This window comes from Drosophila mauritiana, chromosome 2R (assembly GCF_004382145.1).
Source record: "Drosophila mauritiana strain mau12 chromosome 2R, ASM438214v1, whole genome shotgun sequence".
Classification (NCBI taxonomy): Eukaryota; Metazoa; Arthropoda; class Insecta; order Diptera; family Drosophilidae; genus Drosophila; species Drosophila mauritiana.
Genome location: NC_046668.1, coordinates 4,102,691 through 4,163,638, shown reverse-complemented (window position 1 = coordinate 4,163,638; position 60,948 = coordinate 4,102,691). Strand labels below are relative to the sequence as shown.

General features: G+C 38.8%; 1 protein-coding gene and 2 long non-coding RNA genes across 8 annotated transcripts; 2 read left to right on the top strand and 1 right to left on the bottom strand.

Moving 5' to 3' along the window:
• Positions 1 to 1,622: 1,622 nt before the first annotated feature.
• LOC117135549 (laccase-1) lies at positions 1,623 to 32,559 on the bottom strand. Of its 4 annotated transcripts, XM_033295842.1 has the most exons (8): positions 32,404 to 32,559; positions 24,637 to 25,108; positions 17,268 to 18,028; positions 14,231 to 14,415; positions 13,161 to 13,356; positions 12,896 to 13,108; positions 8,009 to 8,239; positions 7,655 to 7,946 (listed from the first exon to the last, which is right to left on the bottom strand). In XM_033295842.1, exons 1-8 carry the CDS (start codon positions 32,531 to 32,533, stop codon positions 7,798 to 7,800), a joined length of 2,337 nt encoding a protein of 778 aa, XP_033151733.1. In that variant the 5' UTR covers positions 32,534 to 32,559; the 3' UTR covers positions 7,655 to 7,797. The 4 variants fall into 4 exon arrangements, with proteins under 4 accessions (XP_033151735.1, XP_033151736.1, XP_033151734.1 ...); XM_033295844.1 differs by lacking the exons at positions 7,655 to 7,946; positions 8,009 to 8,239; positions 12,896 to 13,108; positions 13,161 to 13,356 and adding exons at positions 1,623 to 2,292; positions 3,232 to 3,427; XM_033295845.1 differs by lacking the exons at positions 7,655 to 7,946; positions 8,009 to 8,239; positions 12,896 to 13,108 and adding an exon at positions 1,658 to 2,292.
• LOC117135551 lies at positions 5,193 to 12,522 on the top strand. 2 transcript variants are annotated; one of them, XR_004459041.1, is made up of 3 exons: positions 5,193 to 5,397; positions 12,249 to 12,371; positions 12,434 to 12,522. It is a non-coding gene; the product is annotated as an uncharacterized LOC117135551 (long non-coding RNA). The 2 variants fall into 2 exon arrangements; XR_004459040.1 differs by having other exon boundaries at positions 5,197 to 5,681.
• Positions 32,560 to 32,888: 329 nt separating the features above from the next.
• Positions 32,889 to 37,118, top strand: LOC117135550. 2 transcript variants are annotated; one of them, XR_004459039.1, is made up of 3 exons: positions 32,889 to 32,993; positions 33,137 to 33,271; positions 36,952 to 37,118. It is a non-coding gene; the product is annotated as an uncharacterized LOC117135550 (long non-coding RNA). The 2 variants fall into 2 exon arrangements; XR_004459038.1 differs by having other exon boundaries at positions 32,889 to 33,271.
• Positions 37,119 to 60,948: the final 23,830 nt, after the last annotated feature.

Sequence of the window (60,948 nt, the reverse complement as noted above, 5' to 3'; positions counted from 1 at the left end):
AGCTAGATAGTTTTTGATAGTTTTTCATATTTTTATTAGTCTTGTAAATTTCTATCGATTTTTCTATCGACATTTTAAACATATTTAATGGGATACTGAGAACATAAATCTTGGTTCAGTCATTGTAATGTAATGAACGAATGAATTAATTAACATTAAAGTAACATTTATGTTACTTTCAACATTAACCTTCTGACGTAAGGAATATGTGCTCATAGATGTACCATGTATAACTAAGCAGTAAGCAGGCAAATTGAGAAACCGAAATTAAAAGACCAATGTCACACTAACCATTTTACCGCCGATTACAATCGGTGTGGGCAAAAACTGAACGGTCACTCTTGATCGCGCCAGAACCTATATAAGCGCGACCGCTGGACGCACCACACTTGCTCGGCCCGCTGACGCTGGAATGTAAGGTTTTGAGCTTCACAGACTTATTGCAGTACTTAACTAACTTGGAGACTTTCGCGCCTTTCGGGACTCTTAGACTTCTCAAGGTACTGGATCGGAGACATTTAGGCCTTCCGCCAGCATCAATATTAGAAGCCTAGCCTCAGGGTCTCTGTCCCTTCGCACTGAATTCACAACACTCCCCAGAGCTCCCAAGGCCGGACGTCGTGACTATCGACCGTTTTACGACGCTTAAACAAATAGAGACAGAGTTAAACTTTACGGCACCTCACCTGTACAGCAGTGTCTTCGTTAACTAGGCAAGGAAGCTGCAAAAGCATCTAAGCTCGCCATCGCCGCTCACGCGCTCTCACTCTTTCTAGTACTCTTGCACCGGCACATTTGGCTTATCGTTCTGTTGTTCGCTCTGCAATTAAGTCGCTCATTGTCATTCACTTTCGTAACCTATGCATGCGCGCATCGGTGCTAAATTTCGTTTAAACCAATTAAACAGAATCGTTCAAAATCGCTACAAATAAATTGGCTTTTTATTTCTTTTTAAACTATTATAATAGCTTTGTCGATAATAGTGGTGTTTTGAACGACGGTTCTTCGATTGGGATGCATTGCGTTTTAGTTTGCTTTAAATAAGTTTGCCGACAAGTCGTCGCTTCTCCTATGATTTCGTTCAATTTCGTTTTCTTATGCATTACGTATTTTCTTCTTAGGAATTCAGTGGTTCGGGGAAGATGAGCTTAGACCTGTGTTACAGCTTCTTCAAGTGCTTTAAGCTTCGATGGTATATAGATAAAAATCGTAAGCCTTATTTAACTTTTCCGTTGAGATAACTACGTGTTTTAGATTTTCCTATTGTTATTGCTTGTAATTCCAGAGAATGCTAAAATGATAGCGCTTAACCATTTATTAATATTTGGAACTCGTTAAAATCGTTTTTGTTTTGCTATTTTAGAAGCATATTTATCTTTCATTCTATTTTTTTATAATTCACTGCATCATCTTAGTGGTACCGCTACATCACTTGCACGATTTCATAGTCTCACATACTTGCTAGTGGGCTTACTTGGCTACCACCAAACTACAATTTAATCTAATATCTACCACGATTTATTTATTAATTAATCCAACAGTGCCAAATATGTGATTTCTCATCGCCTTCCTTAAAACATATATTAATCTTCCAATTTGATTTTATTTGATGAGAAGCTGCAATCATAATTCCTAATTTAATCTTGCCTATGCTTTCATTTATGGATATGAAATATCTAAGAATAAGGTGCTTAAATAGACTCTACGCCTTTATGGGTGGTAAATGATTGCCACATCGAGGGAAATTAGGTGGTACCGGAGGCAAGTCTTTGGGAGTACCTATTTGAAACACCAAATTCATGCCTATTACAATGTGGTATTGGAAATGACAATGAAAAAGCCAAAATCCAGGGTTATCTGCACGAAAGCGCAAAACTGCGTATCCATTGTTTGGTACAGCAACAGTATCCTTCAGGGAAGGCTTCAAATATTGTCTTTCCAACAATCCACGTTGGTCAAGCTCCAGGGCATGCTTTAAGTTCATTCGTTGAATTTGCTTATCCGGGGAGCGCCCAAGTCCTAGTACATAAAAGGATGTACCGTGCAAATGAAATGGATGGCTTATATTAATCTGTTGAACTTCATCCACCAGAACGACCTCAACTATTGCATTAAGAGGTACATCTATTTTATGAGTACATTGGCAGTTTTCGCCGCAATCTACTGGCCGATTATCCCCATTACAGTAATACTCTTGAGGTATATCATTATACTGTGATAGCATCGGGGAAGGTGGTGATATATAAGATACTTCATCAATAAGTGATATGAGATGATCAGCGTCCGAAGCGACTATAAATTAGTAATATTTAAAATATTTTAATATTTAGAAACGAATAATACAAAGTTACATTGCTTAATGTTTTCTGTTTATAAGAAAGTTTTATTGCTTCTATTTAAATGTAATGTTAATAACCTAAAACAGTAAATTTTTACCTTTCAACAGCATTGTGATAATGTTACAATTTGGTTATATTCAAAAAATGGTTAACTTAGCAATAAATTAGTTATTAAATATATCTTAATTATATGTTAATTGAATATATATACCACTGGACTAGTACCATGTAACCGGCGGCACATGGTCGCCACATGTGGGAAATCGTGGTGGAACTGGGGGCAGGTCGGCTGTAGTACCGATATGAAAGATAAGGTTCATGCCTATGACGATATGAAAAAGGAAGTGACAATGAAAAAGCCAATAACCAGGGTTATCTGCGCGAAAACGTATTACAACATATCCATTGTTAGGAACGGCTATGGTATCCTTAAGTGGGGGCTTAGAAAAATGACGCTCAAGCATTCCCATTTGATCAAGTTCCAAAGCATGCTTTAGGTTAATTTTTTTTATTGACTTATTTGGCGATCGACCTAGTCCGACCACATAAAACGCTGTGCCATGCAAATGAAATGGATGACTAAGATTCACTTGCTGCACTTCATCAACCAACACAACTTCAACAATAGCTCCAAGTGGTATATCAACCATGTGTGTACATTCACAGTTTGGTCCACAATTTGGCGGTCGGTTGTCCCCGTTGCAGAAGTATTCGGGTGGAATGTCGTCAATTTGTGAAAGAGGGGGTGCCGGTGGCGATATGTATGATATTTCATCGACCAAAGATGTCAGATGATCCCCACTAGGCACAACTATAATATTGTATAACCCATTTCAAATATTAATATTTTGTTAGTCACTGAAATAGTCATTATTTTTTCAAAAGTACATACCTAAAAACCTGTTGTAGGTATTTGGTATAAAAAGTGCCCTGGGCTCATATACAAAAAATCTGAAAGGTAAGAAGATTTTCACATCAGGGCGTTCAACCAAAACGCCTTTGTCGACCTTTTTAGCATTTTTTAAATTCGAAACGCAAACCGCATCGGGCCGCTTACGGTCACAAATTGCATCCAGAGGGTTGAGAATCTATAAAAATATCATTTCGTTAGTATACTTTGGCTTTATGAAAAGGGATATTTTAAAATGTTTATAATTGAATGGGTCGTTGCGGGAGTCGTCCCAACGTCATATAAAAGAACAAACAAATTTTAAGCGATATAGGCAAGCAAGCTTATAAACTATTATTTTGTTTAACAAGAAAGAATGCAATATTCCGGATTCTTAACTTAATAAATAATAATTAAAAAAAAAAAAAATAGTCGAGTTCGCCGACTATCAGATACGCGTTAGTCAGCTGAAAGTGTGATCTGGAAATAATAATATTAAAAAAAAAATAAACATTTTTCAAAAGTGTATGTCAACGGCACACTTTTAAACCCCGAAGATAACTTTGCACAGTGGTTAGGCGAAGGTGCAAAGGCTAAGTCCGACCCATTTTGGCCATGTCGACATCGGAACTAAGGCATACTAAAAACAGCGAAACTGCAAACGACTTACATATGTAAAACGCTGCCTAACACATCCCAGTGTACCGGACCAGACCGCAAAGCTACACTGTTGAAATCCCTGATTTTACTGAAAATGAATGCAGGCGGTGATATGAGAAGTCACACATATAAGTTTTCCGATTTAGTAGACAAAATAAGTGAAGTTAAATGCTACTAAACAGTATCACAGAGGATTACGAACAGTTTCGAATCGCGATTTAAACTCAAGAAACCTTAATCACAACGGAGGCACTTAAAATAAAGTTATTAGACGAGTATGAAGCAAGAAACAGAAGTCCAAACGAGTCAACGCCTGGAGCATTAATGACGTACAATCCCAAAAAACCGAACCAACTAACCACTAATCAAAAGTTTACGTTTAAATATTACAGCTGCGGAATAGTCGGCCACCGTGCAGCTGAGTGTAGGTCAAAGCTCGGATCGTCGCAAAAGGACTTACACGAAGACATTGATTACGATGAGACCTTCTCTCCAGTGTCCAGAATGAGCTCAATAAGAATTTTAGTAGCCTTAGCTACGGAACTCGGATTAGTGTGCATCATTTCGATTTTAACAGCGTCTACTTAAATGGAGATATCGAAGAAGAGCTCCACGTCAGTGTTCCATCTGAATTCCAAGAAATACTACTTAGACTAACTAGTTAAGAAAGGTTGTATCTAGCCTAAAGCAGAGTGTACGCCAATGCATTGCATTACCATTGCAAGGGTACAAAAAGCTGTACAGGCAACTCAAAGAAATTAACCTTAAGCGTGAACAAAACGGAATCCTTATCGTATCGCTTTACGTAGACGATCTCATAGTCGCGAATAATGACACCCGAAAGCTGTCGCAGTTAAAGCATGAATTGTCCAACAAATTCCAGGTGAAAGATTAAGTAGTATTTTTTGGGCATAGAATTTAAACAAAGTGAAGACAAGACAGAGTTCACCATGGGCATCAGACGTCCTGAAACGTTTTAGCATGGAAAACTGCAAGCCTGTAGAAACGCCAATTACCTTAATCTTCAAATCTAACTATTTCTCAGCGCAAAATACCAACACTTAATACAATTATTATTATTATTATTATTATTAATTTTATTATTATTATTATTATAATTATTATTATACCTATTATTATTATTATTATTATTAGTATAATTATTACTATTATCATTATCATAATTTAGTTAGCAGTTAGCTTTCCGGGCAAAGGCAAAGTCGCAATCGGAGAACACAAAAGCAAGAGGAAAGAGACAAATCAAACGAAAAAAATCGATAGCCAAAGAGAGAGAGCACAAGAACAGATCATACACAGTAAAGCCTGCTAGTGACGTACGAGAGTTGGAAGCGTCTAGCTGGTGTCTTGATAGCCGGGCCTACAGCTCATATGTGTTGCACCCGAAATCGATTACCAATTTTATCGAGCAAGTCGAAGATATAAATTTGGGAGACAACAACGTTATGAGAGCTCTAGGAAAAGTTGACGTGGTCGTGAAAACAGATAATTGTATGTATATTTATTGTGCAGTTTCTTGAGGATGTACTGTAATATTTCGCAATGACTGTGTTATTGCACACCAGGATGGAGAAGAAGTGTTGAAAGGGCAAAGAAAAATCCACTGTTTATTTTCAAGAGCACTTGTTTCGGCGCTATACAAACCAGAGAAGTTTCTGGCGTAATCGATATGGACATTTAAATTATGCCAGTTTATCAGAGTTAGTAAAGCATTCAATGGTGCAAGTCAGTGCCTGTTGTGTATGAAGAGCACCAACAGGAATTGGTTCACATGGGTGAGTGTGGCCCAATGGAAACAAGTCAATTGGAGGAGCTTGGTATTTTGGCACATTTATTGATGATATTGCCCGCCGTGTGTTTGTTAGCTTTATAAGATCCAAAGACAAAGTATTTAATTTAAATTTATTAAATAGAGTATTGAAATAATATCGAATAAACTTATTAAATTAAACAGTTCCTGAACTGCCATATAATATGAGTACAGGAAAACCCTTAAGTTAACAATTACTTTAGTAGCGCACGTCATCAAAAAATTACGACAATTTTCGACTACAAACGTCGCAATAAAGGTTCCCGTTTCTATTCACTTAAAAACAAGGATGATAATCGGCCCTGAAAAGTTCAGCTTTTTACTAATATTATTAAAAATGAAGCCTTAAGAAGTTGCCAAAAATATTATTTTTATGCGCTACATATTTATTAATTAGGTGTTCATAGTAGTGAGTAGTCGGACTCCACTCAACCCTTACTTTAGAACTTGCAACATTATACCAGCTATTCAAAAAAGTCAAAAAACAGGTTAACCGAATAGCAACAGTAATAATTCAAGAACAGTCAATACTGCACACCTGTTTTTGTGGATGTATCCCAAGCATTCGACAGAGTTTGGCAAGCCCACAAACTACTCAAGTCATAGTTACGAAAGGAAGTTCGCAGTAAGAAGCAATACGGCTACATCCAATGACCATCGAATTGGAGCAGGGGTTCCCTTAGGTAGCGTTCTTGGGCCAACTAAATAACCGCACATATTGATATATTGGCATGATCATAACATTTTTCAAAATGGTGGGTTGCACCTTATTGCGTTTTGAGTTCATGATTGATTTCATTGACATTTTAAAAACCAAGACCCTAATTTTTCCAACTTTAAAGAACATTTTTTTTTTAATTAATCTAATTGTTCCTGATGTCTTCATGTTCATATGGAGGTACACGTAGACAGACGTGCAGGAGGTCCCCAGATCATGAATATTTTTAATTTACATAACCTGTTACATAATATATACTGGAATCTAATACATCCTTTTCCCTTTTTTAAATACATTTATATATTTTTATTGTATATATATTTAACAATTTTACAATTGAGTGTACATTTATAATTAAGGGATTGTTCATTGTAAGCATATTTTAATATATACTGTGATATTACAATTTGGGGCGTAAGGTACAAACATTAAAGCCAATTAAGTGGACCCAGGATTCAACAATAAGGCACCATAATGACAGGTATTCTTGTATGCAAATCAACTTTGCTGTCACAATATTCAAAAGGACATTTTGTTTTACATGCGAAAACATGTGTGGTATTTACATTTTAATAATAAACAAAGTTTCAGTAAAATGTGTAAGTGGCAGTTGATTTGTTAGATTGCATAACAGAACGTAAAATAAAAAGACATCTGTTTAGGAAAATATTACCAAATTAAAAAAAATACAATATTGTAGCTTGTTCATATTATATTCATTGTTAATTATTACAATTATTCCTAAAATTTAGTAAAAATAGCTTTATTTTGTACAGAAATGTTACATTTACAAGAAATTATATCGATAGCATAGCTTAGTCGTGAAAAAACTTTGTTTCATTATTACTTAGTTAAATACAAACCATTTTACACTGTTTCTCTGAACGCAAATGTATTTGAATATAGTTGTATATGAAGATCAAGTAAATATGAAAATGTTACTACTTTAAAAAATACGCATCAAGGAAATTTGTATACAATAAAACAGAAGTGGTTGGTTGCTTGCAGTCATTTTCAACAATAAAAAGGATACATAATGGCTTTTTCATAAAATAAATTAATGTATTGTTATTTTTGGTTCCTACAAATACACACAAATAATAAAATATATACATTTGATAGTAAGCTACTGGGTGAAAATAGAAGGAAAGGTATATTGTTATTTATATATAATTGGACATTGGCAGTGTTTAAAATTATTAAGAAAAAACAGTGCATTGTGCATTTTAAATATACATATATATATACAAACTGGTTTCATATAAGTGATGTTTACAAACTGTTTAATCAGTAGGTATGTCCTGTTTGCTTTTTTCAAATTTGTCGCCATATGGGTTCATTTACGTGTGCGTCGGGTAAAATATTAATTTATTGGAATGGGTGGTGTGTGGTCCCCACATGTTGGGAATCCTGGTGGAACAGGTGGCAGATCAGCGTTAGTGCCGACCTGCAGGATCAAGTTCATGCCAATAACAATGTGGAAAAGAAAATGACAGTGGAATAGCCAGAAACCTGAAATAGTTATGTGTATTAATAAGAATGAAAATAAAACCACCTTGTCTTTTGAAGCATACCAGGATTGTCAGCCCTAAACCGCAGAACAACATAGCCGTTATTTGGTACAGCAATTGTATCCTTAGTAGGCGGTAAATTGTACTGACGGTGTAAAAGTCCCCGCCTGTCTAGGTCCAAAGCGTGCTTTAAATTGATCTTTTTCACTGAAGAATCAGGAGAACGGCCAATACCAATGACACTGAATCCGTAACCATGCAAATGGAAAGGATGTGACAAGTTTGGTTGTTGAACTGAAAAAGAAATTAAGGTTCTTATTAATAAAAATAAATGTGTAATTTTTCAGAAGTGTAAATATAATCGACTGTAGTTTCCGTTTTGTTTCCTACTTCGATGAACATTTTTTTATTATTCGTTAGGGATATTTTTAGTTGTAAATATGAGTATCCCATGATAATTACTCAAACACTCGAATTTTCAATGTAGTTAAATAATTAACTGTAGTGTATAGTATAGTCTTTAATGTTTTCTAACTTAAGGTTTTCGAAAATGCTTAAGTTGTATATTCCACCATTGGACCAAAAACACGGCCATACATTGGTTTGGCACTATGCAGCCACTTTTTTGGTGACGGCCAAAATTGCTCTCTGTCCGCTCGCTTACGCTGAAAGCGTAAGAAATCTAAAAATAGAATTTGCTTGCTTGTGTGAGTAAAAACAATAGACGAGCACGTGTGTATGTATGCGTACTTGTACTAGAAGACGATTTTTTGGAGTTTTGGCCAATTTCATAGCAATATGATAAAATAAAATAATAATTAAAAATTCACGCCACAACAATTATAATTTTTAAGTTTTTTAAATTCGTTTGTTAAAATCGCCGGTCGAATTAGCTACCGTTTACATATTTATATATACATATGTTGATAATTAATTATGTGTAACATAACATTCATTATTTACTAAAAACCAAAATGAGAAAGCACTACTTTCATTTGTGCACTTAATGCATTGCATTTATACACATTTGTTTTTTATTATTTTTAAAAATATTTCAAAAACTTTAATGTGTATTTTACAAATATTAAAAAAAAAAGATCAGATGGTGCCATTAGTTTCCAGAAATCCAAGTCTATTGAGTAATAAAAATTTATAAAATAAATAAAAATATGCAAACTATTTTTTGCAAAAGTCATATCTTGAGGCACGAGTGCGGACACAAGCACTTAACAAGCCTTATTAATTTTTCACACGTTGCAAGCCAAATACTCTAATGACAAATATTCTACTAGAAAGTCATTTTTGAACTTTATTTTGTGATATTATGATTCGGCTATTCCTATTTCTAAGCTATATTTAAATAATAATAACGTTAATGCAATGCATAGGACCCTGCATAGATGTGTGATTGGTGAAGTTTGTGGGATGGAAAGGTTTTCGCTGTATAGAACGATTCTAGTGATTTGGGCGGCTTCTATGTTTACGTTTTGGAAAATAGTGTATTTCTCGTTTATTTGCTGGGTAAGTATGATGTAATGTTCCCAGTAGGCTTCTTTCAGTTTGAAAAAGGGTCTGTTGAATTTTTGTGTATTAGCTGTTGCAAATATGGTCGTGATAATAGGAAAATGGTCGCTACCATGGAGGTCGTTAAGTATTTCCCATTCGGGATGAAGGGCTCAGATTGGAGAGAGAGCGGCTAGGAATGCGTGAGGTCGATATGTGTTTGAAAGGTGTGTGAGAGATTTTTCGTTTAATAGAATAAGGTTCGTATTGTCAATGCATCTTTGAGTTACTTTCCCTCTTGGATATGTTGTCGGGGAGCCCCAGGACGGTTGCCATCCATTAAAGACTCTGGTAATTAGTGAGGGTGTTTGTTTTATATCAAATGTGAGTTGGAGTTTCTGCTTAGTAAACCATTTGGTCAGAGAAATGTATGTGGAAAGTCTGTTTAATTATACTCCTTACTCGTAGAGTTAAAGGGTATACTAGATTCGTTCCTGAAAAGTATGTAAAGGGGAAAAGGAAGAGTTCCCGAACATATAAAGTATATATAATCTAGCCGAGTCGACCAAAAACATTAGAATAACAAGATGCGTAACGCCGTAACAATTTTTTATTTTTTTTTAAATTTTTTTTTTGTTATTATTTGACTTACGGTAAGAAAAATAAAATCTTCTAAAGATACCACCAACCGTCCGTAGGTGGCATGCAAAATGTATAATCCCTACCGAAGCTCGGTATATATTTTGCCCTATGTATACATTCGAACAGTTTTCCAACTATATCCAGTAGGTATAAAGTGCGGTAGCTCTTTGCAGTATGTGCTGGTCCCTTGCATTTCGGCAACAGGACTAGTTTCTGGGTTTTCCACCTTGTTGGTAAGATTCCGTCCAAAACACATTGCTTTAAGGTGGCCCTGAATATGTTAGGTCTACCCAACGCCACTGCTTCAACAACTGCTCTAGGAATTCCATCTAGTCCATAATGTGGTGTGCGAATTCCACCACGCATATTCGTGGGGGGTATGCCTCCCCATTTGGGATTACAAGGGAATTGGTTTGATATGCCAGTAGGTCCTCATCGATCTTCCTATCGTCCAATACTTTCCCGGCTTCTTTTCTTTGCCGTCTAAACTAAACTAAAGGAAATCAGAGCGTGGTCGGTCAGCGTAACGACGTCATGGACCATCCAGTTATTGTTAGTCACAAGCCCTCTGCTGATAAAGGTACGTCGATAAATGACGTACCTCTATCGTTGTTAAACGTCCGTCGTTCAGCAGTATCAGGTCCAGTATTCTCATAGCGTCTACCACTCGGCCTCTGGGGTTGGATACACTGCTGCCCCATTCCACTGCCTAGAAACTCCTCGAGCTGGTAGGGGGCGTCCTTAGGCGGAGCATAGCAGCTGTATATATGCACGTGTTTTAGCTTCGCATATGCAATTCCACGCTGCTGCAGATCAGGCATTTTGGTAGTGCACCACACCCCTTTGCCTTGTGGCCACGCTCACCGCATCTAAGACAGCTGTCTGTCCTATCAGTCGCCTTGCAGGTCGCTGCTCGATGTCCATAGCCCAGACACTTCTACCATCTCCGGTACATCCTGGGTTATGCTACACCTTGACCATCCAAAGGTTCAGGTGCCCTATTGTAGAACCGCATTCGCATCGTTCGCGTTAATCTGCACTGAAGCAATCTGAATCCCATCCCGCATTCTGCGAAGGCCGCTGACATTCTCTGGATTTAACTGTAGGCCCTGGAATTGAGTGACGGTGCAGCTGTGGAGCTCCTCTGCTGTCGTAGCCTTGTCCAGTCCGCTGCAGGATAGTGCTATTCTTTGAGCTCCCGTGCACACAGAGACCAAATCCTTGAGCGTCGCTTCTAGATCGCTCTTATAGTTGGGAACGCAACAATTCACCTAGCTGAGTTATCCGAATTTTACGTACATGTCTGCCCAGTTTGCTTCTGTTCCGATCTTAGATTCCGGAGCATCTCTGCATATGAAGCCTCACCCGTCTTCTTCACGATCAGTGCCTCAGGCGTTTTGCGCGGGAGCATGGGCTTCACCTTGGTCCACACCGGTAGGCTTTTGTACATCTGGGTAGTCTGGGTAGCACTGCTCATCAAGCGGTGCTCGCTAGTGGCCCCTTCGTAAAACTCTATAGTCCTGTTTTTAAGGGCTGAGAGTTCAGAAACTACGCCCTTGGTCTCTCTTATGACGTGCCGTTGGGTCTCAAATGAGGATAGCATGATGTTTATCTTGCCATTCATCGTAGTGAGTATGCACTTCAGGTCTTCGTTCTGGAGAGCCGTAATCAGGTCCGAAGACCAATAAGGGGTTCCAGCTGGGGACTTCACTCCCGCCTTTTGCGGTGGAACGGTAATGTGGTCCATCGTCTCCTGGCTTGTTGCGGTAGTAAATGCTGTAGGAGCTAAGTACTCAACCTTTACAGCGGCACTGCAGTCGCTAGTTAACGGCGGCTGAGGGCCTGCTTGCTCACCCCTCGCTCCCGCCGGAACGGAGATTCCGTCTCCAAGGTCGGGTTACCGACAAGTAACAAGTTTTTAGGCTTTAAATCGGTATTATTTTTAATCGGTATAATTTTTTTGGCACCATGTTTTGCATTACCATAACGTTAGAATTATATGAAAATAGCATAGAAATAGTAATAGACGAATCTCTGAACATAATATCACATAGTAAATTTCAAAAATTATTTTGTATTGGATTGCGACGTGTGAAATACATAAATTAAAGTAATTAATACAATAAGCATTGAGCGACGCTTATTCTTCCGCTTTTAGCCAATTTTGTCTGGCTGACAATAACGATTTGCGCACCATTTCCCCCTCTTGCGGACCTGCTGAGACGCTTGTGAGCCTGACATGACTGCTCTGAACTACAGTTGTTTAGACGGATAACAGAAAGTAAAGGACAGCATCCGGCATCTTTTGTAGATTTTATAAATTTTTTTTATTTTTTTCAACAGCTGAGCCGATCTACTCATTTCCGTATTTCCGTCCGGCCGTATGAACGCCGAAATCTTGGATTCTTCAAAAATTAATTAAGAATAAGCACGAATATTTTAGATTTATCCGATTAATATCGAACTTCCAAAAGTTTGACTTTTGTTAATCTTGTTGAAAATGTTGAAAAACGGAAGCCAGGGTGCAGTAATAAAAAATGCATATGAATATCTAAGTCTTTTTTGCACATAGCTTTGCGGAAAAGACGTGGCTACTTATATGCTTCTTTGTTGACTATAACCTTACTTCGTTATTGAAATAAATATGTTCAAATTACAGTTAAGAATAGGAGGAAACATCCTCCGAGAGGGTCCGACGAGAGACCAGAATGGATGATCAAGAATATATATTAGCTTTATGGGGGCATAAATAAAAGTATACCCTCTTGCAAGAGTTTAAAAATATATCTTTAAAAAACAGCTTACCTTCATCGACTAAAACGACTTCCACAATTGCGTTGAGTGGAATATCTATTTTATGAGTACACATACAGTTTGGCCCACAATCTGCGGGACGATTGTCTCCGTTACAAAACTGATCTGGGTTTATATCATTATATTGAGAAGTCAGTGGCGCTGGTGCCGATAGGTACGAAATTTCATCGATAAGTGAAATTACATGGTCGCCGGTGGGTGCCACTGAAATATTTGTACTTAGTGATTATATTAAAACATATTTTTTGCTACGTACCTAAGAACCTGTTATAAGTGTTTGGCTGGAACAGATCTTCAGCCCGGTATACAAAGAACCGGAAAGGTAAAAATATTTTTACGTCTGGCTTCTCTGCCAATATACCACGATCAATCTCAAGAGCGTTTTTAAGTTGGCTTACGCATATGGCATCGTTACGTTGACGGTTACATTGGGCGTCCAGAGGATTCATAACCTTTGCAATTATTTATTGCGTTTTGGACGGTCATAAAATACAACGGGTTTTGTGTTTTTATATACAGGTGCGGTTAACCAAAGTTTAAGTGGTTTTCGGTTTGGTGATAATATACATATTGGGTATTAAAAGAAACATAAAAAAGAAAATTTGATTTTATTTATAATATACATATATACATATATAAGGTTTTTTAGTATAGAAATCGTATATCTATAAATACTCTATTTTTAATACTATATTCACAACCATGAACATCACCTGAAATACACACAGCACCACTTAACTAAATTATGTATATATTTTAATTTTTAAACGTCACTTAACCAGAGAAAATAAGAAGGAAATCGAATTTGCAAAAACAAATAAAAAATTGTATTCCGTGAGTCATCGAATTAATCGAATAATTAAATAATATAATAATAATATGTCAAAAAATAAATAGAAAAGTTAAAGGCTCTACTAAGCTTTTTAACGCGCCCTATTTCGATAAAACAATTAATATGATATTATATAATATGCCTACAACCCCGTACAAACTAAAGAGGGCTGCTGATGCTTAAATATATTTAAGCCCCGAACAAATAAAAAGTTCCTGTTTAACATTTCAAACGGATTTCAAATTAAATAAACTAACAATCAAAATATAATATTTTTTTTTCAGAAACCTATCCTCATGAATGTATTTTAGAATAAATCTCAAAAGGATTTTATCAAAAACCTTTTTGTCAGTATCGATTGCCGAAAAAGTAGCATTGCAGACAAAAACTACCAATTGCATATGCATTTTAATATGGAAACATATATACTTTTCGAAAATATTCAAAATATTCAGACAGCATTTAAGGATAGTTTTTGGCCAATAAATACTTACGACTCCTTGCGGTATTCCAACATCGTACGTTGGCGGCGAAGATGCTGGCTGATAAGGTCCACGAGCGTAACGCAGGATAGCCAGTTGTTGAGCTCTACGAATACCACACTCACCAAGTCCACGTAATTGTATCCAATAAGCTCCAACAGGTTGATCGGCGCTTATAACAAAATCGTAGCGCTCACCTTGAATGTATAAGTTTATAACAAATATAGTTAGCAAAAGACAGGAGCATCATGTTTTTAAGTGGTTATCATTATAATGCCATTAAAGGCCATAGTGTTTAATACACATTCTCGTCAAAAATTAAAATTTTGGGTGAAGAAGTAATGTGATTCACAAGTGACCATTGTGTTATTGACGTGACAGAGCAGATGCTAGCAAATGACAAAATTAAAATACAAAAAAAAAAATACAATAGTAAGAGGCCATAAAAATGGCACAAACGATCAACAAGAAAGTGAAGGCAAGCAACAGCGCGATTAACTTTCAAAATCGGTAAAGAGCGATTTTGCCACGATTGAAGACATACTCAGAATCTTTGAGACTTGGAATCGCCATCATTTTTTTTTTCTTCTTTTGTCTGGGATATTGATAGATACTGGTGAATAAAATTAGAATAAATTAAATAAATTTTCATAACTGTGGAGGTATCAGTTTTGGGCGGTTTGTAGGCGTCGCAAAATATGTTTTGGCAGATCGATAGAAATTTACTAGACTAATAAAATTATGAAAAAATGTCCAACAATTTTTAAAACATGTGGACGTTGGTGTTTTGCGCGGTTTTAGGGCGTTGGAAAAAGATCGATAGAAATTTGTAATTTGAGGGTTCCAAGTGAGAGGTCAAGTGAGTAAATACCGCAATTAAGAATTTAAATTTTCTTTTAGTTCATTTTAAGTTTATGCTGGTGGTGATATATTTTTACTCTGATATGCAATCAGTCACTCCAGTTATTAAGTGGACATTTTGAACGACTTAATATAGCTGCATCATCAGCAAACGTAGATGTCATTGGTCGCTGGTTCGTGGGTATATCTGCCATATAGACTAGTTCTTAGGCAAAACTTCTGCCGCAATGTCCAAACCTGGTTAGGCAGCTTTTGGGGCGCAGCAAAATGAATCGGTATAAAATTGAAGATTTCATATGCATATGTTTTGGTCTTATAGAAAAGTGATCAAGCTTCTAATTTCAGTGGTGAAGCGATTGTTTTGGTCAAAGGTTTACTAAATTGGTGATCCGGAATGAATGTGGCAAACTATGCCCAAGAATTAGTTTTTTAAAACGTTAAGAGGCATAACAAGAAGGCTAATGAAGATTAAAGAATTGTACATTGGTTGGGAAAAGTGACGCTTCTTAGATATGTTATGACGTTTTTTTGATTACAGGTGTGATCTAATAAGAGTGCTAGAAGTTGTGTTATCATTTCAGTTGGGGAAAATTATTTCGCTTATGATTTTGGAGATTTTAGTATTCTTGGTAAAAATATTGTGAAAGTGCATACGGCAGGGTATAGTTTAAAAACGTTGTTTTTTCTGAATTGGTATTAGCACAGAACCCTTATTGGTACTGCATGGGTCTCCGGTGGGCATATATGGATATGATTTTTCCAGAGTGAGGATTCTGTGTTTGTATATTATATATTTCAATATTTCAAATTCTTTGAAATGCAAGGCGACCAATTATTATTGTAAAATATTGTATGTTGGAACAACATTCGAATAGTATATAACCTTTGGGCATATTGAATTATGGTCCGGTTTTATATATTTGTCACATGTAAGCACGAAGCACTCGTGCATAAGTAATTGTCTCAAGCGATTAGTATTTGTGTTCATTGGCTATAGCTTGTCTTCATTGTCATTCTTCTGATATATCAGCACTATCTTGGTAATAACCAGCAGGCTGCTTAACTTAACGTTTTTGACTGGAAGTGGAAAGCTGAATTTTGAAATTTTCTAAGTCGAGTGAATGTAGGGTATCCGTATGAACGTCGAGATCTCAGGAACTATAAAAGCTAGAAGATTGAGATTAAGCATAAGCGCATAAGCAGCCACGCCCACACCCCACAATGTTTCGATATTTTTTTTATGTTTTTACTAGTTTTGTAAATTTCTATAAATCTGCAAAAAACGTTCATACTTTTTAATTTTTCTTTCATTTTAATATTTTTTTCCCAATTTCTACCGATATTAAAAAAATGTACATTTCTCGTTCACACTTCCATCGGAGTAAAGGGTATCTGATAGTCCGGGAACTTGACTATAGCATTCTCCCTTGTTAATAATACTATTCAACTAGGTTTTTCTGGCCGTCGCAATACGCCGGTCAGGTCTTTCGAGAAGTTCTGCTTCAGAAAGGTTTTTAATATTATGCAGTCGAAGGTATAAAAAGGTTGTCATAGGTTTGGGTAGCGGATTGATGCTCGTTTTTCGATGAAAATCTGAGGGGTGACCATCCATAGACATAACACTATTTGTTTGTACCAGGCTATAACTAAAATAATGACTAGGGCAGGTGACCGAAATAATCACTCTGCCCCGAAGCTATTCGATTGTACACAGTCAGAGAACCAGGTCGATCGAGAAGTTCAAGTGCAGAAAAAGAAAATAGTGAGGCTGCAGTCCCCTAGCTTAACTTTCAATTGTAGTAAGAGAGTTGGAGTAAACCTATAATCGTATTCCTAATGTAAAACTTTTTAAATCTCTGCAAGTTTCATACCAAAACCAAATATTGAAAATCGAAGATACCCAAGTTTCATGGCAATGTAAAAGTGGTTTCTAAAAATTTTCGTGGAGTTTGAGTTTTGTAAAACATATTCAAATTATGAAAAGCTTGACAGATTTCAAACGTAATGACAGATGGTGGGAAGTAAATTTCACTAGCTATTTATTTCTAAGTTCATGATTTTTGCCTAACATAATGATAATGATAATAAAATAATCGGATGATAATAAAGTAATCACTTTTAAAATAGTCACTACCTAGAAATCAGTATAGAAATTTGAAAATATCTTTTTAATAAAAAAGCAACTTACCTGAAAAGGAAATGATTGTATTTACATCAACAGGATGCACAGGCTCACCATCGGTGGCTATAACCGTCATGCCGTGACCCTCAATCGTTACCTGTGCTGGACAGACTGAAGCAAATGCATTTATCATTCGAAAGCGGTAACGACGTCCTGGCGTAATTGTGAATATTTCTAATGGAGTATTAGTCATAAATCCAGTGTTTGGGTCGCGAAACTGGCCTTTTCCGTTAATCAACATAGACTCCGGATCTTGGCCTGTGTTAACAGCCAAACGTCCAGGATAGCGCTCTGCCGCATCTTCATGCAACCAATCACTGATAAGCATTATATGTGTTGTTAAATCAAAATCATATAAATGGGAGTTAGGGTCCCTTGATGGTGGCTGCCGAACCACGACGCTGCCGTAGAGTCCATCTAGTTTCTGTAGACCGGTATGAGCATGCCAAAAATGTGTTCCGGCGTTTCCTGTCCACTGATAACGGAAGGTATTACCCTGCTGAATGGGGCACTGAGTGACGAAGGGCACCCCATCATAATACTGCGATCCACGTTGCCATATACCGTGCCAGTGTATAGTTACTTCCATTCCCTCCATATGGTTCTCCACATCAATAACGACTTTGTCGTTTTCACACACTTGAATGCTTGGCCCGGGTATCATCCGATTCGCAGTTAGAATTCCACGTTCAACTCCATCAGCTAAGACACACTGACAGTGGCTCCAAACCGTATTCGTTGCGTTTGGAGTACAAACTTGGCACGCACTGTGTGTAAATAATTATAATTATAATTAGGTCAATCCGATAAAAATATATTGTTTTGAACAGATTTAAAGATTTACTTTAAGCTTGCCCGATTGTAATGAAAGACATATTAAGTGTAGGAGCAAAAGTCGATTATTTGGCCATTTAGTTAACATTTTCAATAACATCCAATAATATAATTTATACAACTTTTTTAATCCATGAAAGCTACTTTTCGAACACAAGTGAGGACCCACAAATAATAATTTTAATATCCAACAAGAGAGAATGCAATAGTCGAGTTCCCCGCTTATCAGACACTAGTAACTCTGCGTGTCTGTTTTGGGAGATTTGTTTCTTTCGCCTTAAGGATAAGTATTGGCAAACAAACAGTTAAACGAAGAAAAATCCAAGCACTTATTTTAAGTGTATGCGTAGCAGTTTTAGGGCGTTAGAGTAGGCGTGGCAAAAAGATTTTTGGCAAGTCTATAGAAATTTACAAGACTAATAAAATTATGAAAACATTTCCAAAAACTTTTCAAAAATGTGAACGTGGCAGTTTTGCGCGTTTTGTGGGCGTTAGAGTGGGCGTGGCAAAATAGGTCAACAAACTTTTTGATAAGTGTGTGGCTTTGCTCTGCTCACCCGGGTGTGTGTGGCATCGGGGCTCCAATTTTGTGAGTAACGTGGCAACCTTGCAGTTCTGATACCGATAGAAATTGGCAAACCAGATAAAACGAAGAAAAAGCAAAACATTTTTTCGTTCGAGTGAGCGTGTCAAAAGGAGATTTGTTTGGCGTTAGAATGGGCATGGCAACATGAATCAACAAACTTGCGCTTCGTCTATGTCTGTGGAAATTGTATTCCTAATCTCAACATTCTAGCTTTTATAGTTCCTGAGATCTCGACGTCCATACGGACGGCAGACGGAATAATCACTTCCTTCTGCCCGTGACATAAATTTTAATGAATCGAGTACTCGTTTAGTCTACGAGTAACGGGTATAAAAATATACCCGACAACACTTGATCAAAAATGTCCCGCCCGCCGATACCAACAGATTAGCTTTGCTGGCAGATACCGCTGAGGACGTGCCATTGGAACCCGTCGACAATCAAACAAAAAAAATAAGGCCTCCCAAATTTATATCCGCTAGAAGAGCACAAGCGGTATGGTAAATACTCTTGGCATTATTAGAAAGGATAGCATTCATATAATTCCCTAGTAAGAGATACTATTAGGTAATAAAATCAAACTTCGAACGAAAAGGGAGGACAACTATAGAAAGGTCGCAAACTACCTTACTGTAAAAATCGTACGCATCTACACGTGCTTAAAAATAGCAATGGTCTACAAGTATTATTGAAACGCCAATGGTGTTTCACAGTGCAAACTTGCGCTACCTCAATTCCTACACTAGAATCATATTTCGGAAACTCCACTACACTTCATTGCAGCAGGCGACTACAATGCTAAACATACTCACTCGTGATCGCGCCTTGTGAATCAAAAAGGCCATCAGACTTCAATAAGCTGCTTGACTTGATCGACTTCGCAGTTACGAAAAATATTTCTCGCAGCTTGGTTTGAGCTTAATGTCTGCCAGATTTGTCATCTGATCACTCGCCTCTACTAATTCACCTCCGCCGGTAAGCAAAAAACGTAAAACCACATTACATACTGACTCCACACAAAACAAACTCAGGCTTAAACAAGAGAGAATTGTGAGTCTTCTGTCGAGGTGTACTTCTAGGTACGTTACCTCATCTGCTTTCGGGAGTGGTATGTTGTTCAACAAAACTGATGGGCAATCTTGTATCAAAGACACTAGAATAACAAGATGCGTAACGGCCATACATTGGTTTGGCACTATGCAGCCACTTTTTTGGTGTCGGCCAAAATTGCTCTCTTTCCGCTCGCTTACGCTGAGAGCGTAAGAAATCTAAAAATAGAATTTGCTTGCTTGTGTGAGTAAAAACAATAGACGAGAACGTGTGTATGTGTGCGTACTTGTGCTGGAAGACGATTTTCGGGACGAAATCAATTCTGATCGATGAAACGAATTTACATGTTTGGAGTTTTGGCCAATTTCGTAGCAATATGATGAAATAAAATAATAATTAAAAATTAACGTTCTGACAATTATAATTTTAAAGTTTTTTAAATTAGTTTGATAAAATCGCCGAATCGAAAATGAATTAGCTACCGTTTACATATTTATATATACATATGTTGATAATTAATTATTTGTAATATACATAACATTCATTATTTATTTAAAACAATAATGAGAAAGAACTACTTTCATTTGTTCATTGCTCAATAATAATCTTTTTTATAAACATTTATTTTTTATTATTTTTAAAAATATTTCAAAAACTTTAATGTGTATTTTACAAATATTAAAAAAAAGATCAGATGGTGCCATTAGTTTCCCGAAATCCAAGTCTATTGAATAATAAAAATTTATAAAATAAAAAAAAATATGAAAACTGTTTATTGCAAAAGTCATATCTTGAGGCACGAAGTGCGGACACAAGCACTCAACAAGCCTTATTAATTTTTCACACGTCGCAAGCTAAATACTCTCCTATCAAAATGTTAGAGGCTTGCGTAGCAAATTAAGCAAATTGTATTGTGATAGTCTTTCATTTGCATCCCATATAATAGTAACAGAGACTTAATTAAATCCGGAGATACTTAACTCCGAAGTCTTCCCAGGTATGTACACTATATATAGGTATGACCGTCCCTCCAGACGGGGAGGTGGAGTCTTAATTGCGGTTAGATCTACCCTCGCGTCGGAGGAGTTACTTTTGGACGATTCCCGTAACTCGGAATTCTTATGTGTAAAGCTGTCTTTTTCCGACAGATCAGTTTATTTTACGTGCTCGTATATTCCGCCATCTTCTGAATTCCCAGAATATCAGAATCATCTGTCCGCTATCCAGTCCATCTTGAATAAACTTTCTGCCAGGGACCAATTGGTAGTTCTGGGTGATTTTAATATACCTGGCACAACGTGGTCCCCAGAAGAAAATTCGAATATCTTTCTTCCTTTAGCACAACATGACTTTATTGACGGCTTGCTCGACTTATCGTTGTCGCAAGTTAATTATATTCGAAACTCTTTTTGTCGACTGTTGGATCTATGTCTTGTAAAAAGTCCTGAAAGTGTGTTTCTGTACAGGGTAGTACCTCTTACTCAACCTGAAGATCAATATCATCCTACTTTCGAGGTGGAAATCGACTTAGGTACGGTATTAAAAGTAAATTCAGATAAGTCAACAAAGCGAATTCCCTGTTTTCGCAAGGCAAATTTTCGGAGGCTAAACAATTTTATAGCTGGCTTTAATTGGTCCGATCTTTAGTCCTGCAACATAATGACGGATGCCATTAATATGTTTTATACCGCAATGAAAACATTTTTTGACTCTTGTGTTCCGATGTGCTATCCGTCAATCTCTAAACCTCCTTGGTTTAATAAAGAGTTGACACACCTAAGAAATGTAAAGTCCAGACTCTATATAAAATTTAAAAATACCGGTTCTAAGTCCATCCTTTGTAAATATTTAAGCGCTCGGTTAAACTTTACCGTGCTTAATGCTCAGTGCTACAAAAATTATTTAAACCGTTGTAAGTTCCAGTTTGCACAGGATCCGAAACAGTTTTATAATTTCGTTAGCACTAAGCGAAAAACAAGTTCTTACCCTTCCTCGCTATTTTTTGAAAACACTATGGTTACATCGGATCAGGCAATAGCCGATCTATTCGCCAAGTTTTTTCAAACAACATATTCAACTTTACCTCATTCCGAACAGGCATACTCTTATGCGGTATCTAAGTCGAATCTAATATTTTGCCCCACTATAAACGAAAGCTCACTGCTTAACGATCTTCAGCGTGTTAAACCGGTCTATTAGCCAGGTCCCGATGGAATCCCTGGCTGTGTGCTCAGATTCTGTGCGGAAGCCTTGTGCAAGCCTCTACTGGAACTGTTCACCTTATCTTTGGAATCTTCACAATTCCCTCATATATGGAAGGAGTCCTTTGTGATTCCTCTTCACAAAAAAGGTAGCAAACTGGATGCAAGCAATTACAGAGGAATCTCTAAATTGTCGGCTATCCCAAAACTTTTCGAAAATGTTATCACTCCTCATTTGCAGCACCTTTGTAGATCAATCATATCACCGTGTCAACACGGTTTTATGAAACGCAGATCTACAACCACTAACCTCTTGGAGCTAACTTCTTTCGTAATACAGGGTTTCAAAAATAATCTTCAAACAGATGTCATCTACACTGATTTTAGTAAAGCATTTGACTTATTACCTTCTAATAAAAAAAACTTGATCTTATAGGTCTCCCTGTTGATCTTCTAAATTGGATTTCAAGCTATCTGAATGGCAGGACACAACAAGTCCTCTTTAAAAATTCTCGATCTTGTATTCTCCGAGTCACATCCGGTGTCCCACAAGGAAGCCACCTTGGTCCGCTTCTTTTTACCTTATTTATTAACGACCTCCCCTTAATAATAAAACATTCGCGTGTACTTATGTACGCAGACAATGTTAAATTATGCCTCCAGTACAAGGACACTTCTTGCCATTTGGACTTACAATCCGATCTAGACCGATTTCAAATATGGTGCCGTGATAACATATTAGACTTAAATGGCTCCAAGTGTAAAGTTATGACCTTTTGTCGTGCCAACCCAATACGCACGACTTACACTCTAAGTGGGTGCTCTCTGGACAGAATAACACGAGTTGATGATCTTGGTGTTCTTCTGGACCCAAAACTAAAATTTTCTGACCATATTTCGTATATTGTCAATAAGGCCAGGGGTGTGCTTGGTTTTATAAAAAGGTGGTCTAAGGAATTTGATGACCCTTACTTGACAAAAACATTATTTATTTCGTTAGGCGCCTAAATTGGGATGCAAACCATATATTACCACCTTATTCCAGTAGACTACTTTTAATTAATTTACCATCCCTAGCTAACCGTAGAACTATGCTTGGAACAGTCTTTATTTGTAAGCTTATTCGTGGGGATGCTGAGAGTCCCGACTTAGTCGGCATAACTTCTCGGTTCCAAGTAGATTCACTAGAAACTATATACCCCTTATCTTAAATCATTGTAGATCTAACTATGAGTTGCATGACCCTTACAGAGTTTTATGTTCTGACTATAATAGTCTTTATCCTATTATCTGTAATCTTGACTCTCTGCCGCTCTTAAAGCAATCGATTTTAACTTTTCTATTACATAATTAGATCCTACTAACACTATTATTTAATATAGGTATTTTACATTATATTCATTTCCTCGTTCCTGTTCTCTTTTTTATATCGCGTCTATATCTTCTCTCGAATCGAGCCGTGCGATACACGGCAGCGCACATCGGTCGGTTGGGCGGGAGGTGTGGCCATGAGACCCGTGCGAAAAAAAAAAAATATTCTACTAGAAAGTCATTTTGAACTTTATTTTGTGATATTATGATTCGGCTATTACTATTTCTATGCTATATTTAAATAATAATAACGTTAAGGCAATGCAAAATAATAATTTTTCAAATGGTGCCAATTGGTTGAAATTAATATAGATTTAAAGTCTAAGAACTTCTAAGTTGAAGGGCATATTTTGTCAAATTCACAATGCATGAGCATACGTGTGCACACATACAGTTGTCTGCTGTCACTATATGCGTAGAAAAGAGCTGTTCGCTGTAGCGCTCTCCGCTCTCGAACAAAAATTCGAGAGAGTCTGGAGCCTCCTCTAGAGCCACGCCGAAAAAATCGTGTGCCAAAAAATTGTATGTCGTTACGCATATTGTTATTCTAGTGTCTTTGCTTGTATTATGTCTTTTAAGCACAAATAAATATTCATATTAAATTAAACCCAAACACTCTAGCGTTCAAACCTACTGGACAACAGTCGAAGTATAAGGAGACTTAAAAGATCTCACCCATTAGACCTTCCCACGGAAGAAACCAACTGAATGTACCACTATCCATATCCCAGCCCTTTCCCCAATGCTATACTAAAGACACACAGTTCCTCTCAGTTCCCCGTTACACAGCTAGTGTGAATGCGAACGCGAAATTTCATATCGATAGATACTGGGGAATAAAATGCGAAAAAATTTGAAAACTGTTCAAAAGTTTTGGCGTGACCAGTTTGGCGGCTTTAAGGCGCTAACGCGTGTCAAAAAGTTTTTGCAAAGTCGATAGAAATTTACACGAGTAATAAGATTATGAAAAAATGTCGAAAAAAAGTTCAAAAATTTGGACGTGGCAGTTTTGGGCGGTTTTAGGGCTTTGGAGTAAGCGTGGCATATATATATAATATCAACAAACTTGCGCTGCGCCTATGTCTCTAGAATCTGTATGCTGAATGCTCAACCTTCTAGCTTTTATAGTTCCTGAGATTTTAACGTTCATATGGAGAGACGTATATGATCGACTCGGCTATTGATCTGGTTATCTGGTTATACCAGATTCGTTGAAAAGTATGTGATATATATATATATATATAGAATCTGGTATAACCTTTCAAACAACGAGTAACGGGTATAAAAACTGTCTAATAAAATAGGAAAAAATTTTGGAATTTTAAATACTTACGCTCCTAATACTGTGTAGTATTCCAACGTAAAATGATAGTAGCAAATTCTCGGAGGCTCGCCTTCGCGACAAGCGCGTGCACATTCATCAGGAGCAGATAGCGCAGGATTTCGCCGCAACTCAGCAGTTGCACTAGTAGAGAAATCTAAGTGGCGAAATGGAGATTTTGGGTTGGGTTCGACGACGGTTCCTGTGATCTTATTAGCTGGATAACGTGCAGAGGTCGGTAGACTCCCGCGTGAGTTCAGGTACCCGCTTCCAGCGGTTAGGGCTGGCTTAGTACCAGCTCCAGTCCCAAGGCTATTGCTATTTAATGGAGCGGGCCCAGAGTGGCCTCCACCTATAGACGGGTGAGTCTGCACAAGGCCGTGTGTTGCCGAAAAAAAAGGTGAATCAAATGGAGTTGAACTACTAGGAGTGGCCACATGTTGCTGCCAGAAGGACCCCATTGGTGTAAGATCTGGTTGATTTTCTGTTTAAAATGAAATAATTAAAAAAATATATAACAATATAATTTTGTCTCGATTTAGCTTATCATTATACCCATTACTCGTACAGTAAAAAGGTATACTGGATTAAAAAATATGTAACATGTAGAAGGAAGCGGTATAAAGTATAAGTATTAAGTATAAGTATTAAGTATAAGTATAAAGTACTCGACTTAAGCATTTTCTCTTGTTTTTTTTTTTTTTTTTTTTTTTTTTTTTTTTTGTCACCGAATGCCGTTCTGTATCGTTCAGGGCTCTTTAATTTATATAAAAGTAATTTAATGTAAAATGCCAAGTATTTACACTTATTACAATTAAAATAAAAGTGGACCGGGACCTCCGACTAGAGAGCACAGGAACTCATAGTCATTTCTCAATGAAATTCTCAATGTTATTAAATTAACTAGGACTAACTAGGATATTAGCAAGGTTGTATATGCTGAGGAGTTTAAGCTTGTGTATCAGTAGTTCATAACCAAACGAATCAATGACTTTGCTGCAGTCAAATCAGTTTGCATTAAGAATTGGAAGCCTAGGAACATAAAGGTTAACCAGGGGGATTACAGTTTAATCGACTTAAAGAAAACCGTGTTCCCAAGGATAAACTATGGATCTAAAACTGGTGTTGTAGCTGATCAATGATTAATTTTCGAACAGCCTCTGACATGATATATAGTGAAAATTTCTTCATTCTCGGTGTCGGAAAACGTGCATTGCTCAATGAACTTTTTGAATAACAATGTAAATTGAACTCTTAACAAACCTTCAAAAAATATGAGAGTACAGATAGACACCTTAATTTCACGGAGGCTTTCAAAACGCTACTTTCGGCTATGAGGGACGGATTACAATATTATTATTGATTATAGCCTACGTGCTTATGCTGAGTATGTAGTGGGGGAGTCGAAGTTACTGAAACACATTTAACTTACAGCAGTATAGGATGTCATCGACATCATTGCTGCTTAAAAAAGATTTATGGAGATTTGGAAAGAGATTTGTGCAGATTTGAAGAGAAGTTTGATGAAAATCCTCCGGAACGGATCATCAAGTAGGGTGTGTGACACATGCATTATATAAATCGAATATGAAATCGAAGTCCAATAACATCTGACCAAAGACACTAGAATAACAAGATGCGTAACGGCCATACAAATTTTTGGCACGCGATTTTTTGGCCGTGGCTCTAGAGGTGGCTCCAGGCTCTCTTGAGTTTTTGTTCGAGAGAGAAAGAGCGGAGAGCGCTACAGCAAACAGCTCTTTTCTACGCATACAGTGATAGCATACAACTGTATGTGTGCACACGTATGCTCATGTATTGTAAATTTGACAAAATATGCCCTTCACCTTAGAAGTTCGTTGACTTTAAATCTATATTATTTTTTATCAATTGGCACCATGCGAAAAATTCTTGTTTTGCATTGCCTCAACGTTATTATTATTTAAATAAAGCTTAGAAATAGTAATAGACGAATCTATGTACATCACAAAATAAATTTCGAAAATGACTTTATATTAGAATACTTGTCATTAGGGTATTCAGCTTGCGGCGTGAGAAAAATTAATAAGGCAATGATTGTTGAGTGCTTGTGTCCGCACTTCGTGCCTGACGATATGACTTTTGCAACGAACTGTTTTCATATTTTTATTTATTTTATTAATTTTTATTTTCTACTACGTATTATTATTTTTTATGAAATATTATTATGAAATAATTTTATTTTTATTATTTATTAATAAAATTATTATTTTTATTATTTATTAATTAAATTATTATTTTTTTATGAAATTAAAAAATAATTATTATTTTTATGAAATATTTATTTCTCAATGTTATGTCTTCTTTTTGGAAAATTTATGTTTCAAATTACAGTAGTTATAATAATTTCCTTTGTATTTGCTTTAATTATTATTATAATAATTATTATAATAGTCAGGGAATTTTTATTTTATTTCATCATATTGCTACGAAATTGGCCACAACTCCAAATATGTAAATTCGTTTCTTCGATCAGAATTGATTTCGGCCCGAAAATCGCCTTCTAGCACAACACGCACACATATACGCGTTCTCGTCTCTTGTTTTTACTCACACAAGCAAGCAAATTATATTTTTATATTTCTTACGCTCTCAACGTGAGCGAGCGGAAAGAGAGCAAATTTGGCCTTCACCAAAAAAGTGGCTGCATAGTGCCAAACCAATGTATGGCCGTTACGCATCTTGTTATTCTAGTGTCTTTGATCTGACATTCACTTTGGGTACCGAGTGATCAGTCGATAAGACCACTCACTAAATCATTTTGATTTGCGCGATGCATGGGATGCAGTGAATGCGGAGATAAGATGGATGGCAAAGAAATGCTGGCGAAAGATGAATGATTACAGCATGAAGGGCGAAGCGAGGAAAAAATTTGCGAATAGAGAGGAATATTTTTACGGATGGTGACTCAATAACCAACGTAGTTTTTTAAAGAGAACAGCAAGAAGAAAGCCATTAATAGTCTAAATATTCCGTTTAACTTTAATGTCATCAATATTGATGATGACGGCATAAGCGTAGATAATATGTGGTATTGCGTTAGTGTCCGAGGGATTGCAAGAGGCACGTCTAGAAGTGAAGCTGAAGTTATTGGGTCTCTAACTAATCTATGTGGCATTGAAGTAAAATGAATTATTATATTATGAAAGGAGTTCAAAACGGTTGATCAACGTCACAATTGAAGCACCTGGAATACAAATAAGCGGTGACACCATTATCTATGATCTGCGAAGAGTGCACCGGCATTATATAATTGAGTTCAGCTTTTCGGTAAGCGATCGGTTGCACTTCTCGCTCACTCTCGATGACTGTTCTCGCACTTCTTCAGTCTGGCAGCACGCACCGTCCTTTACTTGATCTGCGTCTGATCGACTATCCCAAAACAAATATACTTCAACATATATGAAAGTTTTATGCAATACTATAGACCATATACTTTATGGTCGCAAATTCTTTTACTAGGATGCAAACCTTTGACTGAAATAGCTGATACTTTGCAGTGCAAGTATCGCTTGTAATTACTGAAATCATTATAGTTTTTTTTTCCGGAAAGGACTTTCTTAAAGTTTTATTTTTGAAACTCTGCTGAAGATTTCTATAGCATGGGTAAGCAAAGAAACAAAAATATTTTATCAAGTTTTAGATCTTTTCAATACAGATTTTATGTTATATGTAGAAATGTCCCTTCGCATTTAGTATTGTAATTGTAAAAACAAAAGCTTCATTTAAAGCAACACGTCGCCATTTAAAACCCACCAGAAAAGTACATAGCGAAAAACCAATCTCGCCAGCTTGGATCTTGAAAGTATAGACTATGTACATACATATGTATGTACTGTTTAATCGATCGTTTTCAATACTGTCCTGTTTATTTGTTAACTTTTTCTGATCTTGGAATCCCATTAAGGTGGAGAGTTCCGAAATAAGCACTCATGTCCGTGCATGAAATTTTATTGTTAATATTTTAATAAATATTCTATATACGCAAGATTCGTTTTTCTAGCTCAGCTTTTTGTTTGAATATTCTCGCTAAAGAAGTCCACAAGCAACAAAATTATTAGCTTTTTGTCTGTTGTCGTCAACTAGTTTTTCTGTTCCATTTCGTTGGGCTCCAAAGACAGCTTCATACATAGTATAAACATTTCACACAGTTAAAAATTTTTGTACACATACATATGCATGTATATGAATTACAGACACAGTTTTAAAGTAAACCAGAAAACTGGCTCCTCAACTTAGTCTTGTTTTGTGAGTTATTTTGTGTTGTATTTGGTCCGCAATTTCTAGCCGTAATAGACTTAAAAATCAATGGGAAATCTACATACAACTATACATGCAACCATATTTAAAATAAATTTATTTAAATAATTCGAGAATCATTTTTATGGTAATAAAATTACACATTTTGTTTGAAAATTTGTTCAAATATAAACTTCAGATTGTTGCTAAATTTGTTAAATAACACTAGCTTTACCGAAAAATACTTTAGAAAGACCGGTTTTCTGATTTTCGAAATATTTATGATATAAACAGGATATAGAGTTTTGATTTAAATTAAGTTTTTTTAATCGTACAATTAAAAAAACGGTCCGGATATGGATATACGGATATGGTCAATTTGAAATAATTCATATATTACCATATTTATTTATTTTGCTTGGAGGGGTGAAATCAAAGACATTAGAACAATTATTTTAGTGTCTTTGGTCATATGGTCGTTTTTAAAAATGGATGTGGATATATGAAACGGGTTAGAGACGGTAAAAAAGATATATGTACTACTGAAAAAGAAATTGCATTTCTAAAAACTCTTTAAAAAGGTATCATAAAAATGTGTCACTCTGTATTGATACATTTTAAGTTTTTTATACAATATATTTTGTACGCTAGTGTAATCAATTACGTTATTTCGAAACATTTGCACTAGCGGACATACATATTTATATAGTATACATACGTACATTCATACAGAGGTGGTCAAAAGTATTTACACAACGAGCTTTTTTTTCAATTAGTTGACAATTGAAAAAAAAGCTCGTTGTGTAAATACTTTTGACCACCTCTGTAAATGCAATCGGAAACCAGTCCCACATTCCGTACGTGTCACATATGTATGTTAGTCTGTTAGTTTGTATTCATGGAAATAGAGAGATGACTAGCATTCGTTTACCTAACAATTTTATCATTTTTTCAGCCACAATAACATTACAAAAAAAGTGTGTTGATTAAAAGAAGCATTTCTGTTTTGCAAGTTGAAGTTTAGTAATGTAATACCATTGTATTGTCTTTAACATTAAATAAATATGTTCGGATCCCCGTACATACATACACGAATTTTCAGTTTAAAGTCACCTTGAATCAGTTATAATTTAAGGCTGCACCATTTAATACCCCTTGCAGACCGGTTTTAAGCTTAATAAATTTGTATTTTGATGTTGCATTCATTTCAAATAAGACATTTATATTTATTGGTTAAGGACCACTTAGAAAAATGTTAATTAAGGAAGATGCCAAATTATACTATAATGTATGTATATTCAAATCATATCTGCACATACTTGAATTATCAAAAAACGAGTGCATCGACTATCAAATACCCGTTTATCCGATAGAAAATTTCGAAATAATAACGTATGCATGTATTCCTAAAATATCACTACCAGCTAGGAAAGAGTGAAATCTGACGGCAACATACATGATCTACTGATAATATTGCTTCTAGATATGTTTAAATCGCGTACTTCGACAAGTTCTTTGGTCAGCTATGAGATAGAGCGAGGCTCAAATGGATAGAGGACATTGTTTGTCAAGGTAACTTGGATAATTGACAAGAAACCCAAGAAACTTCATCGCGCGACCAGCAGCTAGGTTAATTTTTGTAGACCCTACCACCAATAAATAAGAGTCTATAAGTAAGTGCAAAGTGGGCAAAGAAAGATATAATTGACAGAAAAATAATTTATAAGTAAAAACAGCATTAAATATAAGATATTTATTTAAAAATAACTTTCAAATAATGAGTTTTAATGACGTAGCCTAATGCTAGACTTTCCCTTTCACCCTTTTCTACAAATAACAAGCCGTACTCAAAGTGTAATGCACAAAATTTTTGTGATCACCTTATTTTAATCATATACATATACAATGAGTTGAACGCGCTTTTCATTTTAGGAAGGTACATGTAGTTTTGAAAAAGGGTCGAAGATTCGATCAGTTCTCTGGGTTAAATTGTGGACATATTATTACTAATATTGGATTTGAACACTTAACAAGCTTGTTTATTTATGGCATAAATCACTAGCACAGCTATTAAAAGATGTGTAGATTAAAATTCATATTATAATTTCGGTTGAGCGCCAAAAAAGTTTTTTCAAGTGCGATTTCGATATCACTTTTTTTAACTTGTGTATATTCTAGATCGAAAAATAATCGATTATTTTTGTTAATTAATTAAAATTACAATCGATTACAAAAAACTATGGAATGTGTTTTAAGAGATCAAAAAAATAAAATGATGGAAATGGCGACCTCCTAATTGAAAACAGGAGTCAACTTCAATGACGATCGTACGTAAATACTTATCTGCTGATCAAATATTATCCACGAAAAGTGCAAAAAAACTATTTTTAAGACTACCACAAAATAGTTAAACACCATTCTTAAAGTCTAAGTGGTTGCTAAATTCTTTTAGTTTTGTAGTTAGAAACTATTAGCAAAGAACTTAATAAGTTTTTTTAATGCTTTCCAATTTAAGACCGAAATAAATAAATCCTGTTGTGTTACTTTAATCTTACAGAGTTTTCGTTCCATCGGGGTTTCAACGATTTAATAGTTTGAAACTTGTTGAATTGTTCGCACTTTCGTAATTTTTTGGGAGCAGCATGCTAACATCTGACAAGGTCAGCGATTCAGCAATTAAAAAGTTGAAGAAATACCATTATCAGTAAAATTAAAAAAGTATAACATTATTGCGCAAAGTAAGTGGTAGTCGAAACCAGAGTAGGCTTATGAAGGCTAAATATTTTTCTTTATTTATAAATTTGCTTACTTTTATATATATTGATGAAAAAACTATTTAAATAAAAAAAGTTTTAATGAATAACAAAAATGTAGTCAGATACAAGCGAAATTTTGTCGTGTATGAAAAATAGAAAAGAGTGATAGTATTGTAGCTTGTTTGTTTCAAACAAATTAAGTGTAGCCAACATAGCCATTTTCCATTCCATCCCGTCGAATGGGAAAATTTGGAAAGTACGTTTATCTATATACACTGGGTCCAATATCGCGCCAGTTCTCTAAACTTGCAGGCTTGCTCTGCTGCTCTTTCTCCTAAACCATTCAATTATACTTCAGTTTGAATATTTATTCCCTTTCACTTTATCCACATATGTATGTAATAAATTGTGTAGAATTTTACTATTCTATTTCGTGTAGGTTGAATAAGTAAAGACGGTATTTATGTTTTGATGATATATTTTATGATAGGCAATATATGGATGGCCAACTAATCAACATATAATTTTAATATATGATCTTATGAAAACGATAACGGAAAGCAAGATCTATCCCCAAATCTTTGGAACACCCCTTCGAAATATAGACATGTTTAGGAGTATACGAGTATATACGCTTTGGACCTAAATAAAAATTTGAATGATAGGAATAAGTACTGTCAAAAATCACAAAATGATATTTCAAGACTTGTTAGGTGAGAAAATTACCAAGACGGGATTTCCTTACCTTTCTTAGGTTGATTTTGCTGTGAGTTGGCAACACGTACTGCAAATACTTCAGGAAAATTGGAAAATGCACTCCATATCAGGAACGAAATTAAAGTTTGGTAAAATCCGTTAAGATCCATGGCTTTCATAGTCGTATGAATGGCGTATAATTTGATTTTTCACTATTCTTGTTGTATTTTTATAAATTCCTTTGAGCTATTTAACTATACTTTGGGTGGATGTTCACAACATAAGACTATATATTTTTAAAGTATGTGTACTAAGCAATAGCAACACCACCTGAATTGATTACAGCTTAATGAAGTACGAGCAACGCGTTTAAGCACCAAACTGAAGCGGTAGCTACATACGTACGACTATATAAAATGTTTAAGTAGAAAAGTTACTGCAAAACGAGCTTACGAATGAGCCAGGGAAAGGAATGGCTCAGTGAATCATGACATGGCTCAGAGAGCGCAAGAAATTGCAGCAGCCAACTTGATCACGATCTCAGAGCAAGTTGGTCGAGTCTAGAGCTACCGCAATCTCACAAAAGCTTTACCAAAGCATAGAAAAAGAAAATGAAACGAAATATAACGGATCTGTATTGTATTGTTGTTGCTTAAGTCAAATGAAGGGAATGTTTTAAAGTTCAGACAAATAGATCTAAAAAAAATGAATACTAAAGTGCTGTGTTGAGATTTTTGCATGTAGCTTTTACTTTTACTCATTAAATGCTTACATATGTATAGGGCACCTGCAAAAAGTCAGCACATATACGCAGATTCTTAAACACGTTTTAATATACATGATTAAACTATTACTACTAATATAAACAAAAGACATGTGTACAAAAATCAATTGAAAAGAATTGACGAAACTAAAAGGTATGCAAAACATGACTGCAAACATAAAATGCTAAACATAATAGTGCAACGAAAGTGTAATTATAAATACATAGAATATTAAAGCTAGTCGGTGGAGACGACTGCATGTTATATTTTTTAATGAAAATATGCATGAACTAATTATAATCCGATCAAAATGTATTAGGAGAAACAAGATATAATTGTTTACTTATAGTAAGGACAATTTATGATTAAATACAACAAAATATAGAGTATGCTTATCAAAAAATTGTTTAAAATTATAAACAAGAAAGGTAACATATTTTGTTATATTTTGTCTTGATAATTCCAATGGCTAGATCGCTTTCGTCCCGACTTCTAAAGTATATAAATAATAGATAAGAATATATAGAAAATAGAAGAGGAAGCACATAGATTTAGAACTATACATAATATACGATACTAAATATATGAATGTATGAATATGTACAAACTTTATATGTATGTGTACTTTGACTTCATTACTGCGCTGCAAACTGTTGAGTCAAATCAATATCTTTCTGCAAGACTTTCAGATACCCCTTGCTTAGCAAGGAGGAGTCCGTTATTTTACAATTTCAGTGTTTACGAAAACTTGAAGCGTAGGTACAATATACAATAAGAATATAATACCAACAGGTTCAACGTAAGTACAAGGCAATCCCCATAATGTTGTTTTTCGTATGTTTTATTTAAAGATGGAGGTGCAAATCGACGCAAATAGCGTATTAAATATTTAAAATCATTAACTAATTTTTTTCTGGTACTTGGTCGTCAGTCGCCACTTTGGAAATATTTTAGTTATTTTTTATAAGCTATTTAAATTTATTTTTTTTTTGCATAAATTAATTAAATATTTAATCAATTAAGTAATAGAATATTAAATAAGGAAACTTAAAAAATGGCTAAATGAAATGCTGCTTGGTTGGCGAAATTTACAATTAGTATAATCCAAGCTTCTTTGTCACTGTGGATCTTTTGTAGTGAGTTGTATTTGTATGTAATGAAGCATAAAATTGGTGTGTACATGAATTATATAATGAAAACAATGAAAAATTGGATTAGCAAAGTTGTTCGTGTGAGGATAATGAACGAAGAACAGCTTTACATGAAATCGTATCGTAGTAGCACTTAAAGAATATTGAGTGATACAGGTCGTTCTAATTTTGTGCCTGCCGAATGTATCGCATGCAGGACGTATCCGGCAAGAATCCCTGGCTGGCATATTCCGGTTGAGGCAGATTAGGAGTTACGAGTAGTCGGTGACAGACTTTTCGATCCATCAACAATTGCATCTGCGTACGGCGGCAAATGGTGGTTTGTTTCCTATAATAGGCATTTACGGGCAAACAGAAGAAACTGTTCCTATGGATCTATAACACACGGGTATGCGGGGAACAAATAATAGAGAAATATTCTAGTGTGGGGCGCACCAGTGAAATGTATAGGAGCTTCCTCGTGTATCATTATATGCCTTAGACCCTTATAATCTTATAGCTTATACCCTTATGGCTTTATTTGATATTGTTTAGAACAGATTTTATAACATCAAAATCTTCCTCGGTATCTAGGCGTTCGTGTGCCGTTTAATTGACATAAAAGTAAGTTAATGTAAAATGCCATAGACTTCCACCAAAGACTCTAGAATAACAAGATGCGTAACGGCCATACATTGGTTTGGCACTATTCAGCCACTTTTTTGGTGACGGCCAAAATTGCTCTCTGTCCGCTCGCTTACACTGAGAGCGTAAGAAATCTAAAAATAGAATTTGCTTGCTTGTGTGAGTAAAAACGAAAGACGAGAACGTGTGTATGTGTGCGTACTTGTGCTAGAAGACGATTTTCGGGACGAAATCAATTCTAATCGATGAAAAGAATTTACATGTTTGGAGTTTTGGCCAATTTCGTAGCAATATGATAAACTGAATTAATAATTAAAAAATCCCGCCCTGACTATTATAATTTTAAAGTTTTTTAAATGTTAAAAATGTTTGTTAGAATCGCCGCTCGAATCAGTTTACATATTTATATTTATTTATTTTTATTTTATTTATATTATGTTATGTTAATTAATGATGTGTAATATATGTAATAATCGGTACCCAGGGAACACCACGGGGAGGCCTTTACAATTGTAATGGGGTCCTATATTTATTAGACCTTTTTCTTCCCACCCAAAAGTGCGCGCTTTTTAAAATTATCAGATTCGATAGACCAAAAAAAAGTCATATGACTTTAAAAATATACTAAATAATTAAAGCAAATACAAAGGAAATTAAACATAAATTTTCCAAAAAAAGGGATTAAATTGAGATATAAATATTTCATAAAAATAATACGTAGTAGAAAATACAAATTTATAAAATAAATAATAATATGAAAACTGTTTATTGCAAAATTCATATCTGGAGGCACGAAGTGCGGACACAAGCACTCAACAATCATTGCCTTATTAATTTTTCACACGTCTACTATACGTTCTACTATAAAGTTATTTTTAAAATTTATTTTGTGATATTTTGATTCGGCTATTACTATTTCTTAATAGTAATTAATTTAATAATAACGACAAGGCAATGCAAAATTAGAATTTTTCACATGGTGCCAATTGATAAAAAATAATATAGATTTAAAGTCAACGAACTTCTAAGGTTAAGGGCATATTTTGTCAAATTTACAATGCATGACCATATGTGTACACACATACAGTTGTCTGCTATCACTATATGCGTAGAAAAGAGCTGTTCGCTGTAACGCCCTCCGCTCTCTCTTTCTGGAACAAAAATTCGAGAGAGCCTGGAGCCACCTCTAGAGCCACGGCGAAAAAATCGTGTGCCAAAAATTCGTATGGCGTTACGCATCTTGTTATTCTAGTGTCTTTGCTTCCACTTATTAGAATTGAGCATCTTGTTGGCAGGCACCAAATTTAAAAGTCATTTAAGTCGTTAATAAAGAGTCCAAATAATACCGCAACAAGATAACTGACTTGAGAACACCGTAACTCACAGTCATATGAGAAAATATTATTAAATTGTACTAGGATTCTGTAAGTAGAAGGGTATTCATATTAGCACGGTCGTATAAATTAAGAAGTTGCGATAGCTGACGATAGACATATGCACAGTATCTTAAAGCTCAAAGGGCACTTTCATTAAACATAGTTTAGTTATTTTATAATACCAGGTTTTAACCTCTCCCTTTTTTAAAACGGCTGCGAACAGACTTTTTAAGTTTATGGTCAGTCAAGATCCCATTGCTAGATCCAAATGACTTTTAAAAGGCAAAGCCGTTAATAACCACGTGGTTGACCCTGGCTCTGGGCCGCACAACGGACCTAACCCGTCACCACCACCACCGATGCCAACATTCCAGACACGATCATTATTCCTACTATTATTATCATTCTTATTATTTGTATCTTGTTAATATTACGTCAAGCACTAGACTAAGGACACGGAGTCCATTACGTATTTTTTAGAACAAGAAGTCCCGCAGGAGAAGTGTAATTTAAAATAGACTAAGCTGAAATCATCGTATTAGTATTTCGATAGACAAGAACCAACCCGAACCGGTTCCGATAATAATATTGTTTGACAGGCCCAGAGAACGACAATAGTGCGATAGCTTTAGCATCACTACCTTTTCAACCGTTGCATTTGGCTCTCTCTCTTTCGTTTCAGCCAGTGAGGGCAGACGTATTTTTCCGTGGAACTCGGAGCGAGTAGCAAGCCACGCGTTCCGCAGTGTACCCGCGACCGTGTGAATCGGGCTACGCCACGCCAACACCTACAGGGCAGCAGCCTGGGAAAAACAATACCTTTTGAATAAAGAAATACTGAGAATATTATCCACCGCATTTTTTGTTCCAAACTGCATTTCCCCTTCTCCTCTTTGTCATCCCTTTGCATTAAGCTATCTCGCATAGCCTCCGATATCAATCGGACCAGAAGCCTTCCCCGTAGCCTCCGAAATCAACCATAGCAGTAACCCCTGCGTGTATCAGTTTGGGAGGGCCCTAGTCCCGGCGCCCAACCCCGCGACCACTTAAGTCCCGCTCCTGTCTCCCGAGACACTCACCGATCGCAAAGTTATGGGTACGCACCACTCAGTGCGACCCTTACCCGCCAAGGGGACCTAGAAATCTCCGGCTACTATCGTCGCCGCGTTGAGCGTGTCAACAACGGGGTTCATTCAATCGCTCTCAGGCATCTCATAGTCTCATATACAATTTCCTAACAACAGGTTCCAACCCTTCTATATACATTTCTTGTATAGGTTCCTTGGTCACGACTGAGATAGCATCCCGGCCAGAAAACTTTGGGTGTTCAGCTGAAAATTTTTTTGACACCTCTGACACGATGGGTTATAAGTGTTGCGAGCGCCGCACCCATAGCAGAACATATTTAGGGAAGGAGAATACAAGATTCATTCAGGTAACTTAAAATCCGACTTAGAAGATGAAAAGGGAAACCAAATAAATCAAGTTTTCTTGAAAAGCTTGTCTGCGTTACATTAAACCGTGCTTATATAATTGACATACAAAGGGTGCTGCAAATAAGGATTGATAGCATTGAAGCATTGAAAGCTTTGGAATAGCATGCTTCCAATTTGATATCTTTTTAACGAAAAGGAATCGCAAAGAGATAAGGTAAAGTTTTTCAGTAGAGGCTTGCACAAGGCTTCCGGCCATAATCTGAGAACATAACCAGGGAAAAAGACAGGCTTCACACGCTAAAGACCGTAAAGAAGTGACCTTTCGTTTAGAGTGGGACAATATATATATATATGTCGTGGCGAAAATAATGAGTATGCGTGTAGTCGCTGTTTACTTCTTCTCCAAGTTCCCTTTGCTATTATGCGTGTTCCTATTTATGAACACGTGGCGAAAATAATGAATGCGTTTAGTCGCCGTTTACTTCTTCTCCATGTTCCCTTTGCTATTATGCGTGTTCCTATTTATTGTCAATGTGTGAGGATGAATAGATGAATTATCTAGGATTTTGCAAAAACGAGAGCGATAGAGCTGTTGCTGAACGTGGCCACTTGCGCTGCTTGGTTAGAAAGGGAAAACTATATAATGAAAAGGAAATGCCAAAAATTGAGAAGAGACAAAGCAGGCTGCACGAAACGGGAGTGAGGGCATTAATCGTGGAGAAGCCAAAGCAGACGCAAGTGGACTCGTTGACTGCGCACAGCTGCATAAAAATTATATTGTGAAAAGAGTTATGAGTAACGCTGATATGGACGGACGGACGGACGGCGAGGCCCCTGATATTCTTAACCCGACATCAGAAGTGGGATCTGTGCCACACCCAGCATTTTCTGAGGATCAGTGGCGTGCAGTAGTGGAAATGCAAAATCGGAATTTTGCTGAACTTGTAAAAATCATGCAAGTGACGCCGGCACGTGAGCAGCAACCTAGTTATGATGTTAAGCTACCCAAATTTAACCCTGATGCTGCATGCGTAGAGGCAGCAAAGTGGTGTTCAACAACCGATATAATTCTAACTGAGCACCCCCTTAAAGGAAGTAAATTGATCATCGCACTAAGTAACTGCATGGAAGGAACTGCATCTCAGTGGCTAACACAAATCTCGTACCAGGGTATGACTTGGCAAGAGTTCCAGGAATTATTTCTGCAGCGCTTTGAAACCGAAGAGACGCCGGCCGCTACGTTTTTAAATTTACTCAACAGCCGCCCGACTGCCGACGAATGTTATGCGGTGTATGCGAGTCGGCTGGTGACGACGCTGACTACAAAGTGGCGGAATATGGAAATAGAAGAAATTGCCGTTACAACTGTTCTTGCGCATATGGCAAACATTGACAGTCGTTTGCAGCGCGTCCTCTTCACATCCAATGTGCGTACCAGAAGTAAGCTACAGGCGGAGTTAAAAGCGTTTACGTTCGACAAGAAGCGACATGCTCGAGATGACAACCTTGGACCTGACCAGAAGAACCGTAAGGCATCGCCAGTTGTATGCCACTTCTGTTCAAAGCCGGGACATCGAATTGCTGAATGCCGAAGTAAAATGCGACAAGATAGACAGGCGAAACCGCAGCGTGAAAAATCAAATGTTACGTGCTATCGGTGCGGCCAACCGGGACATTTCTCCAACCAGTGCCCGAAAAACGGAAGTGCAGCCAAACAAGATGTGACTCAACAGAAGACTGTTAACCAATGTTGTGTGATTGAGCCAAAGGGAAGCTTGCATCAACGAGGTGAGATCTATCCAATTTGTTTCGATTCCGGTGCAGAGTGCTCCCTTATTAAAGACGACATTAGCAATAAGTTATCTGGTAAACGTATAAACAATACTGTAATGATAAAAGGCATTGGTGGTGGCAGTGTGTGCAGTACATTGCAAATCTTGAGTGAAGTTACTATAAACGAAAATATTATGGAAATATTATTTCATGTAGTCCCGAACGAGCAAATGAGGAATGATATTCTGATAGGGCGAGAAATACTTAAACAAGGCTTTTATGTAATTTTGACATCCGATAATTTTAAAGTTGTAAAATCAAAAACTGTTAATAATTGTTCCGTTACTGAGCGATCGTTTACTTTGTCCGATATTGACACCGAATTAGTCGACAATGAGAAAGCTGAATTAATTGAGTTACTTGAAAAGCACTCGACTTCATTTACCAACGGGATACCTCATACTCGAGTAAATACAGGCGAAATGAAAATCCGTTTGATTGATCCAACTAAAACTGTTCAGCGCCGACCTTACAGACTTAGCCCCGAAGAGAGAGAAGTAGTGCGAATGCAGGTGAGCGAATTGATAAGATGTAATATTGTTCGCCCAAGTTGCTCTCCCTTTCCTAGCCCCATGTTGCTCGCCAAGAAGAAGAACGGAACCGACCGTCTATGTGTTGATTTTAGAGAGCTAAACTCGAACACGATTTCGGATAAATACCCCTTGCCGCTTATCAGCGATCAAATTGCTAGACTTCGCGGAGCAAATTATTTCACATGCCTGGATATGGCAAGTGGTTTCCACCAAATCCCGATTAACCCTGAATCCGTGGAATATACTGCATTTGTGACCCCAGACGGCCAATTTGAATTTCTTACAATGCCTTTTGGCCTCAAAAATGCGCCATCTGTTTTCCAGCGCGCAGTCATAAATGCACTTGGTGACCTTGCTAACTCTTTTGTAATCGTTTACATGGACGACATAATGGTAGTATCGCCAACCAAGGAATTGGCCGAAAACTTGGCCAAAACGTATGATTTGCGAAAAGGTGTATTATATCGCAAGGTCCAAAGACGAGGTAGAACAAGTTATTTACCAGTTGTACCCAGAGTTTTTAAATGGTCAGTAATTAACCAGGTACACGAGTCGATAATGCATTTAGGGTGGCAAAAGACACTTGATAAAGTGTACCAGTATTATTGGTTCGCTAAAATGAACAAGTATGTTCGAAAATTTGTTTCAAACTGCATAACTTGTAGATCAGTGAAATCATCTTCCGGGAAGGTTCAGGCGGAACTTCATTCCATTCCGAAGACAAGTATACCGTGGCACACCATCCACATAGATATAACGGGTAAATTAAGCGGCAAGAGCGATTTGAAGGAGTATGTCATTGTTCAGATCGATGCCTATACAAAGTTTGTTTATCTGTATCACACCTTAAAGATAGATGCCGAAAGCTGTGTTAATGCTATGAAATCTTCCATATCCTTATTTGGAGTACCAGATCGCATCATCGCCGACCAGGGCAGATGTTTAACTAGCTCTAAGTTTTCAGAGTTTTGCGTATCGCAGAAAGTTGAACTTCACTTGATTGCTACGGGAATGAGCCGTGCAAATGGGCAAGTGGAACGGGTGATGGAAACACTGAAAAATTTGTTGTCAGTGGTAGAATCAAGTCAACGATCGTGGCAGGACGCACTTGGCGAAGTCCAACTTGCACTGAATTGTACAATTTCTCGTGCCACTGAGGCAAGTCCGTTAGAAATGTTAATTGGTAAACAGGCTCGACCCCTTGGATTAGTTCCCCCATGTGAGACCGAATGTGAAATAGATTTGGCAACTGTTAGAGCTCATGCGACAGAAAATATGAATTCCTTAGCGTCTTACGACAAATCGCGATTTGATAGCAGTAGGGCAGCCGTTGACAAACACCACGTAGGTGACTATGTGCTATTGAGGAATGAAGAAAGACACCAAACTAAGTTAGATCCGAAATTCAGAGGACCGTTTTTGGTGACTGAAGTATTAGAGGGTGACAGGTATACACTAAAGTCGTTGACGAGTAACCGATCGTTCAAGTATTGCCATGAAGATATACGTAAAATGCCGGATGCAGAAATCCCGAATGAGTTAAACGAGAATGTAGAGCAATAGCTGAAATATAGAAACAGTTGAATGAAAAGAAAAGCCCGCCAATGAGTTCTTTTGTGAACGAGAGATATCCGTCTAGGTGAGACGATGAATTGTGAGTTATCCGTCTATGTGAGACGATGAATTGTGAGTTATCCGTCTAGGTGAGACGATGAATTGTGAGTTATCCGTCTATGTGAGACGATGAATTGTGAGTTATCCGTCTAGGTGAGACGATGAATTGTGAGTTATCCGTCAGGTGAGACGATGAATTGTGAGTTATCCGTCCAGGAGAGACGATGAGTTTGGATTGAATTAATAATCAAGTGTGTGTGAACTGGCGGAAGATCGATATATAGAAATCGATAAATGATAATGTTAAGATAAGTTGTAAGCTGATGTATTACTGATCAATGGAACTGAATATGAAAACAGAATAAGTTATCCCAGCAACAATGAAATAAAAGCTGTTTTGTTTCTTCACAGAATTAAGATTTAAGAAATACGCCTAATAATGTCAAACTAATGAAATTAAATGTTATTGAATAGTGATGAAAGTATGTGATCTTGATATCTTGGTATCTCGGTATCAAAAGCTTACACGAGGACGTGTAAATGTCAGAATGGCCGTGTCGTGGCGAAAATAATGAGTATGCGTGTAGTCGCTGTTTACTTCTTCTCCAAGTTCCCTTTGCTATTATGCGTGTTCCTATTTATGAACACGTGGCGAAAATAATGAATGCGTTTAGTCGCCGTTTACTTCTTCTCCATGTTCCCTTTGCTATTATGCGTGTTCCTATTTATTGTCAATGTGTGAGGATGAATAGATGAATTATCTAGGATTTTGCAAAAACGAGAGCGATAGAGCTGTTGCTGAACGTGGCCACTTGCGCTGCTTGGTTAGAAAGGGAAAACTATATAATGAAAAGGAAATGTCAAAAATTGAGAAGAGACAAAGCAGGCTGCACGAAACGGGAGTGAGGGCATTAATCGTGGAGAAGCCAAAGCAGACGCAAGTGGACTCGTTGACTGCGCACAGCTGCATAAAAATTATATTGTGAAAAGAGTTATGAGTAACGCTGATATGGACGGACGGACGGACGGCGAGGCCCCTGATATTCTTAACCCGACATATATAAATATATATATAAATATATTTATATATAAATACGACTTTGATACTGCATAAGAGTATGGCTGTTCGGAATCGGGCAACGTGGAATATTTTGTTTGAAAAAACTTGGCAAATAGTTCGGCTATTGCCTGATCCGATGTTACAGTAGTATTTTCAAAAAATTCAATCGTAAGAAAGTGTTTTGCTCTTATAAAACTGTTTTGGATCCTGTGCGAACTGAAACATACAATGGTTTAAATAGTTTTTGTAACACTATGAATAAGGAAGGTACAATTTAGCCGATCACTTTTTACTAAGGATAGACTGGGAACCGGTATTAAAAATTGTTCCAAAGTGTGGGCGTGACCGGTTCGGCGGCTTAAGGGCGTGGCAAAACGTTTTTTAGCAAATCGATAGAAATATACAACACTAATAAAATTATAAAAAAATTTCGAAAAATGGTTCAGATGTGTGGGCGTGGCAGTTTTGTGCCTTTTGTGAGCGTTAGTGTGGGCGTGGCAAAATGGGTCAAACAACTTGCTCTGCGTCTTTGTCTTCAAGGAAATTACGAATCTTGTGGGTGTACATTAATATCTATACAAAATTTAAAATTTTTTGCGTGCTCACTAGACACTAGTGGTAGCTATGCAAAAGGAATGTAGAATAGATAGGGAGTTTCTCTCAGTGTACACCCCAAGATGTCAGTGGGGGTGATAATTGCCCCCCCCTGCCATGGCCAACGCGATTCCAAATTTATTCTGCATTGGCCTCTTTTATACAATTGGTCTTATTTATAGGTTAGATTATTCAATTGAGTACTTCTTCGTCTAGTTAATTTGCATAGTGAAAAAGAAAACTTGTAAAGCGTTAGCTCAATGAAACAGGATCTGGTCGGCGTTACATATCGGTTTTACAGGTTCTGGCCAAAACCGCGAGTGCACGTTGTCGGCAAACTGCTGCCAGACGCCAAGCAACCGCTCAGGTCGAGAATAAGAATCGGAAAGAGGAAGTCTTCTATCTTCGATTCACCATGTGATCGATCTCTAGAGATGTAGTACGGAAAATTTTATAGCGTTAAAGCTAATGAAAGCCTGCCTTTCTGTGTTGCAAAAAAGAGTTAATTGTCGCTAGGTCTGGCTTTACTGTCCGTTACATACATACTGAGTAGGAAACCTCTCGCGATCTTAAGTTATAGCGCTCTCGACTCTTGGTATCCTGCCGTTTTGCAAGATCAACAGCCTGTCAAACATCCTGATCAACATCCTGTCAAATGCCACACCTCTATTTTGCAACACCTGCAGCTAGCTCAACAAGGCATATGTTCCCCCGATGTGACCATGTGGTGGCCAATTACCATATAGTATGGCGACCTTAACGCATAACAAAACAAATGCTGCTTAGATTCGCATACCAGTCATTTTCCCTAGCATCAACATACGAGGGAATTGTTGTTATGATTGATCGGTTCACTTGCTCTGACGCGTTTGCTTGCTGTGAATTTGTGTTAACTTGTTAATACGATGCTCCCTTAGCAGCTTCTGAAACAGCTGTGTTCTAAACTGGAATCCATTATCCGGTACTATAGTCTCAGGAACTCCACATAAATGAGATAACTCTTCCTTTAGATGCTATACTATTACAGACGACTCCATACTCTGGTCAGCCTTTACAAAAACAAACTTTGAAAAGTGCTCTAGCACTATAAACATTGCGATATTACGTATGGGCTTAAATATTCTGGACTTCGAAAATGTTCGGAAGCGACATCTACTAACAACCCATGAGAAGCCTCAATACATGCTAGTTCGTCTTCGTTGACACTGGAAAAGGCATCTGGAACAACTTTAAGCGATCCTCGGCGGTGTTCTATTTAAATACGACTTTGGAACTTAAGATCCCACCTCGCCAGACGGGAAGGTCTGTTTGAGCCATCAGCCACTTGAGAGGAGAATGGTCTGGGACAATGGTAAAACGACCCTCTACGTTTTTTTTTTTTTTTTTTTTTTTACTTTGCTTTTTATTTATTGAAACAAGAAGATTCTAAGAACTAACAATAAGTTTAAAAATCTTAACTATAACAAGTATTTTTTGAACAGTTGTATTATTTTTCCAACTTTTCTATGATTAAACGGCCCTAATATGGTAATTTATTCGCTGGGTTGGTAGGTCCTTTCGCCGGAGACGGGAACGGCTGCTGAGCTGGATTAGACCTCGCGCTAGGTGGTTGGGGTGCGTGTAAAGCTTGCTATGGTATTTTTCCTTAAGTTCCGTGATTGCGTTGATAACTGATGGGATATTTAAGTCTCTTTGGATGTTTTCACTCCGAACGTACCACGGTGCCCCAGTGATGGTTCTCAGAATCTTTGATTGTGCTCGCTGTATGATGTCAATATTGCTGTTGCTGGCATTGCCCCATAACTGTGAGCCATAGGTCCAGATAGGTTTCAATATAGAATTGTAGAGCAAGACCTTGTGATCTAGGCTGAGCGGAGAACCAGAGTTGATGAGCCAGTGTAAGTTGTTGGCTTTGAGTTTAAGTTGGGTTTTTTTGGCTTCAATGTGCCTGCGCCATGTGAGTCTTTTGTCAAGGTGTACTCCTAGGTCACGTGCTTGCATTTTTGCTCGTTTACTTTTATTCGCCAGTCAGAGAGCCCCTTCTCAATGTCGATGAGGTACAGTGCCAACTGTGCTGTAGCATGGATAGGGGACCTTGAACGGCTAAGGATAGCTGTATCGTCGGCAAATGTGGATACCGTTAAGCGACTATTTGTAGGGATGTCGTCTGTATAGATGAGGTATAAGGTTGGCCCAAGAACGCTGCCTTGGGGGACTCCAGCCTCAATTGTATGATCAGTGGAAGTGGCAGTGTTGCACCGCACTGCAAACTTTCTGTCATAGAGGTAAGACTTTAGAAGTTTGTGTGTGCTTTCGGGTAGGGATGTTTTAATTTTAAACATTAGGCCGTCGAGCCAGACTCTGTCGAATGCTTGGGATACGTCTAAAAATACTGCTGTACAGTATTCGCGATATTCAAATGCAGTTCTTATTTCCGTTGTAATACGATTCACCTGTTCAATGGTTCCATGGCTTTCGCGAAATCCAAATTGGTGGGCTGGGATTATATTGTGGTATATCAGATGTTGATTAAGTCGGATCAGCAGGCATTTTTCGAATAGTTTCGAAATACATGAGAGTAGACTTATTGGTCTGTAAGATGAAGCGACTGTGTGGGTCTTACCAGGCTTTGGAATCATTATGATAATCGACCTCTTCCATCGTTGTGGAAAGTAACCAAGTTTGGTGATGGCATTAAAGAGCTTGGTTATGTAGCGAACTGCAGAATGTGGCAGCTGGATGATCATTTCCGGTGTTATAAGGTCGCAGCCGGGGGATTTTTTCGGGCTGAGATTGTCTTTGATTATTTTAGTTACTTCTTTAGGACGAAACACAATTGGGGTGTGTTGCTGGTGGCTGTTTACGGGATAGGACGGTAGCGCGAATGTGCTAGTAGCCTGGTTTGGCGTGAACACATTTTGTAGGTGAGCGGCAAATGTGGTGGCTCTGTCTTCATCACTACGGGCCCAGCCACCTGAGGAATTCCTTATCGGCAAAACGGTTTCAGTCGGTGGGCGAAGAGTTGAGTGGGCTCGCCACAGTGACTTTTGTCAGTATACGGCCGCTAGTGTAAGGAGAGTGTTGTCATCCAGCTGAATGTTGACAGATGAAGATGATTTTCCGCAAATTCTTTGTAAAAGTGGTGCTTCATACGGTTCCTTATGAGTATGGCGGTGCCACCGTGTGCTTTTCCGTCGGGATGATTTGTACCGTAGAAATGGTAGTCTCTTATTTGAAAATTGTATTTGCTTGTGAGATGAGTTTCCGAAAGAAGCATTACGTCGATATGCTTCTCATGTAGGTATTGAGCTAGCTCAAGTTTACGCTGTGAAACGCCATTGGCGTTCCACGTAGCTATGCGTAAGGTAGCCATTATTTATTTGATTGTTGGGCTACAAGCATTTGTATCAAAAGGTTTTGATTACGCATCATGTCTTGAATGGTGGTCTTCATAAATGTCATAAATTCCATCATGCTCTGTTGTAAGGCTTGCATCATAGCTTCAGTTTTTGATTCCTGCTGCGCAGCTGGGTTATAGTTTTGTTGTGTGTCTAATTTTGTGTGCACTTCATGTGGAGTTCGGGAATTTTGGGTTGGAGGCGTCATACCTGATTTTAAAACGTTTGCAAATGTTGTCTTGTTAGTGTTGGATGTAGGCCAGGGAGCGAAACTTGCTGCTTTCGAGAAAATTACTTCAGGATTTGTCTCTGATGGTATCAGCGTAGCTGTTCCTTGGTGTGCCCGCGCCGTGTTCATTCTTTTGTGAAGACGGATTTTCAGCTCTTTGTAGATTGGACAGCCTCTGTAGTTTGCTGTGTGGTTGCCCCCACAGTTATTGCATTTTTTCTCGCATGCATTTTTTTTGTTTGTCGTGTGGCCATACTCTTGGCAGTTTGTACATTGTACAGGAGCGTTACGTTTGTGCGGCTCTTCTACCGTGATCCTACGGTGCAAAAGGAGCTGGAGTTTGTAAATTGGGTGAACCTCGTTTTTTCTAGGAGGCTTGTTTTCTGGTTCAAGCTCAATCTTGAAGAGTGGTTGGGGCTGCCTGTTTCTGTTTTTGATATTGAACACGCTTTTGGCGTAAAATCCCTTTTCCTTTAGCGCCTCAGTTATCTCTTCGGGCGTAACATCAGACTCAATGCCCTTCAGGACTACTTGCAGGCCCTTGCTGCTTTTAAGCTGGTAGGTGTAGAAGCCTATTTTTTGTGCGGTAAAATAGTTTGTGACTTTTCTGTAGTTGTCCTCCGTTTTCGTCTGAAGTTTGATTTCATTGATAGTACCTCTTACGAGGGGAATTATATGAAAGCTATCTTTTCCAATAAGGCCAATCAAAGTATTTACAAAACCGCTTGTGCTCTTCTCGCGGATGTACATTGGCGGAGGTTTTGTTTTCTTCGGTTCGATATCAACGGATCCCAGCGGCACGTCCTCAGCGGTATCTACCAGCAAGGCAAATCTGTTGGTATTTGCAGGGGCTACATTTTTGATCAAGGTAGAGTTGTCGCGTGTATTTTTCCAAATCTGAATTTTCCGGGCTGAGCTTTCGCTTTATTGTAATGTAGCGGTCCATTCCAGTCTGCCAGGTCGAGCCAGCTTTTTTGTTTACGTTTTCGTTTTGTTTTACTGGTAGTGCAGCAGTACCGTTTATTGCTTGCGGTTTTGCTTTCGCTGACTCAGTCAGAGCGTGAGCGGGTGCAGCCGATGACGAGGTAGAGCGGGCTGTCGGTCTATCTCCAGCTGTTGTTGTTGGAGGTAGCGGGGCTTCTGTCGGAGCTAAGAGAGCGGGAGAGCAGGAGCGCGCTCTTTCTTGATTTGTTGGTAGAAGAAGGTTTCTTGGGCTATGGGTTATTGACCGCTCGATGTCTGCGTTTGGGGTTGTCGGTGAGACGTAGGAGATGTACGCGTTGTTGCGTTGAATTGAGAGCCGGCTATCGTCTTGCTCGCGCTGTCGCTGAGCGCGAGTGTCGTTCTGACTCATAGTTTTATAATTTAAGATAACAAATCACTATATATTTAAGCGATCTTGCATCGCATAGAGCGTCTCTTTCGCTTTCGGATTTTTTATTTAGTTTACTTTATTTGGCGTTCACTTCACTCAAAACAACCGATTTTGTGCGGAGCTCGATAAAAACGTCTTCACACTTCGGCGGTCACGGTATCAATCACGGCCCTCTACCAGCCCACGAATCCCAGAACGCATCTCAAACTTTTTAGATTTCTTGGCAACGGAAACTTTTCAATTGCCGACCATTTTTCTGTCTGTGCGAATCACGCACTCACCCATCTTAACTTCCTGCACCCAGAACATACTTTTTTTGGGCATTTATTGTATTGTAAGTTCAGCTGCTCGCATGCAATCATAGACCGTCTATAGATGTCTTATATGAGCATCAAATCTCTCAGACACTAACAATAAATCATCAAGGTATATGAAAACTTCATTTCGTAGCGACGCTGGAATTACTTTATCCATAAGAAGCGACATTGTTTGTCCATTACATATGGTAAGCCGAACAGCATTACCTTGAATTGGTAAAGTGGTCGTCCTGGAACCGCAAAACCCGTTTTATGTCTGGATTCTGGATCTAACAGAGCTGCCAAAACGCGTCCCTAAAATCTACTACTTATGTAGATCGCTTTTGGCAACCGACTAAGGATACCGTCAATCTGCGGAAGCGGATATGCGTCTTTGACAGTCACCGTGTTCACTTTCCGGTTGTCGAGGCAGAGCCAAACTGTTCTGATTTCTAGCCAAGACAACTGGCGAAGACCATGCGCTGCCAGACTCCTCTATAACTTCGAGCAGCAGCATTCGGTCGACTTCACCATAAATCAGTCTTTCCACGGCTGGTGACACTGGAAAGTGACGTTGCTTTATGGGCTTAGCATCTCCCACATCGATCTGATGTGAAAGAAGGCTTGTCCTTTCCAACCCAGGGAGTGCAAACGACGGGAATTGATCCACGACTCCTTGTAAGGTTTTCTTCTAATCCACGGTGAGGTTGTGAGCATTAAGCTGAGCATTAAGCTCAGAAATCAACGCCTAAGTAGAGGTTCTGTCTTAATTACTTACAAAATATAAATTTATATACTTTATTGACCCTTGTACTCTATGTCTGTATATAATTTACCTACTATATCTAGCTTGTTTCCATCCGCTGTCGAGAAATTATGAAATAATTTCTTGTGAATGGACGCTGGTCCACGCATGAATTATGCAGAGCGTTTAAGTCTTTTGTTACCTTCCAAAATCGTTAAAGCCTTCTTGTGTTTCATGATTTGTTTATATTTCGTGGATTGTTAAATTTAAAAATTTAAATTTAAATTTTTTACTAACACTAACTTTTCGATGCCATCCCACTGCGAAGAAATCCCCTGAAGTATTGCGTGCACCACTTCGGACTAATGTTGCTGGTGTTCAGTGTTCGTCTCTCCTGCGCAAATTTCGCCCCAATATTTCTATCAAAGATTTTTCTTCTAATGGACCGTCAGACAATCAGTCTAATCTAATGATTTATGATATTGCCATTAGAAATAATTTCTTTCAAACAATGCACTTGCGTTTCCACACAAAACTGAGTAATTTCCTTCAAGACTTTGGTGAGTCAAAGCCTCACCCTGTGTATAAAATTACCTTTGCTTATTCTTCCCGTCACACCGCGAATGAAGTTCTTCCTGGGCTCTATGAAAATATGCTTCTGGAGCTCTGGATACCAAATTGGCTTGCATCAACATAGACAATTTTTCGATTAACTGCGTTAATAAGTCATTTTGCATTCCCCTAAGTGCATCTAGCACCTGGCCTTATAGCTCTTCTCGCCCACTAAGGCACACCACTGTGATGATCCATCCCTTATTCGTTATCAGAGTGGTCTAGTACCATTATAATAGAACCTATAATCTGTTCTAAGTTGTTTCAACCCAATGATGTGATTCGAAATAGCAGTTTCTCTGTTCCGGTTAGAGCTCTATTCTACGCTACATTCTCTAAATTCACTTAGTTGTAGACGCAAATAAAACCAAACCAAAAAATATAAAATAACACTATATCAAGCCACGCAAACAGTTTCTTCGCTTGCGCAAATACACGAAAAATATATCTTCTAAACATTTAAGTCCATGTTTAACCGAACTCTTGTTTCGACCAATTGCTTTATTTTTATTTGAGAGAGTCGTAAAAAGAAGAAAAAGGGAAATTAAAGACGCAATGATAACTTTGGCAAGCGCGGCCAACCATTTGGTCTAGTCACGACACACACGCGATTGTAGATCCAAGCACCCTGCCTTCACAATTCATCATCGCTACCGAATTTATTGCTTCTCGACCACGGCGAGGCTTATGTAATCAGCACCATCTCGCTCTATACTACTGCAGTCGCTTCATGTTAGATATAGATAACATTCTTCAAAGGAAGAATACTTGCAATACTTGCATCGTGCTTAGAAAGCAACATTCTAAAAGGATAGGTACTACATTCCAAAGCAAAGGAAAGATTGATTGAAATGGAGAGGGATGAAAATAAAAAGGGATAATATAGGAGTTGCATAACCTTTTATTATTTTGTAGAGCTCTACGATACTGACGCCTCATTATTCATGATATTAACTGTTTTTAACTTTTTCTTAACTTTTCTCACTTGGTGCCTTAAGATATCTTAACATACTTAAGATAACGAACAATGTTGAGCTGGTGGTATTCCCTGCCTCTAAGCCCGTACGCATCTCACTCCGGCTCTATATCGTCAGCGAGTGTCGTGTTGTGCTTCTGAAGGGGTTGCAGCATATGGGTGTTTATTCATATCTATACAAAAATGTTGTATTCGTGATCATTGTATAAATATTGTATGTGTGATCACTCGACACTAGGGTAGTTAAGCTCCAACGGATATCTACTTGCTGCAAACGAATCTGAGGCTGAGGTATTTCGAACGTAGAGGGTGCATGTACACATCCAGAGAAATTCTAACGGGCTGGAGCCGACCGTCAAACGCCAGGTTCTGGCCAAAATCACAAGTGAACGTTGTCGGCAACATATCTTTTGCTGCGAGATGCTGAGTAATTTTTTGTTTGTACCAGCAACGCCAAGAAACCGCTCAGGTCGAGACTCTGAATCGGAAAGGGGAAGTATGCTATCTTTGATTCAACATCGCTCTCTAGAGATGGACTAATGCTAATGCACGCCGATTAGTGTGTTGCGAAACATAGTATCTGACCGTCATTAATCGTCAGTAGGTGTCGCTGATCTACGAGATAATTGACTACACTTTTCGTTACAACTTACAGGACTACAAGACGTAGATCCAACTATCTACCAAGTGAGTTTCGAATATAATTATCTTGCGATAACGATAAGTCGAGCAAGCCGTCACTAAAGTCATGTTTTGATAAAGGGGGATGGTTATTCGATTTTTCGTCTGGGGATCACATTGTGCCATGTACGTGGGTAGTGACCGAAAGGTGGTCACGAGTCTCAAGTTGGCCCTCAAAGTACCCATCCCCCCATTTGTGCCGCAATTGATATCAGCACAACAACACTTAGGATCAAGCCACGAAGGAGTTAATTATCTGTGAATTGTTCCCATCGTCGAACGTTGACCGAAAAAAGCTGCTCCTTAGAACTTAAAACATTTCAAATTATTATTATACTAATCTACATAAGCAGCACACACCCTCAGAAAAGATCTTTTGGACGTGGAGAAAATTATATACGTGCACGTATCAATTTATTTTAAGGGAATTTAAATTAAGTTTTAATGTAAGGTGGCTAATGAAAAGAAAAGGAGAGAAGAGAGAAAATAGAAAAGAAAGAAAATGGAAAAAATAACTAAATTAACTAAAAAACCAAAATTATTTAGACATGCTATACTAGTTAAAAAGCTTCCTAAATTTCTGTAAATCCGCTGATGTTTATAATTATTAATTTCTTTTGCTCACATTATGATGATTAAATTTGTAGTTAATTGATTTCATTTCATTTGTGCGTCTGTTTAATTAAATATAATTCGTTTAACATAAATGGTTTAGCTATTGAGCTTTTTCAATAGCTGTTGCGAATAATAAAAAACCGAAGAAAGTTTGCTTTTATAACGACAGTTTTTATGCAGCGCCCAAGCTTAACGTAGGTGGCTAACAACAACAAACAAGGAATGAGCGCCGTACAGATAAGTGCGTGCGAGAGCAGCGGTTTGCACTATGGGCATCGCAACTGCTACCACTGATTAATTTGGCTTATAATATTAAAGAATATCATGCGGCTGCATGACCCAACATCCTCCCCCCATTGGAAGCTTGGCTTCCAACAGAGTCCTCAAGGGGAAGCAGACACAGCTTGTCCACTGCCCGCCCTATTACTCCAGACGCGGTCCTCAATTCTGCAACTCGAGCGACGCCGTCTCTGCCAGGAATCAACTGCATGACTCTCGCCAAAGGCCATCTCAAAAGCGTGAGATCCTTCCAAGCGCTCCTTGGGAAGGTCTGCCATTATGTGCTCTATCAGCCGCGGCTTACTCCGAAAACATCTGATGCACCTGTTCACGGCCTTGGTAACCGTCTTCCTCCCCCCAATAGGCCAATATTGGGATCGAATTGCACCCAGAAGAGCTCGAGGTCCGGCATGAAGATTGCTTTCATGGTAATGCGAGATAATTGCTAGAGTCACCGGATGGGACCTTGGAAGGATTTTCGGGTGGCGGCCATCAAAGTCCAATGGCGAATTCCGGAGGCGACCGCCTACTCTAAGAAGTCCAAATTGATCCAGGAACGGCGAGAGCGATGATATGGGACTAGACGAGGAAACTCTTCCCAGCGTTTTTAGGGACTGCAGGTCCTCCCATAAATGTGCGCGCTGCACCAACCGCAGCATCATATGAGTACCCTCTTGAATGTGTGCGACGGTGAGCCCAGGATCACGAATTCCATTACAAAATTTGTAAATGTATGCAAATACTCGTTGCAGTGAGGGGTAAGAATTTGCAAATTTGGAGCTAGCAATTACATCCAAGTACGGCGACTTTACGATGAACACACTTCGACGAAGCTCAAGCACCGGTTTGTCAGGACAAACAGCTGTTGGCCAATCTCTTTCAGGCTCCGTAAGATAGGCGGGTCCATGCGCCCAGAATGACGATTCGCTAAGCTCAGACGGCAGGGATCCTCTGGATAAGATGTCAGCCGAATTTAACGCTGTTGGAACATAACGCCAAGCCGTGACATCAGTCAGCTCCTGAATGGCAGCAACCCTATTTGCCACAAATATGTTTTCCTTGCTGGCTGAAGAAGGAACGCGTGAAGCTATTAAGGCGATACCGCAAGGACGCGCGCAGTTTTTGAAGCAGGGGTAGTCCTGGCAACAACTTTATCTGACCTACGCACAGCAGCTCATAAAACAGGCTAGCTCCTATTAACATGTCAACACGCTGAGCTTTATGAAATTCCGGGTCAGCGAGCTGCAGGTTTTCTGGAATCTTCCAGTCCCCAATGTCCACATTAGAACTTGGCTGGCGATCCGTGATATTGGGAGCGATAACTGCTGTTATGCTCGTTGAGAAGTCCAAAGTGACAGACCGAATCGCAATTCCTACCGAGAATCCATCAGTCGCGAAGTTGGAATCCCCGATTCCAGTGACGGAGCCGGACGACCTCGACCTCTTAAGTTGCAGTTGATTTGCAAACCGAGAGGTGACTAAGTGCAGTTGAGAGCCAGAATCTAACAAGGCCCTGCAGGGAACGAACAGTCCCGATCGATTCTGCACTATAACGGTTGCAGTGGCTAGCAGCACAAGGTCACTACCGAGATCCTGGGCAATTAGAGTAGAAGAAGTCGAAAGCGGGGCAGAAGGCTCAGTGTGGGAGCTTGAAGACACCGGAACATGTGGCTGCGAGGAAGGCGGACCATCTAGATGGAGCAGCGTATGATGCCTGATTCCGCAGGTGCGGCAGCGGCTCGAGCTGCATTGCCGTAGCTGATGACCTTCCTTTAGGCAATTTAGGCAAAGTGCTAGTCTCTTTGCCTCGCGCAGACGATCTACTGGCGCTAAGTCTCTAAATTACGGGCAATAATATATGGCATGCTCTGCACTATGGCAAAGCATGCAACCAAGAGAATTTTGGGTGGTAGCAACTAGCGTCGAACGGTTTCTGCCCACCTGAACGCCTGGCGCATAGGTTGCCATGGCGCAAGCCACGGCCTCCAAAGTCCTACATCGCTGTTCCAGGAATGCAGGCATCGATTCCCACGACGGAATAAGGTTGGCAAAGACCGGATCCTCCAAGCGCTCCTCCCACTTAGCTTGACTCGCCGCATCCAGCTTTTGCAGCAGCACTTGCACTATGATGCAGCCCGCGATTTGCTCAGTGGTGCCCAAACCCTTCAACGCACGAATGTGAGCGTTAAACTTGTCCGACAATTCCCGAAGCGATGCCACTGAATCATTCCGTACTACCTTTAAACCCAGAATCTCGGTAATGTGCGCCTGAAAAACGAGACGCCGATTATCAAACCTTTTTTGAAGCAAGTCTAAAGCCGCTTCGTAATTGCTGTTTGAAATCTCCAATGATCGGAAAGTTTCCAGCGCTGAATCCCTCAAACATGACCGCAGATGTTGAAATTTCTCAATGTTGGAGAGGTCCGGATGGCTGTCGATTATGCTCGTGAACACGGAGTAAAAATCCGCCCAGTTTGCGTAGCCTCCGCCAAACGTTGGCAGCTGCACAGGCGGCAACGGCATCGGCCGCGGCTTCGTTTGAGGACCACTACACTGGTGGGACACAACACCTTCCGCAAGCGTTGAGTGCGTCGCGAAATGCACATTGCGTTTGGCTATTTCCGCGCGCACACTTGCCTTGAATTCAACGATGAATTCATCAAAAGACTTGTAATGCTAGCTCGCTTAAACACAGCCACTATCACCGAAATCACCACTCACTTGTCCATCCGATTGCGATTTAATGTATTTATATTTATTTATAAACGGGATAAGTGCATTAATTAATGCATGCAAATTAAAACTATCACGTCGGGGTCATCATGGTTTAGCTATTGAGATTTTTCAACAGCTGTTGCGAAAAATAAAAGCCGAAGAAAGTTTGTTTATTTTACGACACTGTTTATTTTGCGAATTGTTTACGGCAGCTAGGGCCGACAAAGAGCTATATCGAATGCACAAGTTTAGTCTTTTCCGAAACACGAAGAAGTGGCAATTGGCGGGACAGACAGCCGAAATGCATCGCCCAAGCTTAACGTAGGTAGATAACAAAAAAGAACAAGGAATGAGCGCCGTACAGATAAATGCGTGCGAGAACAGCGGTTCTACCTACCACTGCTACCACTGACTAATTCGGCTTACAATATTAAAGGGTATGAGATTAGTCTACTGCACAGTTTTGGCGGCTGCATGACCCAACATAGTGAATCTCGGCTTCGTCGGGTGTCGAACCGAACTCATCTCTAATAGCATTCGAAAATTCGCTCCAGGTGGTGCGTAAAACTGGAGACGCATCTAGCCACATTCTGCCAGCGCCCTTTAGTCGAGTATAAATGGCAAGCACGAGAAGTTTTTCGTCCCAATGATAGGCATCTATCACTCGATTAATGCGATCAATAAATTGATCCACAGAGATACCATTCTCATCCGTTGGATCATACTCTGGCAGGGTATTAGCGATTTCCTTGACCGATGGCTGCAGCCTGTGCACCTTGCGTTGCATTTGTCGCAGCAATTTGCGAACTAATAAAATTTGCCATCATCTCACGAAGTTGGCTCATCTCGGCCTGAAGTTGTGCTACCACCGGCATTTCGTCAGTATCTTCATTCGCGAAAGAAACACAAAACTCGATTTCGTCAGACTTTTCGTGGGTCATCAAACCTTGAACTAATTGATCTCGCGATCCAGTTATGGGCAACTCTCGTTCCCGCAACAGGAACTTTAACTGATCGACTTTCAGTTCTGTAATTTTCATTTTATTTTATGTCTTATTTAACATCGCGTAATTGTATTTGTATATACCGAATTGGCGTACGTTTCGTTGCGGAAATATTTTTGCAGGCTTACGTTAGCGTTGCGTTTGCGTGATTGTTTTTGCACGGTTACGTTGCGATTCGTTCGTTCTTGCGTTGCGTTACGTTGTCTATATGCCCGCCGTTTGTATGCCTATACCGTTTGTATGACAAATACATATATATTCGTATCAACACACTGATAGATACAACGCTTTGCATCTACGTACATTTGTTTCAATCGTAACTAAGTTCCTTTATTCTTTGCCATCGCGTTCGCTACTGTCTGTCTTTGCTCATGATCATCCCACTTCTGAACTGTAAGGAGGAATGGCTTTAGGAGTGGTGAGGCAATGAGATTGAGCAAATGTAAGTTTATTAAATGAAATTAGATATATGAAATATTAAATGAATTAAATATGATCACGCGTACAGACGCTGCGCGACGGCTTGCTCTTCGACGACGACTGAGCGAACACACATTAGCATGGCCATCTGTTCTCCCGGGTTACCACCGTACTTGACAGGCAAGGTTGCCATATGCTTACACAAAGATTTTCCTAAGTGTAGCAAACGGAAAGCCAATTTTTTCTGGGGAAAACAGATGTGAGGAGTTGTAAAACTCCCCCCAAATCTCCTGTAGGGGAGCGGCCTAGCAACAGACGTGACGAAGGGCGAAGCGGAAAGACCGAGAGTTAACGGTACCGCAGTGGACCTTGGACTCCGCTGGCCAAGGGCGAAGAGGTCGAACGGTAACGGTGCGGGCACAAAGAGGACGCACCGTGAACTAACGGTACCGCTGTGGACCTTGGACCCCAGCGAGTCAAGGGCAGGCCGGTTAAACGGTAACGGGGCGGGCACAAGGAGGACGCACCATGAATCAACGGTACAATACGTGGACCTTGTACCCAAGCGGGCCGTGCGCAAAAAGGGAAATAGCGGGATCCCTGCGGCCTATAAAGGGTAGGCGCGAGCACGAATGCGGGACAGTAAAGGAGACCGGGAGATCGCGTGCGGAAGGTGGCGGAGTGTCAGAGTGTCAATCGAAGGTATCGGAAGTGCGAACACGCGGGCGAACGCGAAGAAAAGGAGCAGTGAGAACATCAGGCGGCAAGAAGCCCGAAGGAACAGAAGGACGAATCGCCACAAGCGAGTGGAGATTCTGGGAGCGAAGGACAAGGAGCCGACGTGCCATAAGGATCGTTGGAGTCAGTGGTTAGCACAGGTGGTTCCAGGACGAGCGTTGCCTCACCCGGGACGATACACCCGTGCCCCATAACATCCTAGATCCGTTCTGGCGACGGAAGGACCTTCGGAAGCTAAGGCAAAGAACCCGACGTGTCCGCAAGGGTTAGTGGAGTCAGTGGGCGGTACAGGTGGTTCCAGGACGAGCGTTGCCTCACCCGGGACGATACACCCTAACCCCATAACATCCTAAACCCAGACCGACCGGCGGGGGTTCTGCCAGAGGAGGCGACTGCGACGTAGCGAGTTCGAGGCGGACGATACACCCGTGCCCCATAACATCCTAGTCCCGACCGGACCGACTCGTCGTCTACGTCAAGGAGCCAGCGGTACCACGGAGGCAAGGCTTTAAAAAGGTCACCCTGTTTTTTTCACCTTCAGCGGGCATAGCAACAAATCGCCTTTATTTCGGTTCAGCGGGAAGATGAGCACAAAACAAATGCCGAAAATGCAAGCGGGGTCAATGCACGTAACGATATATGTAGCAATGTATGTATATATGCAATGCTAGCTCGCTTAAACACAGCCACTATCACCGAAATCTTCACTCACTTGTCCAACCGATTGCGATTTAATGTATTTATATTTATTTATAAACGGGATAAGTGCATTAATTAATGCATGCAAATTAACACTATCACGTCGGGGTCACCAATGGTTTAGCTATTGAGCTTTTTCAATAGCTGTTGCGAATAATAAAAAACCGAAGAAAGTTTGCTTTTATAACGACAGTTTTTATTTTGCGAATAGTTATTCCTTTACGATAGCGATAATTGAATGCGTAAGTTTGGTCTTTTCCGAAACACGAAGAATTGGCAACTGGCCGAAATGCAGCGCCCAAGCTTAACGTAGGTGGCTAACAACAACAAACAAGGAATGAGCGCCGTACAGATAAGTGCGTGCGAGAGCAGCGGTTTGCACTATGGGCATCGCAACTGCTACCACTGATTAATTTGGCTTATAATATTAAAGAATATCATGCGGCTGCATGACCCAACAATAAATAAATTACTAGTATACAAAGTATAATAATGTATTGGGATACACTCAGAAAAAAATGAATTCATTTACACATATAACACGTATGGAACTGTTTTTCCTATTTCAGCTCGGTTCGAGTTGCAGCGGCTAGCTCAGAGAGTTTGTGTTTTCGTCCCACCAAATTTATGATTTGTGTGATTGCCCGACCAAGGAATAGGCAGAGCTTCTTTTTTGGTATTTCGCGGCTGACTTCTCCGGTGATCACCGTCTGCTGCGCGGCGTTGCTCCTGCGACGCCTTGCCTTCTTCGTCCTGTGTGCCCTTGACATCGGACCACTTGTCGGCTAAAGTGGGATTAGGATAATATTGGGCTGGGTGTATCGTCGATGAGCATAGGCAACGCTCTGCCTGAGACTACCTTTGCCGATCACTGACTCCACTATCCCTTTCAAACACGCCAGGTCCTAGTTTGCCCACTCCCAGGATCAATCTCCACTCTCCGCGTTCTCATTCACTGTCTCCTTTTTCGCACGTTCTAATTCACTGACTCCTTCTCCACACGTTCTAATTCCCTTTATAAGCAGCGGGGATCCCGTTATTCCCCTTTTGGGCACGGCCCGCTCAGGTACAAGGTCCAACTAATGAACCGCTAGTTTACGGTGCGTCCTCTTTGTGCATGTCCAAAGTCCGCACCGTTACCGTTCGTCCTCCGTGACCTTGGCCGGCTCGAGTCCAAGGTCCAGCGCGGTACCGTTAGTTTACGGGTTCTCCGCTATGCCGGAGTCCGGGTCCAAGGTCTATTAATTACCGTTCGACCTGACCGCCCTTGACTCTTCTTGCATCCCAGCCGTCTTCGCTTCGTAGCAGGGTCGTAGCTCCGACTGGATATTTACGGAAGTTATTTTACAATAACGTCTCTTTATTTCGGCTGTCAGTTCAGAACTAGGTAATACGAAGAGAGAGAGCTTAAGATTACCCTATCTCGCACAGATCATGGCCGCCGACCAGCATCCGAAGTATAGCTTCGTGTGTCGTCCGTCGTCACACGCAGCTTTTTCTGATGTTACTTGTTAACTTGTTTTCTACATACTATCGCTTGGAACCTCTTTTTATAATCATGTGTCAGTATTGTTTTTTTTTTTTTTTTTTTTGATTTTGTTGTCTTGGTCAATTAAAGTTATATGAATCGTTATTGTTAATATCTAGTTGTCCAATTTTTATACTTACAAATCTTATGCGTAATGATTTAAAAGCCGTTATACGAGTGTTAATATGTTAGTTAGTGCCCTACAAGCGATTCTTCTTCATACATTGTTTCTGGGTAAACACAAGGGCCCAAAATGCTGACCAGAGGTCTGCATAGTCTCCGCTGCCATCAACACTTCGCCGCTGCCGACGCCCGCTGAGACGCTGCCGACGAATTCACTTGATTGCTAGGGACTTAGGGAAATATTTTGTATGTTAGTTTTAGTTTCAAATGATCAATTACAATAAACGGTTGCTTGCGATCTACAAAATTAAAGCAAATTAATCGTAATTGTTAACAGGCGCCCGAACCAGCGAATAAACGCGAAACGCCGCAACAATTTTATGTTATCAAAACGCAAAACGAAGAACAGCAACTTCGCCGAAAAGACACAGAAAAAAAGTAGAAGTGGAACGCAGAGAACTAACGGAACTACAGAAGAGCATCACGGATAACGGCTAACAGTGCAATCCAAAAACAGTGAAACGCGAATTGGCGACGCACACACGACACACGTACGAAGAGACCGCGCCAAAAAGTTGTAAAGTAAAATCTGAAAAGGAAAGGCAAAAGTAAAGACGACGAACGGCGGAGAACGGCTGCCTGATCCAAAGCGCGGACAATAAGAAAAGAAGAACAACAGCAGCACAGCAGTAGCAGCAGCAGCGTGCTAAAAGGCAGAAGAATAAGAAGACGTCGACGAAGAAGAAGCAAGACGACAAGAACCTCGAAAAGTACACAGGAAAAGGTATAAACATTTAAATACGCTAGAAGTCGGTAGACAAGAAGTGAGCTAGCGAAGAAAGAGAGGCGAGAAAACCCAAACTCCGAAATTAAAAGACCACCACAACGCAACAATAGTAACAACAACAACAACATCATCATCATCAACAACAACATCAGCAATTTAAATTCAAGAATCCACGTATAATAAAACATAAGTATAACAATAAATAAAGTATAATAAGTAAGTAATAAGTAATATTATTATTGCTATATAATTATTATTAAAATTATAATTATATTATTATTAATATTATATTTTCAAGCCGGTTCCTAGAGATCTTCGGAAAGAAACAATTCCCTATTTACTGTTCCTTTTTCTTGTACTCTGTTCTCAAAGTAAAATAGCCGCGGCGA

Coding starts and splice junctions, on each gene's coding strand:
- LOC117135549 (XM_033295843.1), bottom strand. CDS start 32,533: ATGAAAGCCATGGATCTTAACGGATTTTACCAAACTTTAATTTCGTTC. Junction 25,109..32,403: donor GCAAAATCAACCTAAGAAAG/GTAAGGAAATCC, acceptor CATTTTAAACAG/AAAATCAACCAGATCTTACA. Junction 14,416..17,267: donor TACAATCATTTCCTTTTCAG/GTAAGTTGCTTT, acceptor TATACATTCAAG/GTGAGCGCTACGATTTTGTT.